Consider the following 72,089-nt stretch of genomic DNA (forward strand, 5'->3'; position numbering starts at 1 on the left):
TCTGCATTCACACAGTCATAGGTCAGCCCTTTGAAAGACCTTGCATGCAGCCAGCCCTCATCCTGATTAGTCACAGCAGTTAAGGCACAGAGGGAGACAAGCATCCTTTGTGAACTTCCACATTGTCGCTCTTCCTCTCAGAGCTTGGTACAACTGTATCAGCTTTGAAATGTATAAATCTAATTAAAGTGTGTCTGGCTTTCGAGAGAGTGGAGGGCGATCAGGCTTCTGAGCATGGTGTTCTCAGTGGATGCTCTTTACCCAAACGCATGTCTTCTTAATCACCTTAAGTCTAGAGCTCAAGTCCTGGGTCGTAGGGGTGGCTGACCTACACGGTGGCTTAAAACTCCAGATTGAGCTGGCAAACAAATTAATTGGGAAACAAAACCCAGACCTAGGCACAGTTACCTCCTCAGGGCTGATTTCTCCAAAGACAAGTTTTGGTAATGAAGTTCTTGATAGGACATGGAGGTGGCCATAGATGCCCCTGTCGACATTTTCTGCAATTAAATAATGAGAAATGCTCACATTCAAAATGTAAAGTTAATGGTAGCATCCCGTATAACTGATTGTCACTCACATTTTCACATTCTGGCTGGACCATGGACCTGGCTCTTGAGTTCTCACCAAAGTACATGCAGCACAATAACCTCAGCCGGGCGTGGTGGCGCTCGCCTTTAATCCCAGCACTCAGGAGGCAGAGGCAGGCGGATTTCTGAGTTCGAGGCCAGCCTGGTCCACAGAGTGAGTTCCAGGACAGCCAGGGCTACACAGAAAAACCCTGTCTTGAAAAACCAAAAACCAACCAACCAACCAAACAAACCAATAACCTCACAGGATTTTTTTTTCTAGAGACCTATGGAAACAACTTTCAAAAGCAAAAACCTGTGGGCCAATGAGATGGCACAGTGGCGCTTTCCACCAAGCCTGACGGCCTGAGTTCAATCCTCAGGAACCACATGATTAAAGGAGAGAACCAACTCCCTCAAGATGTCCTCTGATATCCACTCATGCTCTGTGGCATGCTTGTGAATGAGTGCACACACACACACACACACACACACACACACACACACACACATAAACACACGCACACAAAGAGATATTTTTCTGATTGCTGGGCATCCCGAGGGTGAGCAGCCTAACCCTAACTGCAGGTACATCTCTGTGCCTCTCTTTAGCAGCTTCAGAGTGATAGGGACAGAGGAATCCAGGCTGCTTGAACCTGAGGCTTTCTTGGCCTTTCTGGCTGGACACCAGATACATGAATGGGCAAAGCTCAGAGGTGAGTCACAGTGGTCCATGCCCAGTGAAGCAGAGCTGGCTTCTCTTCCCAGGCCAGGGGACGGATTTGTGAACATAATGAATTCTTTCATCAATTTATCCCTTTGGCTTTGGGGTGGTTTGTTCACAGCAATGGCATATAAACAGAAGAGGGGAATGTATGCTTCCCAGCTAGTAGCTTATGGAGCAGTGAGAGATTGTTGTGCAAATACCTTCAGATGAAAATCTCAAGGCATTGGACAAATCCAGTTAACAGAGACCTCAGAGATGCAGACTGTGTATGTATCATTATTTTCCCAACCCGGTGCCATATAGGCCCTTGCAGCTATGTCTACTTTCCTTGACCATGGTTTCTCACAAGCTCTTGGCATGGTTTCAAAAGTTGAGGACAGGCCATATTCATTTCATTTTAAAAATATGATATACTTTAATTTCTGTAATAAAAAAGGAATCTCTTCATTTTGAAATTGGGTGACTCATGCATAATGCAAGGATTTATAGGAACTAGATTGGTGGGGATGCCCTGATGACACAATCCAAGGATGGGATGCACGCTTAAGGACATGAGTAACTTCCAACTCCAGTAGCTCCTCTGTGACTCTAGTCATTCATCCTGAGATGACATCAAGGGTGCAAGGGCTGCTGCTGCACATTTGGATTCTTGGCTGGTGAGGCCATCTGACTGGGTGGAAGTCAACTTCCTTGGAACATCTCCCATTACCTTTGGGATTCTGTGTTTCTTCATCTTTCCTACCAAGAGGTCTTTTTCCTCTGCTATCTGTGTCGATGGAGTTAAGAAGCATTTTTTTCCTGATCTTTGTCCCTTCCCAGTCCTCTTCTTACCAGGTCTCCAGTGTTTTCTCTGGTCAGTGCCTTTTGGGGCTCTCTTACTGTAAACACCACCAGAACAACCAGGATTAGTACAGTAAATTGCAGTTGGCAGAGGACTTCCACAGATCTGTTCTTATCCAAGCTTCACGTGCAATATAACATTATTATTCTAATAGGGTCATCATTACCATTTCAGATTTACATAAGAGGAACCAGGCTCTTAGGGTGAAGTCACATGTCCGAGATCAATGAACTCGGAGTGGAGGAGCCTGGGAGCACAGGCAGGTATTCTGAGGCAGACCCTGTCCTCTTCCGGTTCTGTCAGGCCCTGTCCTTGTGGGTAGACAGAGTGGCTCCTCTCCTTCATGCACAAGTAATTATCATAATGATTGTTGTCATTGTTCACCAGCACGGGTTCACTCAATGGCCTTCATTTTCTTTTCCCTGACAATAATTTGCTATTCATAGAATAGGGTGATGTAATGGGAACCTGCTGAGAATAATTGTGTTATTTTAAGCCTCAGTTTACCTATTAGTCCTCGGCTTTATGTATAAAAATATAGCTGCTGTAATTATAATGATATAATAAATACTTGATTGTTTTAATAAACAACAATGAAGCTTCACAGAGTCTGGTATTTAGCAGCTTAATAAGTACTTCAATACAAACTACTTCATTTGAATCTCACAATTGCCCAATAACACTTAGCAGGTCATACGCCTATTTCGTGGATTATGGAGCTGACCTTCAAAGATGTCAGGTATCTAGTCCCAACTCCTCACAAAAGGAAAGGTACTCTGAGATTGGTCCTCAAGGTTTCAGAATTGTTCTGTTCATTTCCCAGTACCTCTGCATGGTGGGAGGTGGAGGGCTGCCCAGAAAGCCAGATGCACTGAGTCAAGGTGGTTGGGCTCAAGGCATTTACAGTTCTAATGAGCCCCTCGCTTGTGCATGCTCTTTCTAGCTTGTGAGTAACATTTTGAGTAGGTTTGGGGGATGGTGGGACATTCCCATGATGCTCTAGTCTCATCATCTCAGAAAGGGTTGGTGGCGCACCTACCTCACAGGCTAAGAGCAGTGAAGGTAATATGCAGAAGTCATTAAAATTCATCTCAGGCTACTGATGTTACTGCCCAGTGTTCATCATGCACAATGTAAAACATGCTTGTAAGCTGAGAGAGTCAAGTCAGGGAGTTTCTGGCCCAGCCTCAAGGGCAGCCATTCACATAACATCTCATGACTTTGGTTCTCATAGATTTGTGTGACATGGCAGATTAGGCTAAATGAGAACCCGCACCACTGCACTGTCTGTGATGAGCTACTAGGATAGGCGTCCATTCAGCCAAGTGTCTCACCTCCTCAACTATGAGGACTGCCATTCTTAAAGATGAGCTCTGTCTGTGAATGGGTGTGGCTGCTCCTCCCCACTGGCAAAGGTTACCAAAGGCTGAGGAGAGAGGGAAGAAAGGTGCCTCTTGTCCCGTCCTCACCCCACGGCCCTGTTGGGCTTGCCTGTCTCCACGTGCCTCGGATACAAAGCCAAACTGGAGTATGGGAGTTGCTACTCTTGCTTACTGTAATTCAGAGCTGGCTGGGAAACTTGACAGTGCCAGCAATTGGCAGTGAAGGGTGAAGGAGGTTCAATTGAGGGATTATGAAAACCACATGCTTGCTAGTTGGCCTCTGAGGGAGGAGAAATGTACCCCATAGGGATTCATTTATTCTTGAGCCCTGGGTCAGAGAGTGTTGGATTTAAGTCCAGGCAGGCTCCACCACCACCACCACCACCATCATCGTCATCATCAATCATCATCATCTACACTGTATGACTTTCCTTTCTTGAACCATGGGAGTTTTTTGTTTGTTTGTTTTTCTGTTAAAATATTATTGTTGTCCCAGTGCTAGGGGCTAGAGAGATGGATCCCAGGTGCAGCATAAAAAAACCTGAGATTAGATCCCTAACACACATGTAAAACAAAAACAAAACAAAAAACAATTAACCAACTAACCAGCAACCACCACAGCAAAACAAACAAACAAACAAACAAACCTAATGGCTGTAGCCAGCACTAAGGAGATGGATGTAGGTACATTCCTGGAGCTCACTGGTCAGCTGGCTCAACGAAACCAGCAAGTTCCAGGTTCGGCAAGAGACTGCTTTAAAAATCAAGGTGGAAAGTGATCGAAGAAGATACCCAAGATCGGCCTCTGGCCTTCACGTTCACAGACGCCACATGCACCTGCTCACAGAAGTGCACAACATTCAGACACATGCATACAGCACACACACATAAATAATGGCGGGCAGAGCTCAGAAACTGAGTAAACAGAGTCCTTTTAATGTTAAGATTGTGCTAGATACTGGGCATGGGGTACGACATGAAGCAATTGGAGAAGGCCACAGCCCAGTGTGGGGGAACTCCATTAAGCCCAGAGCAGGTTCCAGGTGCCATCTCAATGCATGGACAAGAGATGGTGTAACTGGGGGAAATTGGCAGGATGGGAAAAGTGTATTCTTACAGTCCACAGCCTCCTGATTCCCCTCCCTGTCCTTTCAGGACCCTTCTTAGTCCTCAGGAGCCAATTCAGAAGTCCCCAGATCAGGTCAATATTCCCTGAGCACCCTAGTCTGTTGATCGGCTGAGACTGGCTGAGACTGCTGGCTAATTTAAACAGCCAGTGGTGGTGGCTCCACTCTCCCATCAGCACCCTTCGTCCACCCGAGGCTTCACTCAAATTTGGAAAGTTACAGGCTGACAGGGTTCTGGAGTTTTGCTTCTCTCTCTCTCTCTCTCTCTCTCTCGCTCTCTCTCTCTCTCTCTAATGTTTCATTTCTTTCCTTTTAGGATCTGTGCCCTAGTTGTTCTGGGAAACTTGTGACCTCTCTGTGTTTTTAATTAGAAGATGTCATTTTTCCATGGCAACCTATCTTGATGTCCTAAATAGAGAAACTGTAAAATCAGTTTCCCTACGAAGGGCGAAGTGGTTGGAATAGCACTACCCGAGGAGTGTTGGTGCCCCAGTTGGATGTCGCCAGCTCTAGTGACGATTCTCCAAGTTCAGGAAGACGATGGGGTCTCCTGGAAAATCAGATCTGCACTGGGGACAGTGGGCTCATAGAATCCAGTCCTTCATGATTATGTAGAAGTATCTGCATTTCTGACTGGCATGGGAACCAAATTATGTCAGCTATGGACTCTGGTGTCTCCAGGGCCATTGGCCAATAGGTGATAACATACAGAAGCCACAAAAAACATTGATGGGAAACAGTTGAAACCAGCCCAGACTCCATGGTGACAGGATTTGTACTGACCCTTTCACCCTAAGGCCCTCCCTCCTGAAGGAATAAATGTCTTCAGGGAATGATGGCGGAAACAGAGAAAGATGCCCCACCCTTAGTTAAATGATTTGGCAGAAAGTGATTGACTTAAGAAAGAATGCCCTGAGTTTTGTAATTCTGGTTTTTCTTCCTTTTTTTTTTTCAGCATCATTTCCATTCAGTAAGGCAGGCGTGCTGATAAAGGAAAGTCATTCTGACCACAGGGACCATGTTGATACATTTTAAATTATATGGTAACATGACATGCTGGGTCCTTCCTCTGCTCCTGAACATGAGAAACTGTGGGGCTCCTGCAGGGGACACATTGTTGCAAACCCATGAGACCTTAGGTACCCTTTCGAAATGACAGTTAACAATTGTTCACTGCTTGTCATTTCAGATGCTTAGCGTGTTCTGGTTAAAAGCTCAATGTAGTACCAGCCAGAGCTTGCTCCCCCGCCTTCTGTGGGCCAAGGACCATGCTTCCATGCCTTCTTTTCTTATTCACTTGTGTCGCCCTGACTTGCAGATTCAGGGACTGGAGCTTAGAAAGGTGAGGTTAATTCCCAGGCAGAGTGTGGGCTTCAGAGTCCATCTGCTCGTGCAAGCTTCCTCCTCCCTCTCCGCCTTGGATTCAGGACACTGGATTTCCTACACTGTGTGTATTCCCTTCTTGGGTCCTTCAAGACTGTGTATTTCACCTAAAGAACACTTCCGTAGGACACTGCTTGCCTGTTTTTTCCTCACCATGCAGGTCTCTGGTTTTGGTGCTCCTGGGAACGCTCCCTCTGCCCTCTGCATTCCATCCCATGCCGCTCTTCCATTCCTTCAAATTGCTTTTCACTCCCAGAAGTTTCCCTGTTTCTTTACTCTTTGCCTGACTAGGATATCAACTCCATGCTATGCAGGACTTCATCTCCTTCACTCCATGCCCCTACTACAAAGAATAATGCCTGACTCAGAGTAAGCACTTAGCTAATCCTTGCTGAATGAGTTGAAGTATAAACGCACTGAGTTTTGTTGTGAGCATCCGTGGTACTGATAATGCTGCAACAGCCACCTTAGTACCACTGGTAACAGCTGGTGCTTCATTATAAGTCTACATTGACTTAATGCTTCTTAGCAGACAAACATTATTTCTTTTGCCCCGTGCTTTATAGAGAAGGTATGTGGTATTGGTGTCATCAAGAGGCTGAGAATCATATAAGAATGCATTTATATTATCTCAAAATGCCAAGTGTGACATTTTGTTATTGAAAGAAAAGGTAGACAGTTGATACTCCAAAGTCCCTAAGTCTCCTGATGCCTCTGTTCCCTTCTCACTTAAAAAGAATGTTGAAGCATCACAAGAAGTGCCAATGTAAGAGGACTAGACTCTTGAAATCAGTTTTACCTAGTATAGATGCTACTAGGGTCAGAGGCCAGTCCCTGCTTTACAAATCCCTGTGTTTGAATTCTAACTTTGTCCTCACCACTTTCATGAGTATGGCCAATCTCCTGGCCCACTAGAGCTCTGGCATCCATACCTATGAAGTGGGAGGCACCACTTTCGCTTGCCTTCTTTCTCTGCAGAAGGTGCTCTGGGAAGCAGTGAGGTGGGGCTTGGAAAAGCAGCTGACCTGCCTGGCTAACTTGTACTTAGTGCACAGCACAAGGAAGAGGTTTTTTCCTTCTCCATTGCTCAGCTGAAAACCATCCAGCACTTGTCTTCTCGAAGGATGTGTGATGCCTGAGTGTTTAAACTCCATGTCTTCAAACCGAGCCGAAAGTTTCACAGGTCACCCGTGGCCAGATGGCTCAGTCTTTGACCTCATTAGAGAAAGGATATCTGGAAGGCAGGGAAAGCAAAACAAAACACAAAGCAGACAGACCAGAAAAAAGGTCTCAAGGAAGAAAATAGAAAGTTCTTTGACAAGGGGAAAAAATAGTGTGTGGGAAGAGAGGATCTTGCCAGAAGCACAAGGCAGGAAGAGCCTTGGCGGAGGCTGTACTGGGTGCCAGTAAAGAAGCCACGGGGAGCACGGCGTTTCCTTCGAGTCTTCTGAAAGATGTTATGTCTGGGAGGCAAGTTCCTTCCCTACATCCCAGTAACACAAACCTACAGGGAACTTGTCCTCAGGTGGACACATAGGGTCAGTGGGGCAGCATCCAGTGTCACCTAATGGGTAAACCTTACTCTTCTGAAGCTCAAAGCTCCAAAATGCTGTCACAGTGTGATTGTCCAGCAATGGCTTCTGTTCTCAAAGTCATTGTTTGCACGTCTGCCCCTGATATGCCTTGCCCACTCAGCCCGGAGCACACATCACCTTAGTACCTGGTGGGTGACTCACGATTGTACATCAGGCAACTGCAGCTCCATGGATCAATCTTCTAAGGATGTTCACAATTACAAGAGACATGTATTGGCTAACAGGATGAAATCCACTAATCAAATTGTATGACAGTCCTCGGAGTAAAAGATTTGTTAAACAAACAAACAAACAAACAAACAAACTAACTAACTAAGAAACTAACCAACCAACTAACCAACCAAACAAAAGAGCCTGCCATATGTGAGGCACTAGGCCTGTGCATTCGTCAGGATTCTCTAGAGGAGCAGAAGCAATAGGGAAAATATGTATGCACACATGTGCACGATTATAAATGGGGGTTATTGATTAGTTTGCGTGATTAGAGGATGGATAGTTCAACAATGACCACCTGCCCCCTTCAAAGGCTAAGAACCAGGTAGTTGCTTAGTCCAAGACACTGATGCATCAGAGCAAGCAGAGATGCTTCCCGACCGAAAGGCATTCCCCTGAGAGCTGCTGGCGTGAGTCTGTGGAAGAGACTGGTGCCAGTTGGGTGATGAATGTGGCAGTGGACACACACTCTCAGGGAGAGGGCAGCTTATGTATCTGTCTGGCTCCCTCCTTCAGCTTCTCTTCCATGTGAGGCCATAGCCTACTGGTTAGGGCCACCCAAATTCATGGAGGTTCTTGCCCTGTTCGCTACTGTCCCACATCTCACTCTTCTCTGAAAACACTCCAATAGACATGCTCAGGGGTGGGCTTTACAGGGCTTGGGAGTCTCTGAATCCTGTGAAGTTGACTGTCAAGATGAACCATGACAACTTCCAAGGATGAGATGGTCTTGGTCTTCAGGCAGGATACAGGGGAGTAGGGGAAAGGCAAGAGACTGAACCAGCCTAAAACCTGCCCGCTAATGGAGACTAGCACACTTCAAGGAAGAAACAGAAATAAGGAAGGCTCTCAGTCAGGACTGGAGAACAGGTAAGAGAGCAAGGTTAGAAACATCAAAAGAATGGAAAACAGTCTGGGCAGAGGGAATAGAGAGGCACTCTCTCTGTGTCTGTCTCTCTGTCTCTCTCTCTCTCTGTGTGAGAGAGAGAGAGACAGAGACAGAGAGACAGAGGGGGGTGGTGGTGGCTGGATGGTGGAAAAAAGGCCTGAGTTACACCATGAAGGGTTTTAGATTTCCAGTGAGTTTCCTCTGTGACCAGTGTATGGATATTCTGAGTAGAAGCAATGGAGTACAGGCTGAGAGCCAGACTGGAGAGAACTGTGACAGGGAATATAGAGTAAGAGCGGGAAAATGAGCCAGAGTAAGGCATAGTTCGAAAATTAAAATCAATATTACTTGGTGATTACATGGTATGAAATAGAAAAAGGCCCAGGCTGAGCTGGTGTTGTGGGAAGCAATGAGCAGTCAGGGAAGCAATTGTGGCAGATGTTTATTCTTGTCTGTGTAACAGTTGTTGGGATCTGTATGCCTATGTCTCCCCACATGCATATGTAAGGTTCTAACCTCTAAAATGATGGTTTTAAGGGCCAGGACTCTTGGAAAGCAATTAGGTCAGTAGAGCAGAGACTTCAGTAAAGGGGCTAATTGCCTTGTAGAATTGATTCTAGAGAGCTAGCTTCCCCTGCCTGTTGTGTAAGGACAGAGAGTAGATGCCTGTTAATAAGGGAAGCAGACCTCCTCTCCAGACACATCATCTGTAGCTCTTGCATGTTGGCTTTCCCATCTCCAGAGTTTCAAGGATAAATTCTACTGTTTATAAGCCACCCAACTTGTATTATTCTGTTACAGGTAAAAGCCACTCCCCATGTGCCTTGTGCCTCCTACTGGGACCTCAGTCTACTCCAGCACAGATTAAGATCCCATATGAGGAGAATGAAGAGTCCCCTGAGTGGATTGTGATTTGTTTAACCTCCTTTGGATGGATTTTGATTGGCCATTTCTCTTATCCATCCTACATAGTCAAGTTGTAGGATGGTGAACTTAATGAGACAGAATGAAAGACTTCCCCTTGGTAAGTAAAGAGACACTCTAGCTTGAGAAACAGGTTTCTCATTTCCCTTTCTTCCTTCCTGGAAGGTGGGCATACCAGCACACCTAACATCTCCCATGGAAGTAGCCACCTCAGGACCATGGCATAAGGGCATGAGAACAAAGCCAACACAGTAAGGATGGCGGAGCAGAAACTGCTCACAATAGTATCACTAAGCATCTGAATCTATAATTGACCTTCATAAGGTAAGGGTCCTCTGTTCTTTTCTGTCACTTGCTCTGTGTTTGGTAGAATATGGGAGTGCAACAAAGTCTGAAAGTTATGAGCCACACCCAGCAAACACCCATCTCCTGTTCTTCAGATGCTGCAGGTGAGTGTTGGAAAGAGTAAGGGGCAGAACCTTCTGAGTCAGCCAGACAGGTCCCTGAACAATGAGAAGACTCTGCTCCTGCATCTCTTCTGACTCAGCTAAATGTTGCTTTTCTCTCTGGTGACTTAGTCCATATCAAATAAGTTAGTGGGATACAATAGAGGATGCACTCTTTCAATGCATAGTTCCCAGATCGCTCTGGGTCTGGAATCAAATCCAGAATGGTTAAAAAAAAAAAGGAAATATTCTTTGGGGAGGTTTTGTGGGCCATTAGCACTTCCACATCCAGCCCACTGGAGTGAACTGGTCAGCTCCAAGCTCAGGGCAATCTAGAAGATGCAGAGAAGAGGAGCCCCCACTCATCTTCTAAGGATGCCAGTCTCTGCCCCCTGTGGTAAGTAAACTGCTCTATTGCTTTTGTTAGTTGGAACTAAAAGGATTGTTCATTGATCCAATGGCCTAGAGGTCCAGGGACACAGTTTTATGGATTACAGTGAGATTTTCCTTTGACTATAACATGGGAACTTTCCAAATCTACCGCATTTGATAGAGAGTGAGTGGGTCAATGGAAAGGAAGGCCTGGTTTGGATGATGCAGAGTGAGGGGGGCTCAGGGGTGAAGTTTCATGTTGCTCACTGATCTGGCTAACTGAGAAAGCTTCTCCTTACTGTTTGTATAAAGAACAACTCAGACATCTAAATGGCCTGGAGGGACTTCTTCAAGCATGAGTGGGCTCATGACTCACAAAGCTCAAGTCTATAGATGGTAGTCACCCAAATGTTGGTTTTGAGGGAAGGGCCTCCCGGGTGTCAAATGCAAGGAGCAGTCTTTGCCTCTGGTTTCTTTCTATCCACCACTAGCTTTGACAAACAGCTGAAAAAAGTCTTGAGCAAAAATGTGTTCAACTCCCTTTCCTGGTGAAGATATTTTATGTGGACACCTAGCAACCCAGATCCCAAAATAACTTCATGTGGGAAACACTCCAAACACGGTCCTTTCTCTCCCTTCCTCCTTATCCCCACTCCCAAGCCTTCGGATTTGGAAGCTCTGACTTTGGGGATTTTAACTGTTATAAAGCCACTCCGGAAGACAACAATGAAAGGAATCGACTGGAAATTTCCTCACTAGTAATTTAGCTGGGACTTGAGTTCTCTTGAAAGGATATTTTCCTTAGGCTACCATACTTTCTGATCACTTCAGCTCTTCTGTGCACTCTATGGAGTATGTGCCAAAGATACCCCATAGAGTATGTGAGGTGACACAGATGTGGGTCTCATAGGTGGTATACACAGCCATGAGTACACTGTCAGGTTTCTGCCATCTGACTGGCTAACAGTGTCCTCCAGCATTCTCCCCTTAGAATCCTAATCATAAGGATTAAGCAAAAAGTGAGACCTCAAGGGTAGTTTGGTCAGGAAGCATGGAATACACGTACTGTTCATGTAGATAGAGACCTATATGTGGTTAAAATTTCATCTGTAAAGACAGGGGCGCTATTGCAGATGTTCCACTCCCTAATATAAAGCATAGCCAGATCCTGTCCTCTTAGCCAGGCTTCATGCTAAGCACATTGCTAGGAGTGTCTCATTGAAGTGTCTCATCCAAGCTTTATCGAGTAGGTAAACTAGGTATTACCCCTAGTTTACAGGCAATAAAAGCCAAAGTTAAGTAGTCACCTACATCATCGAGTTGAAAAAATGATCAAGATAGGATCAAAGGCCATAAATATGACCCTGAACTAATACTATAGCCACATATAGGTTCCCTTATTAATTAAATTAAATAGATTTTAGATGTATGTTCAGCACCAAAACCAAGCACTTGGCTAAGATCCATTAGTGGTCAGTAAATGGCTCGATGGCAGCATGTTATCATGCCACAATAACAAGCATTTTATCTTGTATCATGCGTGAGTATAAGAAAAATGGTTCACTTAGTAAGATGCAGGGATTTCATAACAGAATAATTCCCAACCTCTCGGTGAATGATAGATAATTTTAGGAGGTTGTAGCCAGGATAAATGAAAGATCCAGGACCAAGTCCTTCACATGCTAAGCTGTAGGGCTTCACTAGCAGTCCTTTTTGGAGTCCCTTGGATAGCAACATTAAATTAAATTAATTAATTACTATTATACATTTTTCTTTAATAAAGATTACTCTTCCAGTATATAAATAATACAAAAATTTGGAAACTGCAGTAAAGTAGTAAGAAAAGAAATCAAGACAATTTTACTGTTTGACAGGCAATTTATTAACTTTTTTTTGTAATAAAATTGAGATTTTTTTAAATTTGATTTCCTGATAGCATGAGTGACCTTCAAATTCCCATGTACCTGAGTCACCAGATTTCTAAATCTGGTCCCTTTGACCAGGGGCACAGAGAGGGCCTATGATTGGCTGATGCTTAACCCTGAGTCTCAGGGGTACAGTAAGATAGATACTGGCAGGGCAGTGGCCAGCCAGGCTTCTCTGGACAGGATGACAGAGGCCTTGCTATCTCAGGGAAAAAATGCTCAGCACTGAGCCAGTATTCTGCACAAGGGTCGACCCAGTCCAGAAGGAAGTTTTCCTGGGCCCCGTTCCCACTCTCGTGGTCACATCACGGTGACACAGCAGGAAGCTGCGCCTCCCCAGAGCCCAGGTCTCTCACAGGAAAGTGCTGTCAGGGGTTTCCACATGGCCATCAGTCCAGGCACGTGGGGTTAGCAGCAGCATTCCAGCCTGCACTGTTTATCCACAGGCTGGACTGGGGCCTCAGGACTGGGCTAGGGCACTTCCTCCATGCCATTCTGATGCACTGCTGAAGCCTACTGTGGGGACAAATACCAGATCTGTGCTGAGCCTTACCAGACAGATTTCTTTGTGTTGATGTGAAAACCCACCTTTCAAGATGTTGCTAAAAATGACAGACATGAAGAAGTGTGTAATTGGGCTTTTTACCATTTTGTGGATTCTTTTTCTTTCCCACCTGTCTCCACCCCTCTCCTTCCACACTTTCAATCCCTTAACATTAGGTAGGAGAGAAAAAAAGTCAGAGGGAAAAGGGGGTGATGACATGGTTAGATTACTCCTTGACTCCTTGATACCTAGGGGTGTTGAGTTCCTTGGGGCAAGTTTGATTTTTGCTGTCCGGGTATCTAATTTCTTCTTTTCGTCCCTTCATACATGACTTGACAAACCTCAACAAACTGCACCTAACAGCAACCACCTACCAACCGGCCAACCAGCAGCAGCCCCTTCTATGGGGAAGGGGGTGGCTCTAGCATTTGTATATCCTCTGAAAAGTCCCCTGAATTTCAAATGTCACACACTCACAGAAATCATCTGCAGCTGGCAAAACCACGCCCTTGCTAGAGCACAAGGCAAATCACAGTCACCTGCTGTGAAGCAGCCCATATCACCATACCTGGGATTAAAACAAAAACATACGTATATTCTGCGGGTGTTTGTTTGTTTGTTTGTTTTTTAAGAAACCAAAATTCTCGCTGCAGAAATGTATCTTCCAACTGAAAGAAATATGTCTTAAAGCCTTGGGCATCTTCCTTTTGCTGGATATTGCCCCATGGCCTGAGTGAAAAGGGCTCTCTTGTGCACTGGTCTTATCTCCAGAAAGAATTCTGCTGTCTGTGGATGCTGTAATGCCAGGCAAGAGTGTTGGAATCTAGTCTGTCATCCTGGGTTGACCTGCATGTTGCTCAAGAGTGGAAGCACAGAGATAGAGGGAAGTGTAGAGGAGGGATCGAGAAGTTCTCTCAGCTCCCACATCCAGTGCTGGGAATTGACTGTCATCTTACTTCTTTGAGTTCTTGGCTTCCTCCCAGGTTTCTTTCTTCCAATAGGCTACTTTTTTTTCTCATTGATGCTGTCAGTCCAAGGTCATTAAGTAAACATGATAATGAGCTTTCTGAACCATAGGATTCTAAGACCCCATTTGAGTCCTCTTTATTTCAGGTGACATTTTATTACCTCACCATCTTTGGAGCCTGTAGACCTGTATGCATTATGTTCAGGAACTCAGGTAATCAGAGTGGCAGCCTACTACAACCAGCTATGGGTGTTATCTGACTGTCTAGGAAGTTATTTGGGGAATAATACAATATAATACATTCTAAGGTGTGCCAGCAGAGCTGAAGGGATATACATGAGAGTTCAGTCTATCATCAATAGCCTGTGGAAGAAGACTGGCTATTGGCAATAGATAATGGCTTTAGGCCCCAGGCTTCTGTCTCCCATTGGGTTTTATCCATTTTCTCACCTGACAGAGTTACACAACTCTGTCCACTACCTCTCTCTTATGCTCTCACCTCCCAAATGCCCACTGGTACATGGTACTCTTTTACATCCAGTTCCCTTCATCCAATTGTGCTTAGTTCATTATTCATCTACCCAGAAAGCTGTGTTGTAGGACAATCATATCTTTAGCCACTGTGTAACCCAGAGTCAGTGTAAGAACGTGATTTGCAGAAGGGAGGAATGGTTCAATATTTTTACTATGAAAAGCTGAGGATTTGAGTTCAGATTCCTAGCACCCACATGTGTGGCCTTGTGCCTGTAACCCTGGCACTGGGTGAGAGGGATGTTGGGTGGAAAAGATTTCTAGGGCTTGTTGGCTTCTGCCCTAGGCAAGAATTGTTGAGTTCCAGGTTTTAGCGAGACTGTCTTGAGAGAATAAGGTGGACAGTGATATAGGAGAACACCCAATATCCTCATCTGCATGCCACACATGTGTGCATTCATGTATGCACCCCCAAACACACAAAGAGAGAGACATACAGAATGCGATTTTGAGGACTGGCTCATGTCTCAAAACCTGACCTTGGGAATAGCTTTGCATACAACATTTTATCCACATGCTGACAGAGGATTAAATGGGGATTTATTTCTTTTCCAGGCATTTTACCTGAGCACCTAAAAATAACAAAAATCTCCAGCCTCCATAAGGATGCTGCCAACCCATATGTGTAGACTTTGCCTAAGCAAAGCTCAACACCAGGTCTGCTGCTCCTGTCTTATTGCCTGGTTCCATACCAGAAGACACTGCAGTGTCTATGGTTTCCACCAGAGCAGGTTCCCAAACAAGCATGCAGCAAAGAGAACAGTGTGCATTCTGAATCAAGGCAGGCCAAGGGTATGACATCAGGTTCCAGAAGTTCCATCTTGGGAAGTAGGACTTCATCCCATTTCTTTAATTTTCCCTCCATGAGCCCAATTGTGGAGGAAAAAGACATAGCAGAGAGCCATAGAACAGGCAGAGTTCTGCAAAGAGGAAAGCAAGAGCCATTTCTGCCAGTTACTAGGCTGGCTCAGGCCTGTTGGTATAGTCATAAAAAGAAGTCTTGGAGAAGTTTGGTTAATTCTGGTCAGCAGTTTGAAACGTTCCTGATGAGGGAGATGAGTCACACAGGAGGCTTCATGATTCACTCAGAGCTCACATGCAGACAGCTCTGACAATGTCACCTGAAGAGAAGACACCCAGGAGAGTAAAGCTAGCATCCTGCCACCCTTTGGTGACCTTGGTGACCTGGCCAAAGTCTACTTCCCAGACTTCTGATTCTGGAAAGATGGGGTAGATGTGTTGTTATTCTCTCGTTTGGACACCACTGGGTGCAGACGTAAGACCCAACACAAACCTGCAGGCTCCAGCAAATGCACCATCAAAGCAGTAGCCACCTTCCAAGACCAAAGTACTCTACACGGAAACTGTTCTATTCCAGTCAAATATCAAATAAAAGTCTAAAGTCCATAAGGCCAACAACTCCAGCTAGGACCAAGGTTACAGTACGACAGTATGTCTACCCTCTCTAGGTTGTAACACGGCATCTAACCACACTTGCTTTTAGTGTGGTTCCCAAGGAACGCACTAAGGGGAGTTGAGACATCTGTACCTCTGTTATCTAAAAAGAGGGCAAGTCTCCAACACTCTGAGTTCCCACATCAAAAATCTATGAAGGCAAAAGAAAAAAATAACCTGAGGAAACTGAAGAAAGAAAACAGTATAGATAAGAACGTAAATCAGTGACACTGAAAACTTAAAAGCAATAGAGAAAATCGGGCTCTCAGAGAGGATCAACAAAGTGGGCAGACATCTAGCAGGACTGACAGAAGTGGGAAGACACCGACCAGCAACATCAAAGATGGAGCGGGTACCGGCTCTAGAGCCCAGACATGAAAAGGACAAGAGGAGTCACCACAGTCAACACCCCACATTCACCCAGAATGTCAGGCATTTCTACTATGTATCCGAGGCTAGCTCATTGTGTGAAAATCAATCAGCAAAATCCACATCAAAAATTAAAGAACAACTACATCGTCATTTTAATTTATTTGTGTGTGTGTACAGACACATACACATGAACATATGTACACATACATGCACATGGCCACAAAAGCCAGAAGGCAGCACCAGATTCTCTGGAACTGGAGTTTCAGGCTGTTGGGAGCCATCTGACGTGTGCGCCGGGATATCAGCAGGGATATAGCATGTTCTTAATTGGACAATTTGACTTAATAAAGATATGTTTCTAAGTCCCTAATGCCAGCTTAGAAAAACCCTGTCTATGGGCTTGCCACGGCTCCCTCCCTGTTCCTCCTCTTCAGGAATGCTCCCCTGGCTTTTTTGGGAGTCAGAGAACTCTCTTTTTCATTTCTGTATCGAATTGCCTGTGCCCCACCACATCAGGTGTGGAGATATCTGAGGTAACCATGTCAGCACATTGTCATCAGGTCAGAGGTCACCACGTCAGGGCTCACCAAGTTCCCGAGGGGGAGAGCACTATGGAAACCATTTCCAAGGACATAACAGGAAAGAGAGACGCTCTGTAAGAGGCAGAGGATTTTTTCCCCTTAGAAGTACTTTAAAAGGAAAATTTTGTGCTTTTACTTACATTTTATATTTTGCGCATATTGTTAGGATTTATGTGTTCCCTGACTCTCACAAAGCTTCGGGCATTTTTAAAAATGATGTTGGGCGATCAAACATGCCTCGGAACACCACCACCTCACTTTTTCATGAACTTTGCTGTACTATAGGGCAGGTAGCACCCCAAGATTGTTAAGAGGGACCAAGGAGGATACAAGATTGCTTTGTATCTCTCTCTCTTTTTTGTCTATGATGCTTGATGGATGTGTGAAATAATGTCCAGCATTAAACAAGACTTTTGATTTTACTAAGATGTTTAACAAAAATGCCAGAGTTTTACACACACACACACAATTTTCCACGTATGTGGTGTGTGTGTGTGTGCACGTGCGCACGTGTGTGTGTATGTGTATGTGTGTGTGTGTGTGTGTGTGTGTGTGTGTGTGTATGTGTGTGTGTGTATGTGTGTGTATGATTCTAATACTAACTTGGCAAACTTAGCTCCAGATTAGTTTCTCATTATTTGCATCTCTTTATTTCAGTTCTGGGCAAAGATGGATGAAAGCTGGGAACTTGTTGAACAAGCCAGCTTAACCTGGGCCTAGAATGGAAAGCCAGAAGATACAATAACACTGAATTGTGTGAACCAGTTTCTCCCTTCCCTTCTCTTCCCTTCCTCCCCTTCCTTCCCTCCTCCCCTCCCCTCTCCTCCTTTCCCCTCTCCTCCCTTCCCTTCCCTTTCCTTCCTTTCCCTTTTCTTTCTTTCCTTCTTATTTTTGGCTGCATGTTTTCTTTTGGGTTGCTGGCTCAGGTCCAGATTACTGAACCCTTTCAGATGAAGATATCAAGAGTCAGCTTGACACTGTGTATGCTCCATACAAAGATTCTATGGAAAGCTCAAGGTCTCCTGTCGCAGCAGTGGGCATACCCCTTACTGTTTAAAAGGCAGCTGGGTGGAAGCTCTGCAATGGAGGTTTACACACAAGATTGCTTTACCATTATAAAAATTAAAATAATTTCTACAAGGTTTATAATTCCGACAAAATTATTGAAATTGAAAGAACTGGGATCAAATTGTTTTTAAAGGGAACTCAATGTGAAGAATTCATCTACCCAATTTTGTGACTTACCTTATAGCTAGTGTAATCAAGACGTGGTGACACTGGGGGACACAGGCCAATAGGAGAGTAAAGACAACTCAGAATGGACTCCCACAGATGATTTCTGACAAAGTTCCAAGAGTAGCCGTGTAAGGATAGCCATCAAAAATGATTACACAGAACTACAGCCAACGTGGACCTAAAACTCAGAACTCAGAGAAAAGGACTTCATCTAAGAGGATGAAGGACTTAATGGATATAAAGCTCTGATACTTTCAGAAAGAAAATAGGGAAAATGTCTGGCATCTGGCCTGATGTGAAGTCCTCAGACTTGACATCCAACCAGCATACATATGAGGAAACCAGACTGAATCAAAATTTAGGCTTTTGATCCACAAACTAGTCTTTTAAAATACTTAGAGATTTGCTGCAGCCTGAGAGGAAGTATTTGCATACTGTATACCCAGCAAACGAGTAGTGTTTAGAACACAGGATGGTCTTTCAGTACACAGTGGTTTAAAAATCCAATTAGAAAAAAAAAGCAAGAGCTATGGACACACACATGCTTCACTGAAGAGAAAATGCTGTTAACAGGCAGGTGCATTCAGTACATTCAGCAGCATTAGTCATTGGGGCAGATTAACATCACAGAGATAGCATCGCATACCTAACACAATGACTAAATGCAGGAATGCTCACACTGCCAAGTGGTGGCGGCGAGAAAGTGGCTCTGAGACACTGCTCACAGTCCAGACTCACTGGGAAACAGTCTGGCAACTTCTGTAAAAACTGAACTTACAGCTAGCAAGTCACTCAGTCATTACATTCTGGGCATGTATGCCAGGGAAAAGAAAAACATTTCCATATACAAACCTGCACGAAAATCTTCTAAGCTTTATTCATGAGGGTAAAGGTAAAATGGAAGCAACCCTGATGTCTGTTAACAGCTGAACAAACTCCAGTGTGACCATACCATAGACCGTTACCGAGCAACAAGGAAGGAAGAGGTTACTGATACAGATAAACTGTCTGAATTCCCAGAGGGCTTTGCTGAGCACGAACATGCCCAAGTAAGGGACTCTACTCACAGAACATTCTTGAAGTGAGGGAGTGATGGAGAGTGGATGGGTGGGTTTGGGCGTTAAGGAAGAGTAAAGATGGGAGAGAGAGATGAACATAGCTGAAGGCACCCGAGGCAGATCTGTGGCGATGGGGTGTTCTGCTTCTTCATCAGATTGGTATCAGTATCTGGCTGTGATCATGGACCATCATCTCCCAGGGTGCCATAGTCAGGGAAAACTGGGAACAGACTGCAAAGACTTGCCCTGATGTTTCTTACAACTGTATACTAACCTTTAAATATCTCAGAATGAAAATTTCTTTTCTAAAAAATTAGACCTTAGTACTTAGGACGTAGAAACAAGACATGGGTATAAGGCTGAGCCACACAGTGAAGCATCAAACATCTTAAAAAAATAGTAAAATCTCAGAATCAAAAAAAAAAAAAAATGTGTATGTGTCTATGTGGGTATTTGCACATGAGTATAGTGCCTGTTGAGGCCAGAAGAGGGCATCAGATCCCCTGAATATGGAGTTACATAGCTAATTGCTGTGAATGGGGGTGAAGCTTGAGTTCTGACCCATCACTCCTGGCCCAGACTCCCAACACTTACCAATTTACACGAAAGAAATGGCACTATTGCTTAGATTAATCTTTCTATCCTAGGACACATAAGGCCCGTCTCTGGATATATCCACAATATTTTGTGCTCATTTGAATATCTACACTGATATTGCTGTACACCAAGATTCTGTCTGGGGTCACTCAATTCTCTTTACTTTGCTTCCTGTGATGGTTTGTATATCCTTGTACAAGTGAGTGGCACCATCAGAAGGTGTGGCCTTGTTGGAATAGGTGTGACCTGGTTGGAATGGGTATGTCACTGTGGGTGTGGGTATAAGATCCTCACCCTAGTTGCCTGGGTCAGTATTCCACTAGCAGCCTTTTGATGAAGACATAGAACTCTCAGCTCCTCCTGTGCCATGCCTGCCTGGATACTGCCATGCTCCTACCTTGATGAAAATGGACTGAACCTCTGAACCTGTAAGCCAGCCCCAATTAAATGTTGTGTTTTATAAGACTTGCCTTGGTCATGGTGTCTGTTCACAGCAGTAAAACCCTAACTAAGACACTTCTTTTTCTTCTTGGGGTCCCCATATAACCCCCAAGCTTCTGCATACGAATAAGCTTTCCAGTTTCTCTATGTCGGTTCAGAATTCTTCACTGTGCAGCATCATCTGAGCACTGCACTGCTCAGTCCTTCTCCTCCATATTGGTTACAACTCTCAGAGTGTGCTGACACTGACATATGCTTATAAGGGAAAGATTTTTCTGTTGTAGACACTATTAGGCAATTTCTTAGGTACTGCTGAACCATTCCACAATTTTCCATCTTTTTTGTGGCTTCTTTCTTATGTCATACGTGAAGATATAAATTTTGTCTGACAGATACAAGTTTCCATTACATTTTCCTCAGGAATACATTTTCTTCTAAATTTTAGCCAAGTTAATTTTTTTTTTTACTTCAAACATAGTAAGGGTTTAATAAACATGAACCATTATTAGTCAATCTTTGAAACAGTAGCATTTACAAATTTGTTTTGAACTATAACAACATACCATAAAATTTTAAGGTGTGCAATTTAGTGACTTCTTAAAAACCTTCACAAGGTTTTGTAACCATCAGTACTGTCTAGTTCCAGAACCTCAAAACAAATTCCATATGCATGAGCCAGGCATCCTTCTCTCCAGGGCTCCTGGCAACACATACTTCCTGTCTCTGTGAATTTGCCCATGAAATCTTACAATATTTAGCCCCTGGTTCCGGCTTTTTCCACATAATTTAATGTTATCAAGGCCCATCTACATCATATTATATATCAGCACTTCATTACTTTTAATGGATGAATAATATCCCATTATACAATCATAATACTTTGCATACCCACTGCATGAATATGCCCTGTTAATCTTTTTATCAAATGATACATGCTTGATTTATTTCTGCTCTCAACTATTGTGAAAAATGATGCTTCAAGCTCTGCGTCCAAGTTTTTGTGTTGACATGTCTTTGGTTTTCATGGACGTCTGCCTAGATGTTGACTTGCTGAAGTGGACGCCATGAGCAATTAATGAAAGTTCTACTTGCCACACACACACATGTTGGTACGAGCTATGGCTGTCTCTTTTGAGTGTAGCTATCCTAGCAGGTGAGAAGTGTTGTCACACCCCTTAGTGACTAATAATGCTTAGTTTATTTTCACAGATGCATTTTCTTTGGAGAAATTTCTGTTCAAATTTGACTTCTCAATTGGATTACTTAGTTTTGTTGTTGAGTAGAAAGAGTCTACATATTTCAGAATCAGCTCTCTTACCACATACATAATTATCAAGAAATTCTTTTTGTAGATTGCCTTTTACTTTTCTGGTTGGATTCTTTAGACCACAAAAAGGTTGAGTATTGAGTGGGATGCATTTGTTCTTGTGCATTGAGTATCAAGGACATCATACAATACAAGATCACAAAGATTTGTGCCTATTGTGGTGATTTGAGTGAGAGTGACACCCAGAGGCTCTTGTATTTGAATTATTGGTCTGTAGTGAGTGAAAATCTTTAGGAAGGATTAGGAAGTGTGGTCTTATTGGAGGAGGTACTACATTGGATTCGAAACCCTAGGTCAGGTCAAGTTTCTCCCTCACCCCAATCTGCTCCCTGTGGATCAAGATGTAAAGCTCTCTGCTACTGCTCTTGTGCCATGCCTGTCTGCTTCAAACCATGATGACCATGAACTAATCCTTTAAACCTATAAGCAAGCCCTGATTAAATGCTTCCTTTTATAAAGCTGCCATGATTGTAGTGTTTCTTCATAGCAATGGGACAGTAACTAAGACACCTCTATTTTCTTCTAACTGTTTTGTGGTTTTAATTCTTACAGTTATACTTTTGATCCATTTAAACTAACTTTGTATATTGTTTGAAATAGTTAATCCATGTGCATAAAAATGTATGTACATGTCTCAACAGAATTAGTTCATGATGAAAATATTTACATTGAACAGTCTTTGCCCTCTGTTGAGAATCGATTGACTCCAAATGCATGTGTTTATTTCTGAACCATTGAGTCATTGTCTGTCCTTAAAAAAAAATCATAGTCCTGACAGTGTGTGAGTGTGTGTGTGTGTGTGTGTGTGTGTGTGTGTGTGTGTGTGTGTGTGTGTAAGTCATAGAACAATTTGTGAGCATCCATTCTCTCCACCATGTGGGTTCTAGGGATCAAACTCAGGTTATTAAGCATGGTGTAGGTCTCTTTACTTGTGAGTCATCTTGCCAGGGCACCAAGTTATGTACTTTGGGATTAGAAAATGAATCTTACGACTTTGTTCTTCTTTAATATCGCTTCATCTGCTCTGAGTCCTTTAATTTTCCTGCAAATCTTGAGATATAAGTAGAAAGAGAAGGAAGATAAGGAGGAGGGTGAAGGAAGGAGGCAGGCCAGGGGTTTGCTACTGGGATTTTGATGGGGTCAGTTTGGAACTGGTCACTTTAACAACAGTCTTCTAATCCTCTGAAAGGAAGCGGCTTTCCACTAATCTTGGTAGTCTTTATTTTCTTCCAGTGGCATTTTGTAGTGTTCAGTGCACACGTCATATCCTTTGTTTGTTTGTTTGTTTGTTTCCTTATAAAAGGGACAAGATGATGTCAGAATTTAGTTTATAGTTAAGGCAAAATGAGAATGGCAGAGAGACTGGAAAAGGGGCCATTGTGGCACATTCATGCTCAATTCTTGAATGTCTGGCCGTGTCAGAGTAACATGAGAATACTTGGGGACCACAAAGGCAGAGTGCCAAATGTAGGCTAAGAAATATCATCTACAATGGAGGCAGGGGAAGGAGGGGAGTGGGGAGAGGGACGGAGGGAGGGTGGGGAGTATGCGGGAGATCTTTGGCATCCCAGGGAAAGACCTGGCCTTGCTGCCTGGGGAACATAATAGTTTAGGACCTGGTCTGTTCTGGAATCATCAGGATTCAGATGCTCATAACATGAGATGGACATGTTTCTCCCAATTCCTTGAGGCCTGTCAGGTTGCAAAAGACTACTGACGCCAATAGTTCCCATTTAAGCAACAAGACAGTTTTCCAGGACTGGTCTACTCATTCCCATTGAGCTGTGGCAAAGGGGAAGACAACAGATGTGGCTGGGAATGAAAACAGTCCCGAGGAATCTCTTGAGTCTGAAATCCAGTTGTGGAAAAAAAATCTAAGAAATTCCCTTGAAAGGAATGGGAAAGTCCACATAAAAGATTTTATTATTTATGACAAACTCTTGCTGCTCACATAAAGTCTTTATGGACTAGAATAACATTATAAATATGCAACATATATGTGCACATGCCTTAATGTATCGAAGAGGCTTCATTTGCAGCCTGCTATGCAAAACCAAGGGTTGACTTTTAGGCCCCCAAATTTTAAATGCAATAGGAAAAAGCAATGACAGGAGTAAAGCTTGCACAGAGCCCAGTATTCTGTCCCTCCTTGTTTCATTCAGAATAATATCCCTGCCATCACACGCTAGAGTCAACAGCCAGATGTGTAGCTTCTTGACTCTCAGAGTTGTTTTGCTCTGGTGAGTCTCAAGATGCTCAGGGTATCTCATATTCATCATTTGTCCTGGCGGCATTCCTGGAAACAGATTAAAAAAAATAGGTATGACCAGGGAGCAGGAAAGTAAGCAGATTTATCTACCCATTATATAGGTAGGAAAACTGAGGTGTGAAGGAGATGAAGACTTGTCCATTCATCAGTGTATTAGTTCCTCATTTAGTTGCTGAGACTGTGTGCATTGCTTCTGGCTCCAGATATTAAGGTTCCACCACTCTCTTGTCTTTCTTTGCACAGAGCTTCCGGTCTCACTTGGAAATCAGATTATTTTCAAAATGAAAATCTGAGGACATCGTATCAGGGCTGAAATTATCTCTGGAGTTATTCCACAGATCTCAGAATGGTCACTGAAATGCTTTTCTTATAAAAGTCTCAGAATCTGACCCCACTCCACCTTCCTCTCTTCTGCATCCCTAACTCTCTACATGGTCTTTGCAGATATCTCCTCTTTGATCTCCAACATGAAACATCTCTTCTGCCTTCTATCCATGCCATTATTCATTTAAAATTTAACTTGCTTTTTAAAAATTAGTGTATTCTTTCCACTTTAAATTTGTAACATATGTTCATAGAATGCCCCATTTGGGTTCTACTATATAAGGCCTTCTCAATGCTTTTTCACACTGTATCAAGCAAGCATGGGGGGAGGGGCATGCTCATGCATGTGTGTGTGTGTGTGTGTGTGTGTGTGTGTGTGTGTGTGTGTGTGTGTGTTAGGGGATGTTCTGTTTTTTTTGTTTTTTGAATGGAGATAGAGTCTTTTGGAAGAAGACTTTTGTATGCTATGGAAGAAAAATCATATCAAATTAAACATCTTTCACCCAGTATGCTGGGCGCATCCCTTGGGGAAAAGCAGAGATAACTAATCCTGTCAGTAACTTTATAACCATTCCTTGCAATAAAATCAGAAAAACAAGCTTTCTGGTGAGGGATGGACTTTTACAGTTAGCTACGCACTCTCTCCCCACTCCAGGTCAACTGAAAGTCAGCTGATGTTTGAAATATCATCATATCATGCTTCTTCGACATCACCAATTCTTTAGACCTCTTATACTTTCTCTACCATTTTGAATATTCCATCCCTAATAAGGGGTGAGAAAGTAATGACAGCTAATGGGAATATTGAGAGGAAAGACAAGTGAATTACTGAACTAGACCCAGCCTGTGGAAGCTTTTCACTAATCATTTAACAATAGCTATTCAATTTAAGGTGTTAAGAGCTTGGCAGATAACTACTGTTCTTGCCATCTTGCAGTTGAGGAAATGGGGTCTCACGGAGGTGAATGCTTCGACCACGTTCTGGAGTTGGTACTATGCAACTGGGCTTTAAGCCAAGGGCTACTCAGCTCCAAACTCAGTGACTTCTCCCCTTTCTCCTTCGCCCTAAGGATGATTCAGGGATGCTGACGAATCAATGCTAATGTGTATTTGCTTATAACACCACAAACCTGGGTGCTACGTGCATAGCATGCAGGCTCCAGGGCTCTTGTAAAGCTCTACAGAAGCACGGTCTGAGCCTACCCTCCTCTCTCTCCAATCTGAGCTCCGGGAGGGCCAGCTTCCCAGTTTATGATGCTGTAGTCAGCTTCAGGTTCGCACTGCCTGTTGGCTAGAGACACGGATTTCTTTCCATGCGGCACTCTCCACAGAGCAGCTTTGAGCATGGCAACTAGCTCCTCCTCACGTGACACATTAAGAGAGTGAGAGGACCCAAGACGGGAAACACACTGCCTTTATAACCCAGTCTTGAAGATCTTTGTATTCTATTCTCTAAAAGTGAGTCAGTTCATCCGGGCTACACCGGAAGGGAAAGGGTGTTACAGAGACCAGAACACCATGACACGCGGATCAGTCGGGCTTTTGGACGAAGTCATTACTCTGAGTTCATTTCTAAAAGCGTCATTGCTTCACAAAAGCTGTTTGTGTCTAAATAATTGTTAGGACATGAGAATCCTGTATGCATTCAGTTCTTCACATTAAAATAATTTCAATGCGGCATATTTGCAGTAGTTTAAAAAAAAATCACACGAAGCTCAGGACTAAATCATTTAAAGTAAATTTGAAAGATGAAACTGTGTGTATATTTTATGCCTGTCAAATGAACGCTATTATGTATAATACTGTATATTACATGTTATAGTGGGTATATGTACACACAGTATTTGAAAATTTCGGATACAGCAGTGCATAAGATAAAAATATATAAAATAGTAGAGATAAGCTGCCCCTGTCACAGTGTATAGTGATTTTTATTTTACAGAGATTTACTTTTATTTTATTATTTTTTATTTTTGACTATTACATGCATTTTTACAGTGTACTGTGATTGCATTTAGTGTTCCCTCTCTTCTCTCTCTCCCCCCCCTACAGGCTTCGTCTTCCCAACTGGCCCTCTCTCATTTTCAAGTCCTTTGTGCAGGTCTTGTGCAGCCAGCCACCCCTGCTGTGTTCACTAGGGCAGTGCCTGTGTGCTACCCAGAAGACAGCCCCCACAGTGCTCCTTCCTGTCTTCTGGCTCTTCCAATCTTTCTAGTCCCTCTACGATCTTCCCAAGGCCCCATGGTGGTTGGCATAGAATCCTGTTTAGGTTGAAAAGCAATAATCACTTACAACGAGTTCTTTAATGTTACTACTTGGATATGAATGGAAAGACTATCCTTCTGGCCATGCACACTGTATGTGCTCCTTGTTCCTTGTTGGTAACATTTTATTAATGCCCCAAGATAGCCAAAGATATTTACCAAACAGACACTTGAAGCAGAGTCCTTCAGCTTGCTAAACTTCTAATGAACAAGGCTCTCTGCAAACCTAAACATTTATAATCTTCACAGAGCTTAATGGGAAAGGTGGTGTGGATCAACAGTTGACACTTGAACACGAGCTCAGGGCCCCATGAGTCTTCCCTACTGGCTGAGGATATCTGACAATTAGCATTACCTCAACATAGATTGACCAAGCCCACCTTGTAATAACTCTGAGGATGACAGGAAAGCCAATCAGGTAAGGGAGATAGACCAGGGAGTCAGACTGCTGGCATTCATTTCCTGGCTCTGCCTCTTACTAAGTGGAGGCAATGATGTCACTCTCTTCATGTGTCCATTGAGAGGACTCTTTGAGTTAGTATGTGCAAAGCACTGAGAATAATATGTGTTGCTTGGTAAGTGCTAAATCCATAAGGATAAAATGAGGACATGTGTGCAAAACTAGCAGCCTAGTACTATTAGGAGTCTTGGCATAAATTAAGATGCTCAATCAGTCTTCCTCAAACTTTTAACCTTTGGTTTCTTCATATAGGAAACACTTGCCATACATAGTTCTAATGAAAGGCAAACAAAATTTTATGTACACTATAAAATTATATGTGTGCATGTGTGTGTGTGTGTGTGTGTGTGTGTGTGTATAAATATGTTTGCAATTCAAATAAGGACTCAGGATGTAATAAATGACAGTTATGATGGATATGTATATGATGGATATTTAGCAGCATTTATAGGGTTAGTAGTAAGGGAAAGTTGGGTACACCAAATACCAGAGTGTAGAACCTCTCCCATAAGGGGGTGAACACCTCTAAGAATATGGCTTTCCCTGAGTCCTTGACAAGGTGCTTTGTGCTCCCTAATTTTGAGAAGTGATTTTCAGAGTGTGTATCTGGGCTAGAGTTTCTCAACCTGTGGGCCCCAACCCCTTTGGGGATTGAACAATCTACATATCAGATATTTATATTGCAATTCATAACAGTAGCAAAATTACAGTCATGAGGTAGCAGCAAAAATAATTTTATGGCTGAGATCACCACTATTTGAGGAGCTCTACTTTAAGTGGCTTATTAAATGTATAGTCTTCTTCCCTCTTGTGTTTTTAATCAAGTCTCATTGTCGCTATAGGCCGAGTGTACAAACAACAAATTAGAACTGGCTAACAGTGTTAAATGCCTTCTGAGGGTGTGTGGTTTAGGATCCAATCAGAGAGAATTATAAACCCCAGAAGCTGCCTCCTAATAGGGGCTGTGCTCACAGTGTAACGAGACCTCAGGAGAGCCTAGAGGACAGACTGACATTGTTTTGGGCATCTTTCTCAAAGACACGCATAGCACCTCCTTTGCTTCCTGGGCTTCATTCAGGAATGTAATGTTCTGGGCCTCTCCTCAAGAAACAAGTCAGTAGCAACTGTGTAGGTAGAAAAGAATGCATTTCCCCAAACCATAATCCTGTCTTTGGCGTTGCTAATAGTAGCCATGAGCCAAGGTGGCAAGAAAAGCATGCTCAAAGCCTGTTCTCGGCAGTAGGCTGCCCCCTGACCACCTCTCAGGGCCAGAACTCCGGTTATCAGGCTGAAGGCAAGCGTCCCACAGACCAAGCCATGGGGAGACACTACTCCATGACTAAGCGCTTTCAGGAACACGGAATAAATGAAATACGTAAACAACTATTGCAGCTAGGGTTACTCACGGGGCTTTGTTGTTATTGGAAGTCCCAGTTCCAACAGTTATCGCTGTCCCACCCTGACGATGAGTTTGTTTATGGGTGCGCCCATCCACTCCTCCTGATGACCATCTTCAACAATAAACAGAATTTCTCTTGGTTTTGACCCCTCCTTTATTTTTCTACCTGTAATTTTGAAGAAGTCAGGTTACTTAGTAACAAATTAGAGCTTAAACCAAGAGTTCACTTTGCAATTATTAATATATGGTAAAGTCCAGAGAGGCCTTAACCTTCATGCTCTTACTCGCGGTAGTAGCTTGCCTTCACACTCCTTAGTTAGAGGCTTTCAGTAGCACAGAAGTTTCTAGGGTCTACTACCAGTTCCCAGGCTGGGGATTAGTCCTGTGTCCTCATATGAAGGATGAACATATGTAGACGACTCTCTAGAGCATCATTTGCTAACCTTTGACATCTGTCCTGTTATTTAGTTAATGACCAAGTTTCCAAGATGGAATAGTCTCGGTGTATCTTGGGGAATTGTTTGGTTTGAATTTGAAATGACCTCCTTGGGCTCTTCTTTTGAATGCCTGACCCTCTCTCTGCTGGTAACACTATTTTGGGAGGTTCTGGAAACCTAAGGAGAGAGATATACCTACCAGGACTAAGCACATTAATGTCTGCTGAATCCTTATCCTGCCGGGATGTGAACAGTCTACCACACACTCCTGCTGCCATGATTGTCTTCTCTGCCAAGCCCACCCTGACACGAAGAAATGAAACCTTCTAAACCCTGAAGCCAAAATAAAAATTCGTCCTCTAAGTTATTTGTCACAGTGTTATATATGTTCTAACACTACACTGGGCCATGGAGAAAGCAGCAATTCAGATACTGAGTTTTCTAGGTAGACCAAGGAAGGCTTACAACTGCCTGCTCAGCCCTGGCCAGCTCACTAAGGTTCCATGATAGCTCTTCAACTCAGCTTGTCTCACTGGCTCTCAGGAGCATCTTTTCCTAAGGACCATTTGCTGTCTGCAGTGTTGAAAGCAGAGACAGTTCTCCCTCCCACCGAAAAACTCCAGACAGGAACTGAAACAGAAGCAGGGAACTCTGATTAGTAGGAAAAACACGAGGGCTAAAGAGTTTGCTTAGCTGCACCCTTAAAGGAATACACAGTCATCCTAGCAATTTAACCATGAATGGTATTCTTTTGCATAAACAACGAGGTAGTATCCTGTGATACCACTGGGAAATGCATAAAAATGAGCTATTTGCGGAAAGAAAGTGTGCTTATCGGTGGCATTCGTTGATTTCCTCACAATAACACTCTCAGCCTGGTCCATTTTAAAGAAACGTTAGTGAAATCATTACATGGGAAGTTAGGAGGAAAACTAGCCAATCCTTTCATCAGCCAGTAAGTGCTACCCGGTACCAGCCAGTGAGCGCTACCTGGTACCAGCCCTGTGTTGGGGAAGTCCGGGAATGGCTGCCCCTTCTTAGGTTTGCATAAGGAAGAAAAATTGGTCTCTTTTAAGTTAACAACGCCTGGAGAAAGGAGGCAGGACAGAAAGATTTGTAGCAAAGGGTGTATTGCAGGGCTGCAAGTACCTTTGAGTGTGGTCCCTGTGGCACCGGACGCACTGAAGGAAAGACAGGCCAGCATGGACGAAACGGTTCAACGTAATAACCTAAGTGTTCTTTCAAGATGGCTAGTGACAAAACAGGAAGGTTTTCTCCAATTGAACTTTATTTATTTTATATTATTTTTTTAAAAAGTTGTTACAAATAATCTGTTGGTTACAACAGTCAGTGTAATAGCTGATGAGCTAGCCACTCTCCAAGGAGCCAAGATCAATAGACTACTATTACAGAAAATGGCCACGCCACAGAGCACAGCCAGGCGAGGGAACAGGGAATTTCAGACGGAGAATGTCAGAGGTCATGGGTGTGGAGGAAATGGAGACTGCTGAAAGGCTAAGAGTGATGCACTAGGTTACGTCAAGATAAGAGCTCTGTGTAAGAAGGACTATTTGTTAACTCATCTCCCCGAACTCTGCTTGTCCTCTGTGGCATCCAGAGGCCAACGTTCAACGTTCTGTCCCAACGCAGGAAGTTTGTTATTGCTAATGTGAACACAGGGAGATTCCAGCTCTCAATAAATATTGACTGAGAGACATCTTGGCCCAAGATGGGGGTAAATCCTTACTTCACCCACAGTACCTCACAGCTAAGTACCTCCATGGCACCTGCTCCTATTGGCTTTCTCCCAAAGCCAGAGTGATGTGTCTAGGTACTTCTAGCCAGCTCTGGTTCTGTTTTGTGACCTACAGGGAGGGAAGGCACTCAAACAGCATTTTTCTGTTTTTTTTTTCTTTCATGGGAGTTTTATTTTGGGGCTTCTATAATTCATTTAAGCATATTTGTATGATTTAACTATATTTAGACATATAATTTAACTGTAAGTAAACATAAAAATACTACAAACATCAGTATAACTAATTTAACTATTTTGTAACATGAACTTGCACAGAGGCCCCTGGGTAAACGAGTTCTTTAAAAATGAGCCAGAAAAAAAGTTGCAGTAAATCAGAAGCATAAGATGAGTATCTTCTCTAAGTTCTCATTTTTAAAAAGAGAGTTTGGGTTTTTTTTTTTAAACTATGGGAAAAATGCTAATTTTCTTGCATAGGAAACTTTAACAATCCTATTACTGCCAACAGTGAAAATAGTTCTGTAGTGCAACCACTTTAAGGATATTGAAATAAAAACCCACTGGTAGCATCAAGTATCTGCTAAAGTATACAGATAATTAGGACAGAAAAGTTCTCAGGATAGGCAGAAATAAGACCATGAAGACGGCTTGTTATGTAAGTCTTCACTTTTGCTGCCTGGTCTTAGTGACTAGCCTGGTTCTTTTTGAGTTCTTTAAACAGTGTTGGACCAGAGTAAAACTGCCCCTGCCAAAGGTCAGCTTCCCCAGTCTAAGCAGTTTCTCGGAAAATGTCCAACAGACAAGGCTAGCCAACAAAACAAAACAAAAAAACAAACACAAAACAAAGCAAATAAAACCACTGGCTTCCAAATATACAGATAAGTATATTTGGGGATTTATTTTAATTTTTAAAATGTGTGTGTCTGTGTGTGCGCACATCCATGTATCTGTCTCTGTCTGTCTCTATCTCTCTTTCTATCTTTGTATATCCATCTGTCTGTTTGTCTGTCTGTATCCATGTGTCTCTGCATCTGTCTCTCTCTGTGTCTCTGTCTGTTTGTGTGTGTGTATCTATGTAGCTGTATGTGTGTGTGTCTGCCTGCCTGTCTCTCTCTGTGAATCTGTGTATGTGTGTGTGCACACTAGTGTATGCGCACATGCGAGCATGCATATGTCTATATGAGTAAATGTCATGTAGAGTAGGAACCCTCAAGATGCCTGAAGAGGGCATGGATTCCTTGGGGATGGAGTGACAGACTCTTGTGAGAGGCCTCGTATGAAATCTGGAACCTGAATTCAGGTCCCCTGGAAAAGCAGCAAGTGCTGTTAACCTTCTAACCAACTATAGCATAGATATGCTGTTGTACAAAAGAAAATAGTAAGCAAAATTTAAACATTTCTAAGACGGATTGAAGGAGTTCTGAGTGAGCAGAAGGCAGCACCCTTCCCAGCCCTGATGTTAAGCTCTGTCTTTTCATGAATCCTTCTTATCCTCTTCCTACTAAACCGAGGCCTGGAGCTTCATGCTCTGGGCCTGAACCCATCCCCACGCTAACTTGTCCAGGGATCACTTGTTCATGCTCAGCTGCCCCGAAGAACTGAAAGAACAAAACTTTGAGGGATCAATCCTCTGGGACACAGCATTAGAGAGTGGGGACAGCTTGGTGTGTTGCATCACGTGACATCACCTCCTGTTATTTGAATGACTTAGGAATCTCTTTCTCAAATGGAGGGAGTCTAGTTTACCTTATAAAGAGGAGTAGAGTTTCTGTTGCAGAACAGAGCTCTGCCAATGGCTGTTCTCATCATATATCAAAGCTCCATCAAATCCTCTCCAGAATGAAATTTCTCTCTCCATTCCCAGTTCCCTGCTGCTTCCAATTACGAGGAGAAAATAATGACCCTTATTGCCTCTCTTAGAATAACTAAAGGCCATCCAACTTCAAACTATGTTTGAGGCTGATAGAGAATAATTTATACAAGGGCACTGGATATGGAACTCTTTAGATAACTCTAGAGGAGTCAGCTATGGTGAGATCAAAGGTTACATGGTGAGAGAGGAAACAGCTTCCAGGAGAAATGAAATCAGCTCCAGCAACAAAGAGTCAAGCCCTGTGTCTCAAGGGGTAGGTATCCCACCTTTTCCAATAAGAAGCTGAAACCTTTTTTCTACCACTTAGCTGATATGCAGAGTGCTGGAGCTGTCCCAAACTTTCCATGCTACACAATGTACATTGTAGTCCATCTGTCCGTCTGCCCACTCATGTTTGTTTCCGGTATCAGCTGACGGAATCTGAACTCAAGCTACATGTTGTGTTTGGCCAGTAGAAGTGTTTTAATATCCTCGCTTGACTGGGGCTATCTCAATGTTGGTGAGTTCTGTTATTTTGAATAGGATAAAGTGCTGCCCCAGGTTTCTGCATAGTCATAGCAGAACATTTCAACTTTAAACTCGTGTTATCTACTGTAGGAAATTCTTGCTAAAATAACCACATCTGGACCTTCCTCTGAAGATTCCTGGAACTCTGACCAACTCTTGGACAAACTACACATATCAAAACACTTTTGGTTATGTTTCTCATCTATTATGGGAAAATCTGAAATCAGAGCATCTTCATTTTACCCTTCTTCCTGCATCTGGAATCCAGTACATCACCTGGGCAAGGATAGTGAAGATGTGATAGTTATTTTTCTCCAGATTTCTGTGATTTATATTTAAACCACAAAGGGTATGTTGCCGGACCCAAACAATGCAGTGTGGAACGGGTTCACTCCTCTGCAATCATTGTATTGCACTGTTTTGTATCCCATATCTGCCTGGTAATGTGGAAGCCCTAGGATCCAAGGGTCTGCTACCCAATGCATGCTTAAAGGACTGATCATCTCGTAGAGCAGCAGTGTGAAGGATGCAAACGAGGGGAGTCAGTTAATTGGAAAGCCGAGTAAACCTCCAGTCGAACTTCCTTATCTCCATTGTCACAGAACTGACCATGTCCCTCATAAACTTGGGCTTACCCTCGAAGCCAACAAGAACAATTCACACTGTTCTGGCTTGAATTATCCATGTCAACTATTATATGACCCCACATTTCCTGGACAAGTGAACAGTCACTTGGCTTGCGATACATGTTTATCTCTTAGGTTAGGGGAACTCTGGTTGAAACTTGACAACTTCAGGAAGAAGGGTCTGAAACATTGCTCCTCATCTATAATCCTGCTCTTCTTGATAGTCAGAGTAAAATGCTTGACTCTTTGAAGTGTGGAAGAGAAAGTGAGGCTCCTGGTGTCAGTAGTGAGAAGGAATAAGGGAAGTTTTAGAGCAGTGACAATTCGTGGTGCTTGCATCCAAATATTTGCTTCTGTACCTTTACTTCCAGATGTTGACACCCAGATGTTCACTGGCATTTTACCACTTCTTTACCATAAAGTGTAATTGATTTAAAATACTGCTGACCCTACAGATTCGTATATACTTCAGAAGGAGTAAGTTTGCCAGACTCATTGTGAGATTTCTAGCACCAGGGATGATAAAGGTGGGGGGCCACAACAGTAAGAAAGGGAAGAGGAAGTGAGATTAAAGCTGAGGTAGCACATGGTCTTCACTTGTGATTTCCTATTGGCTAACTCTGGCCCATATAGAAAGCATGAGGTTTCAGATATGAGAAGTGATGCCCCAGACCTAAGATCTAAAAGCTCCTTAATACAGGCAAGTTTGATGTATTTAACAAGTAAGACACCTTACATTTGCCCCCTCTCTGTTTATTGGCACATGGGAGTTTCTGATCTACAGCCAGTCAGACTGCAATGGGCACTTAAACCTTGGGCTTATGATATGAAATGGCCACCCGTGGTTCTTAAGTGGTCATTAGTCACAGTCTCCTTCTGAGACACATCTTCCATGCTTTACGTGTGTCTTGTCTCTCCAGCACAGTTCCAGCAGCTGAGGGAAACAGTGAGGGGCAAATCATAGCAAGGATCTTCAGAGGTGTAGCTCACTTTCCTTTTAAACATTCATTCATTCACTAGGGTGTACGCCTATGTGCGCAGATTTGTGTACATGTGTGATAGGGTATGTACCATGTAACATGTCACATGGAAATCTGAGAACAACTTACAGAAATCAACCTGTCCTTCTACCATATGGTCAAAGGGATCGAACTCAGAACAAAACAGTTGGTAGCAAAAACTTTAATCCTCTGGACAGTTTCTCACTGGTTCATGGTTTGCTTTTGTTTTCCCCAAAGCATCTCAGTTTTCAAAGGCCACCTGCAGGCCAGTGAGGTTGTCTAGGAGGCAGAGAGTCCTGACTATCAAAATCTAACACAGTCATAGAGTGGCTTTCTCTTCTCTCCTGACCAGAGGACTGTTCATGTCTATAGGCAAGGGTGTGGCCCGTAGTCACCCCATGACAGCTCTCAGAACACTGTCAGGCCACAGCTGTGGTCTTGTTGTGCTTATAACTGTATGGCAGAGTTAAGCACAGGGGTGCTCAGCACTGGGAGGTGGTAGAAGGAAGACCAGGAGTTCCTTGACTACATAGCAAGTTAGAGGTTAGCCTGGGCTACATGAGATCCTGCCTGAAAAACAACAACAAAAATCTCTACTAGAGAAATATATCATGAATGATGGATAGATGATTTGGTCACAGAAGGAGGCAGTTAAAGACTAATTATCAGAAGACTATTAAGACGGATTAAGGAAAGAAATTTCCTCATAAACTGAGTGATCAGCTCTGTATAGAAACACGAAATGGTTATTCGTTGCTGTATGTCCAAAGGTAAGCGTGCATGAATACTCAGTAAGTTCAATGACTACATGAGCAGATCGGTGGATGGTAAGTGGATAAACAAATAACAGAGAGGTTCATGTCATGACATAGTCCATGAAAAAAAAGTTTTCAACATTACCAGGCTTTTGATAGGATGTCTTAGTCAATTCAGGCTACTCTAAAAAACTACCACAGACTAAGAAGCTTATAAACAAGAGAAATGTATTGCTAACAATTTGGGGAGTTGAGAAGTTAAAAATCAACACAGCAGCACATTTAGTCTCTGGAAGATTCAGTTCTTTGGTTCATATCAATACTTTATCAACGCCAACATTATCAACATCAATATTTTCTCATTGTGCAAGATGCTAGCCAGCTCCCTGAGACCTTCTTGATAAGGACAGTGAACCATCCCCATGACATAGTTACCTCCCCAAAACTCCAACTCTTCTGAGCATTGTTTAACATGAGTTAGGATGGGGCATTTAGACTATGGCAGACAAACGAATGGCAAAGCAATGAATGTCCTCTAGCTGGTCTTCCATGGGATACTCAGATGGACGGGAGGACACTAAAATAAACTAAGAACGCAGACACTAGAGGCCAGTGTTCCTGAGCAAGACCAAGAGAGTGGCAGCATGGAATCCAAAAACTGGCGAGAGACAGCAGACAGGAAGCTTCTTGTTTTAAATGCATATGTCCTGTGTGGATTTGCAGGTTTTGTGTGTGCTCATTCACTCTAAAGGAACACTTGGTTTCAGAGACCGAAACAGGTTCTAAGAACTTCACCTTCAAACTGTAGAAAAATGCTTCACAGTAGCCCTTGAGCCATTTAATATATTCTTCACTGATGACTCTGGTTTTGCCTAGAGAGCCAATGGACTGAATGTAGATTATGTGTTTCTTTGTACAGGGTGCCTTTCTGTAGCAGTCAGAGAAAAACTGCTCAATGTCTTGGGGAGCCTCGGGGTGGGAGGAGATCCAGTCTGACTGGGAGTGCACAGTAATGGGCTCAAACAGGTTATTGCACGGCTGGAAGGCTTCATTCATTAACCGTTGTTCCCCAGCATCTAACTTCTCATACTGTGACACAAGCACAGGGTTCTTTGAGAGGAGAGCTGTTTTCAGTGTGTGCTCGGAGTGCCGTAGTACCTGCATCTTGTTAGCCATAAGCCGTGGCCTCTTCTACCAGTATTCCACCTGTGCAGTATGTTACTGAAATTTGTGTAGAAATAAGGGAAGGGATGTTGTCCATCAATCTGCACAGCCTGAGCTGTGACCCTTGTGTGCCCTCTGCCCCTCACAGTGTTCCCTTGCTGCGAGTGGCTCCTTAGGGGTTCTTTGAAATACCCCTGGGTCACCTCACTGGCTACTCTCCTGCCTCAAGTGTTCTCTCTCTGGTCATGTGAGGAGTTACATCCAACACCAACTGACCGTTGCTGTGTTTACCATTGTATGCAGTCACTTTCATAAATTCAGCTATGTACCCTCACAGCTTGTGACTTTAGGATTTACTAATACACATTTTTAATACAACTTGGCCCTGAAATATATGCCATTTATTTCAGCTGGCACGAAGAAGAAGTGCTCATTTGTTCCAACAGTAAAAGGAGAACTGTTAGGTTTATTTAAGGATGGTAGACTCTGTTCTGTACTTTTCAAACAATTTAAGGGATCTCTTAAGAATAGTTTTCATCTAGAAAAGAGTTTCACCTTGCACTCTGGGTTGACTGTGCTTAAGGAATTCAAGTGAATAGTTCATGATGTATTTCCAAGACATGGATTCCATTCTAAACCTGATCACCAGGTCACTATCATGTGAATAAGCTCAATAACAATTCCTTAATATTAGCATTCATGTTCTATTTTTTTTTTGCCTAATTTTAAGGTTTGAATTTAGATCCATATAAGGTTAATACCTTGCAATGAGGTCCTGAATTTATTTTAATTTCTATAGGTTCCTTTTCTGCTGCTTATCTAAAGATTTATTCATTTTTATTTTGTGTATAATAGTGTTTGCTTGTATGTATGTATGTATGTATGTATGTATGTATATTGTGTGTTTATACTACTCAGCTATTAAAAGGAATGAATTTATGAAATTCCTAGGCAAATGGTTGGACCTGGAGGGCATCATCCTGAGTGAGGTAACACAATCACAAAAGAACTCAAATGATATGTACTCACTGATAAGTAGATATTAGCCCAGAAACTTAGAATACCCAAGACACAAAACACATGAAACTCAAGAAGAACGAAGACCAAAGTGTCTTTGCCCCTTCTTAGAATTGGGAACAAAACACCCATGGAAAGAGTTACAGAGACAAAGTTTGGAGCTGAGACAAAGGATGGACCATCTAGAGACTGCCATATCCAGGGATCCATCCCATAATTAGCCTACAGATGATGACACCATTGCATACACTAGCAAGTGTTTGCTGAAAGGACCCTGATATAGCTGTCTCTTGTGAGACTAGGCCGGGGACTAGCAAACACATAAGTGGATGCTCACAGTCAGCTATTGGATGGATCACAGGGCCCCCAATGGAGGAGCTAGAGAAAGTATCCAAGGAGCTAAAGAGATCTTCAACCCTGCAGGTGCAACAACATTATGAACTAACCAGTACCCTGGAGCTCTTGACTCTAGCTGCATATGTATCAAAAGATGGCCTAGTCGGCCATCACTGGAAAGAGAGGCCCATTGGACTTGCAAACTTTATATGCCCCAGTACAGGGGAATGCCAGGGCCAAAAAGTGGGAATGGGTGGGTAGGGGAGTAGGGGGGAGGGCATGGGGGACTTTTGGGCTAGCATTGGAAATGTAATTGAGGAAAATACGTAATAAAAAAAAGAGGAAAATGACAGCTATCACTATGTCCTCATGGATTCAAATGTATTTGACTCCATTGTGGTGTGTGCTGTGTTCTTACTGACACTCCAATTGGTCCCTCCTCACGGAAGGAGAGATTATTTAGCTTGCTCTTTCTCATCATTCCAGGACTTGTGTTTGCATCTGTTCTGGTTTAGACCATATAGTTTGGAGATGCCTACCAAAGTTGCATGTGCTGAGGGCAAAGTCACAAGTTGGTGGTTCTCTAGTGGAGAATCATGTGAGGAAGTTAGATCATTGGGAGGCATAATTGATGGGGACACTGGGAATCTGGTCCTTTCTTGTCTTTCTCTTTGCTTCCTAATTGCCATGGCATAAGCAACATTGCTCCACCACACTCTCTGCCTCAGGCCTCAAAATCAGTGGGTCCAAGTGGTCATGGACTGAAAGCTACAAGGCCACTGATCAAAACAAACTTTCATTCTTTAAAGCTGATTTTCTCAAATAGTTTGTCACAGCAATAAAAATTGGATTATATAGGGACATTTTGCAGTTTGGTGTATAGAAAAACTTCAGACTCATTCCATAGATCCCTACCCCAGACCTCCTCCTCCTCCTCCTCTTCCTCCTCCTTCTTCTTCCAAAAATGACATCCAGGATAATAATCTGGTCACCATCGTTATTCATTGTTTTCAAGTTGCCCACTGTTTTTAGGTCTTTGTGTACAGACAAGGTAAAAAGGTCACAAGTTTACAGAAATATCTCTCATTCAGACTCAAGACTGCCAGGATTTTACTTACCCATACCATGCTTACTTCAATATTTTCTACCCTATACCAAAAATCTTTTTATTAATAACACAACATTATTGTGAATTTGCTTGAACCCACATTGCACATACACTAGATTATTATTAATTTGTTAGATTACCAAGAATAATTTAAGGTGTACACTTGCCTTTATCAGTTTTTCATTTTTTCCTCCTTTCCTTGTTTCCTTTTCTTCTTGGTGTATAGAATGAGGACCTGCAGCCTGCTCACTGAGCTTTGGAGCCACTTGGAATAGCTCCTTACTGTGTGGTTGCCTCATCTTGTTTTCTGTTGCAGTGATAAATATTGTAACTAAGAAAATCTTAGGGGAAGAAAGGGTTTACTTAAGCTTACCACTTTCAGGTCATCAAGGGTAGTCAAGGCAGGAACAAGACGCAGGAACTGAAGTAGATCCATGGAGGAACACTTGCTCCCAGGCTCATGTTCAGCTACCTTTCTAATCCAGTCCAGGTCCACCTGACCAGGGTTGGCACAACTCACAGTAATCTGTGTTTTCCTATGCCGATTAGCAGTCAAGAAAATGACCTTACACATGTCCATAGGCCAATATAATGGGAGCAGTTCCATTCCTCGGGTGTGGGTCCCTCTTCCCAAGTGCATCATGCTGGCAATGAAAGCTAATTGTGATGGTGGTGATGTCACCAAGCAGATACACCACTGCAACAATTTGGTTCATTTTAATTTTGTTTTAGAGATTGCTTCTTTAAAATTGTTTGGATTATTGAAATAGGATATCCATACATAGCCCTGGCTGACTCAGAGTTTCCATTAATATATGCAAGTCTCCACACCATGGTGATTCCCCTGTCTCTGCTTCTGAAGTGCTGGAATTTGGGTTAAAACTTTTCACATTGAGAGAACCGGACAGCTTCTGGGACGGGCAGAAGCACAGATCCGCTGAGGCAGCACCCTTGGCGGGCCGCAGACAGCCGGCCACCGTCCGGACCAGAGGACAGGTGTCTGCCTGGCTTGGGAGGCGGCCTCAGCCTCAGGAGCAGCGGTCGCCATCTTGGTTCTGGGACTCAGCAGAACTTAGGAAATTAGTCTGAACAGGTTAGAGGGTGCGCCAGAGAACCGGACAGCTTCTGGGACGGGCAGAAGCACAGAGCCACTGAGGCAGCACCCTTGGCGGGCCGCAGACAGCCGGCCACCGTCCGGACCAGAGGACAGGTGTCCGCCTGGCTTGGGAGGCGGCCTCAGCCTCAGGAGCAGCGGTCGCCATCTTGGTTCCAGGACTCCCTGGAACTTAGGAATTTAGTCTGCACAGGTGGGAGTCTGCACCACAGAAGCTGACAGCTTCTGGGAACTGCCAAAGCAACACAGCTTCTGAGAGAGGCCCTGTTTTGGGCCTTCTTCTTCGACCAGGAGGAGGTCCAAAAACAAGATATCTGCGCACCTTCCCTGTAAGAGAGCTTGCCAGCAGAGAGTGCTCTGAGCACTGAAACTCAGAGGAGAGAATCTGTCTCCCAGGTCTGCTGAGAGACTGTAACAGAATCACTAGAAGAACAATCTCTAAACAGAGTCAACTATAACTACTAACTCCAGAGATTACCAGATGTCGAAAGGTAAACGTAGGAATCCTACTAACAGGAACCAAGACCACTCACCATCATCAGAACCCAGGACTCCCACTTCGCCCAGTCCAGGGCACCCCAACACACCCGAAAACCTAGACCTAGATTTAAAAGCATATCTCATGATGATGGTAGAGGACATCAAGAAGGACTTTAATAAATCACTTAAAGAAATACAGGAGAATACTGCTAAAGAGTTACAAGTCCTTAAAGAAAAACAGGAAAACACAAACAGGTAGAAGTCCTTACAGAAAAAGAGGAAAAAACATACAAACAGGTGATGGAAATGAACAAAACCATACTAGACCTAAAAAGGGAAGTAGAAACAATAAAGAAAACTCAAAGTGAGGCAACACTGGAGATAGAAACCCTAGGAAAGAAATCTGGAACCATAGATTTGAGCATCAGCAACAGAATACAAGAGATGGAAGAGAGAATCTCAGGTGCAGAAGATTCCATAGAGAACATCGGCACAACAATCAAAGAAAATGGAAAATGCAAAAAGATCCTAACTCAAAATATCCAGGAAATCCAGGACACAATGAGAAGACCAAACCTACGGATAATAGGAGTGGATGAGAATGAAGATTTTCAACTCAAAGGACCAGCAAACATCTTCAACAAAATTATTGAAGAAAACTTCCCAAATATAAAGAAAGAGATACCTATGAACATACAAGAAGCCTACAGAACTCCAAATAGACTGGACCAGAAAAGAAATTCCTCCCGACACATAATAATCAGAACAACAAACGCACTAAATAAAGATAGAATACTAAAAGCGGTAAGGGAAAAAGGTCAAGTAACATACAAAGGCAAGCCTATCAGAATTACACCAGATTTTTCACCAGAGACTATGAAAGCCAGAAGAGCCTGGACAGATGTTATACAGACACTAAGAGAACACAAATTCCAGCCCAGGCTACTATACCCAGCCAAACTCTCAATTACCATAAATGGAGAAACCAAAGTATTCCACGACAAAACCAAATTCACACATTATCTCTCCACGAATCCAGCCCTTCAAAGGTTAATAACAGAAAAAAACCAATACAAGAACGGGAACAATGCCCTAGAAAAAACAAGAAGGTAATCCCTCAACAAACCTAAGACAGCCACAAGAACAGAATGCCAACTTTAACAACAAAAATAACAGGAAGCAACAATTACTTTTCCTTAATATCTCTTAACATCAATGGTCTCAACTCCCCAATAAAAAGACATAGACTAACAAACTGGCTACACAAACAAGACCCAACATTTTGCTGTTTACAGGAGACACATCTCAGAGAAAAAGATAGAAACTACCTCAGAGTGAAAGGCTGGAAAACAATTTTCCAAGCAAATGGTATGAAGAAACAAGATGGAGTAGCCATCCTAATATCTGATAAGATTGACTTCCAACCCAAAGTCATCAAAAAAGACAAGGAGGGGCACTTCGTTCTCATCAAAGGTAAAATCCTCCAAGAGGAACTCTCAATTTTGAATATCTATGCTCCAAATACAAGGGCAGCCACATTCATTAAAGAAACTTTAGTAAAGCTCAAAGCACACATTGCACCTCACACAATAATAGTGGGAGACTTCAACACACCACTTTCACCAATGGACAGATCATGGAAACAGAAACTAAACAGGGACACACTGAAACTAACAGAAGTGATGAAACAAATGGATCTGACAGATATCTACAGAACATTTTATCCTAAAACAAAAGGATATACCTTCTTCTCAGCACCTCATGGTACCTTCTCCAAAATTGACCACATAATAGGTCACAAAACAGGCCTCAACAGATTCAAAAATATTGAAATTGTCCCATGTATCCTATCAGATCACCATGCACTAAGGCTGATCTTCAATAACAAAAAAAATAACAGAAAGCCAACACTCACGTGGAAACTGAACAACACTCTTCTCAATGATACCTTGGTCAAGGAAGGAATAAAGAAAGAAATTAAAGACTTTTTAGAGTTTAATGAAAATGAAGCCACAACGTACCCAAACCTTTGGGACACAATGAAAGCATTTCTAAGAGGGAAACTCATAGCTCTGGGTGCCTCCATGAAGAAACGGGAGACAGCACATACTAGCAGCTTGACAACACATCTAAAAGCTCTAGAAAAAAAGGAAGCAAATTCACCCAAGAGGAGTAGACGGCAGGAAATAAGCAAACTCAGGGGTGAAATCAACCAAGTGGAAACAAGAACTATTCAAAGAATTAACCAAATGAGGAGTTGGTTCTTTGAGAAAATCAACAAGATAGATAAACCCTTAGCTAGACTCACTAGAGGGCACAGAGACAAAATCCTAATTAACAAAATCAGAACTGAAAAGGGAGACATAACAACAGATCCTGAAGAAATCCAAAACACCATCAGATCCTTCTACAAAAGGCTATACTCAACAAAACTGGAAAACCTGGACGAAATGGACAAATTTCTGGACAGATACCAGGTACCAAAGTTGAATCAGGATCAAGTTGACCTTCTAAACAGTCCCATATCCCCTAAAGAAATAGAAGCAGTTATAAATAGTCTCCCAGCCAAAAAAAGCCCAGGACCAGACGGGTTTAGTGCAGAGTTCTATCAGACCTTCAAAGAAGATCTAATTCCAGTTCTGCACAAACTTTTTCACAAGATAGAAGTAGAAAGTACTCTGCCCAACTCATTTTATGAAGCCACTATTACTCTGATACGTAAACCACAGAAAGATCCAACAAAGATAGAGAACTTCAGACCAATTTCTCTTATGAATATCGATGCAAAAATCCTCAATAAAATTCTCGCTAACCGAATCCAAGAACACATTAAAGCAATCATCCATCCTGACCAAGTAGGTTTTATTCCAGGGATGCAGGGATGGTTTAATATACGAAAATCCATCAATGTAATCCACTATATAAACAAACTCAAAGACAAACACCACATGATCATCTCGTTAGATGCAGAAAAAGCATTTGACAAGATCCAACATCCATTCATGATAAAAGCTCTGGAAAGATCAGGAATTCAAGGCCCATACCTAAACATGACAAAAGCAATCTACAGCAAACCAGGAGCCAAAATCAAAGTAAATGGAGAGAAGCTGGAAGCAATCCCACTAAAATCAGGGACTAGACAAGGCTGCCCACTTTCTCCCTACCTTTTCAACATAGTACTTGAAGTATTAGCCAGAGCAATTCGACAACAAAAGGAGATCAAGGGGATACAAATTGGAAAGGAGGAAGTCAAAATATCACTCTTTGCAGATGATATGATAGTATATATAAGTGACCCTAAAAATTCCACCAGAGAACTCCTAAACCTGATAAACAGCTTCGGTGAAGTAGCTGGATATAAAATAAACTCAAACAAGTCAATGGCCTTTCTCTACACAAAGAATAAACAGGCTGAGAAAGAAATTAGGGAAACAACACCCTTCTCAATAGTCACAAATAATATAAAATATCTCGGCGTGACTCTAACTAAGGAAGTGAAAGATCTGTATGATAAAAACTTCAAGTCTCTGAAGAAAGAAATTAAAGAAGATCTCAGAAGATGGAAAGATCTCCCATGCTCATGGATTGGCAGGATCAACATTGTAAAAATGGCTATCTTGCCAAAAGCAATCTACAGATTCAATGCAATCCCCATCAAAATTCCAACTCAATTCTTCAACGAATTAGAAGGAGCAATTTGCAAATTCATCTAGAATAACAAAAAACCTAGGATAGCAAAAACTCTTCTCAAGGATAAAAGAACCTCTGGTGGAATCACCATGCCTGACCTAAAGCTTTACTACAGAGCAATTGTGGTAAAAACTGCATGGTACTGGTATAGAGACAGACAAGTAGACCAATGGAATAGAATTGAAGACCCAGAAATGAACCCACACACCTATGGTCACTTGATCTTCGACAAGGGAGCTAAAACCATCCAGTGGAAGAAAGACAGCATTTTCAACAATTGGTGCTGGCACAACTGGTTGTTATCATTTAGAAGAATGCGAATCGATCCATACTTATCTCCTTGTACTAAGGTCAAATCTAAATGGATCAAAGAACTTCACATAAAACCAGAGACACTGAAACTTATAGAGGAGAAAGTGGGGAAAAGCCTTGAAGATATGGGCACAGGGGAAAAATTCCTGAACAGAACAGCAATGGCTTGTGCTGTAAGATCGAGAATTGACAAATGGGACCTAATGAAACTCCAAAGTTTCTGCAAGGCAAAAGACACCGTCAATAAGACAAAGAGACCACCAACAGATTGGGAAAGAATCTTTACCTATCCTAAATCAGATAGGGGACTAATATCCAACATATATAAAGAACTCAAGAAGGTGGACTTCAGAAAATCAAATAACCCCATTAAAAAATGGGGCTCAGAACTGAACAAAGAATTCTCACCTGAGGAATACCGAATGGCAGAGAAGCACCTGAAAAAATGTTCAACATCCTTAATCATCAGGGAAATGCAAATCAAAACAACCCTGAGATTCTACCTCACACCAGTCAGAATGTCTAAGATCAAAAATTCAGGTGACAGCAGATGCTGGCGAGGATGTGGAGAAAGAGGAACACTCCTCCATTGTTGGTGGGATTGCAGGCTTGTACAATCACTCTGGAAATCAGTCTGGCGGTTCCTCAGAAAATTGGACATAGTACTACCGGAGGATCCAGCAATACCTCTCCTGGGCATATATCCAGAAGATGCCCCAACTGGTAAGAAGGACACATGCTCCACTATGTTCATAGCAGCCTTATTTATAATAGCCAGAAGCTGGAAAGAACCCAGATGCCCCTCAACAGAGGAATGGATACAGAAAATGTGGTACATCTACACAATGGAGTACTACTCAGCTATTAAAAAGAATGAATTTATGAAATTCCTAGCCAAATGGATGGACCTGGAGGGCATCATCCTGAGTGAGGTAACACATTCACAAAGGAACTCACACAATATGTACTCACTGATAAGTGGATATTAGCCCAAAACCTAGGATACCCATGATATAAGATACAATTTCCTAAACACATGAAACTCAAGAAAAATGAAGACTGAAGTGTGGACACTATACCCCTCCTTAGAAGTGGGAACAAAACACCCTTGGAAGGAGTTACAGAGACAAAGTTTGGAGCTGAGATGAAAGGATGGACCATGTAGAGACTGCCTTATCCAGGGATCCACCCCATAATCAGCATCCAAACGCTGACACCATTGCATACACTAGCAAGATTTTATCGAAAGGACCCAGATGTAGCTGTCTCTTATGAGACTATGCCGGGGCCTAGCAAACACAGAAGTGGATGCCCACAGTCAGCTAATGGATGGATCACAGGGCTCCCAATGGAGGAGCTAGAGAAAGTACCCAAGGAGCTAAAGGGATCTGCAACCCTATAGGTGGATCAACATTATGAACTAACCAGTACCCCGGAGCTCTTGACTCTAGCTGCATATGTATCAAAGGATGGCCTAGTCGGCCATCACTGGAAAGAGAGGCCCATTGGACACACAAACTTTATATGCCCCAGAACAGGGGAACGCCAGGGCCAAAAAGGGGGAGTGGGCGGGTAGGGGAGTGGGGGTGGGTGGGTATGGGGGACTTTTGGTATAGCATTGGAAATGTAAAAGAGCTAAATACCTAATAAAAATGGAAAGAAAAAAAAGAGAGAATAAGAGAGAGAGAAAAAAAAACTTTTCACATTTAAGTTTTTGGTGGTTTTTAGGAATGAACTGTCCTTGAAGTTCATAATGTGTAAAACATTGGCAAGATTTTAAATGCAAACTCATTGAAAATAAACTTTAGAAAGTCTAACTTTGCTACCCGTTTCCTACCCACCCCTTTAATAATAAAAATGTAAAATCTGTATATGTTTGTGTGTGTGTCACTTCTAGATGAAAGATAAAATTGATGTGTGTACTTATCTACACCTTCCATGATTTACCAGTACCATCTGGAGGTCACTTGTCTGTGCAGATAGCTGAATAGTGGTCCATTTATGAACACACCCATCCGTCTTTTAGAAATGGCTTCTCTGGGTTGTTTTCAGTTTTCTGCTAATACTAAGAGTGCTATAATGAATTGTTCTGTGCATATATCTTTTTATAGTTCTTTTAGGACTAGCTTTGGGAAAGATTCCTAGAAGTAAATTGCCAGGGCAAAGGGGAAGTGCATAAATAATTTTTACTCCATCTTGCCAAATTACCCCCCATTGTGTCCAGCCCTTTGCAGCTTCACCAGAAATGAACTAAAAGCACTCATTTCTCCATGGGCTTGCCAACACTGCTTGTTGTCAGACATGAAATGTTGCCAATCTGATGATGAGGCTTAAATTTCTTTTCACTTAACATTCCTAGGGTTGAGCATCTTTTCGTACACTTAAGAGTTATTTGCATTTTTTTTCAGGTCAAGAGTTTGTATCAGTTTTCTATAAGAGCTATTAATTTTTTTATGTTACTACACATCCTCACTATGTTAAAATTTTGCACCAAATATTTCCCTAGTTTGTCCCATTCTTTAGTTAACCTATTACTATAATTTGGATTCATATTGTCCCTCAAAGTCACATGTATCCAGGAATTCAGCCTGTGATATCAATATGGTGGTGACAGGATCTTTAGAAGACGGAACCTAGTGGAATGAGCTTGGTTTCTTAGGGTTGTTTACCCTAAAGGGGATACAGAAACCCTAGTCTCCCCCTCCCCACTTCTATTCATAAACACCAAGAGTGAACAGCATCATCTGCCACACGTTCCTACCATGATGTACTTCCCTGTAACAAACACTAATCAACAAGAACAACCTAAAAACTGAAACCACAGTCCAAACCATTCCATAAGTTATTCATCTCAGTTCTTTTATCATGGCAATGGAATGCAAATTACTTCACATTATGTATTTCTATATGTAGAATTTAAATTATTGTATGTATTAGTGAGGGTTCTCTAGAGATACCAAGCCAATAGAATGGATATTTGTTTCAAAGAGGATTTATTAGAATGGCTGGGTAGGGCATCAATGGCCATCTGGATGCTGGGGAGGCTGAGGACCAATTAGCTGCTTGGTCACTGAGGCTGGATGACCCAGCAGTCCTGCTCCTGTAGTGATGGTCTGAAGTAATCCTGGAGAGATTCGGTCTGTGATTTCTCTAGGTCTTTGTGTGTTTGATGAATTGAAATTTATTCTGCTATGAATTGTGAAGCATACACTCAAGTTCATTGCATTCATGTGACAATGGAATGATCTTAACACCACTTTTAACATGTTATTTCCTCACTGACTTGAGATGCTGCCTTTATTATGTAGCAAATACCCACCTTTTATTCAATATTTTTTGGGAATTTTTCTCTGGTTCTATTGATCTATGTTTTAGTTTTGCTTCCTGTTTCTGTGATAAAAATTCCCTGATAAAAGCAACTGAACGGTAGAGAGTGTTTATTTGGCTCACAATTCCAGGTTCTAATCGACCATTGTAGAGGAGTCAGGGTGGTAGGAACTGGAAGTAGTTTGACTTGTTTTCTCCATTCCTACACAGTTCAGAATGCTCTGATTAGGGGATGGTGTCACCCACAGTGGCTGAGTCTTCCTTTCTTAACACAGTCAAGATAATCCCCCCATAGAGAGACTCAGAGGCCAACCTAACCTAGATAGCATCTCATTGAGAATCCCTTTAGGGTTATTTAGATTGTGTCCAGTTGATAACTAAAACTGACCATTACATTCTATTTATCCATATACTAATATTAAAATATCAACAGATTTTCTAAAAGCTTCTCAAACATATAATCATGTCTTCTGAAAAAAGAAAACAAGTGATTCTAATCTACATGCTTCTAATTACCTTCTGTTGTGTTAATTAATTAATTGATTAATTTGATTAATTCTTCCAATTCAATATGAAATATAACTTAGCAATTCATCATGAAACATAACATAAGAACACTTCCACTTTATGTATGTATGTATGTATGTATGTATGTATGTATGTATGTATGTATTTAGGGAAGTAATGATTTGATGTACAATTCTAAGTTAAAATCAATTGTTTCAGGGAAACAAAGTCAGGAACTCAGTTGGGGCACATCCATGGTCAAAAGCAAAGGGAGAATAAATCCAGCCTTACTCACAAATCTGTAAAAAAGAAACTTCTGGCAGCAAGTACCCTCAAGAGCACCTTGTGGTTTCAGAGAGATAAGCCAGAGGAGAGTTCTCAAACCAAAGCAGAAAGATGGCCAGCTGCCCCAGCCACAGGCCAACACACACCAAAGCCATTTGTGGGTTTCCATTCAGTAGCTATCAGCAACTTGGGAAACAACAGCAACAACAACAACAAAAAATCAAGGAAGTAAAATAAACACTTTTAGTTACACCAATTTATATAGGGTCAAGTCTTTTAAATAAATCATGTCTCACACAGAACACGGGTGATATTACTTTTCTGACCAAACATTAAGTGACATCTTGATTCTGGAACTGGAAAACATTGGTCTAAAGGTACCAAAAAAAAATCTAAAGGTACCAAAGTTCTTCCCAACAGACAACTAGGAGAATAAATAGGCCTCTAGGACACTATATGATTATCCACTTGTGCAGTTTTAGAAGCCAAGGGGCCCACAATATGGTGTTTGCAAGCTGAATAAACAGGATAGCTGGTATAATCTGGTCTGAGTCCCAGTGTCTGATAATTAGGGAAGATATTGGTATAGACCAAGAACTGAAGTTCTTGGTGCATATCAATGTGGGTGATGAGTGTGAGCCCAGAACCCAGGACAGCCATATTGGAAAATGGGAAAATATAGGCTGATAATAGACCATTTGACTTGTGTTTGACTTCCTCACCTTTTGCTTTCTCCAGAGCCTCAGTAGATTGGCCAAGGCCTGCCCACATCAATGGGATGTGATCTTTTCTCATTCTATAAATTGAAATGTTTGTTTCTTCTGGAAACATCTTCACAGAAACACCCAGAAATAATGCTTTACTGCTATCTGGGCATCTTGTAATAAAGTCAGCCATCAGAAGTCAGCCTGGCTTCCATTGTACCTTCTGTATCTACTTGGCCTGGTCTTATGCACAAAATGAGACAAGAAATTATAATTTCACCTTACAAGATACACTGCCCTTCATACAACTGAGATAGGCTAACCCCTTTTCTACTATAAGAAGTCTTTAAGTATTCTTTCCTTTTTTCCTGATTTCTTGCCACCTGAATCCTATACTATATAATTAAAAACACTTAAATGTTGATATAAAGTTAGTGTGTCCTATATCACATGGCAGAGAAATAAACGACAGAAAATAAAGGCACTTGCTTGATTTATGTATGTGTACACACAAGCCTGCCATAGCAAACTCGAGAGAAAATGCCGCACTTATTTCTGTAAGTGGCCCCGTGGTTGTTCTCTTATGTGTACGTAGCACATTCTGCTTCTCACCCCCATTTCCCTTGCCTTCAGCAAGTACCTCAACTAGATCTTCTTCAGCAGTCAGGGTGATCCCAAACTTCGGTTCTGAAGAATCTAAGGCATTAGTAGTCATACCTGGTAAATGCTTTCTTTCTTTTTTTTTTTTTTTTTTTTCTTACTTGTGTATTTTTATTTTTATTTTTTTATTTTTTTATTTTTTTTTTTAAATTTTTTTAAATGCTTTCTTTCTAAGAGTCACCGTGTCTCTTTCCAGCAATAACACACTAAGACAGTTACCAAGTATAAAAATGTGCCAGATTGGATGAAAGGAGCAAAATGAAATTGACAAGCTTGGTATTTTTATGGGCTTCTCTCTCAGGAGAGCATAGATGAGGGCCACTGGGAGGGCTCTGCAGATAAAAGCCTTTGCTGCTGAGCTTGGCGACCTGGCCTCAATCTCCAGACCCACATGGTGGAAGGAGAGAATAGAGTCCTGCCAGTTGTCTTCTGACTTTATAAGCACACAGTGGTGTGCAGCATGCACACACACACCACACATACACACACACACCAAAATAGAAAAATAAATTTTAAAATTAGATGATTCAGATAAATAATACCAATTTTCAAATAGGAGACCTCAATCATCAAGTTTGAGTCCCAACAAGGCAGCATATTCCCAGCGAAATTTAAAATGGTTCCATCTGAATAATCATGTCTATTGCAGCTATCCTACACCTATCAACCTGTTGGTTGTGGATATGGTATGGGTGCTAATGATATTTGATCTTAGGCCTTAGTGTCATGATGTAATGAACAACAACAACATCAACAAAACCATCGGAGAGTGACTATTTCACTAGCAAGAAATATGTCAGATGGGGGACACATGTTTTCCAAAGATGGACACGATGCTCTCTGACACCACACATGCTCTTCTTCCATGTGGCTCTGGCAGTATCTCAAGAAGCAGAGACTGTAGTCCTTTTCTTTAAATATGGATGAAACCGGAAGAGCAGTGTAAAACATAAAAGAGATTCTTTTTCCAAAGTTCTGATTGCATCATTCTGGAATTCTTCTTCTTCTTCTTCTTTTTTTTTAAACTATCGAAATTTAAACATAAAGACAAAACAAACAAACAACAACTAAAGTCAAGACTTCTGGCTTCATCCATGTAGAAATATGATCCAGAATTACAAACACTTCCCCCATGACAAACAAATTAAAGGCCAGCTGAAATAGGGGAAGCAGACATTTTCAGATACAGTAAGGAGACAGTCATGGAGAAAAGGAGTCTGCTTGGGTAAGTGAGCTCCTTTTCTGCCTGGAGATAATTTCAAGCTTGCAGCACTAGGGTGGACACTGCACCAGGACACACTGACTCTGCTCTGTTGCAAAGAGTTCAGGGAAAGCCAAGTCGTCCAGAACTAAAAAGCAAAACTTGACATCAATAACAGGTCCTGGATATTTGTATAAAGACTGAATAAGGGTCTGTGGCAAGGAGGGAGTATCTGACAGGGCCAAGCAAGAATGACATCAGAGAGATGGCCACTGTGAGCTGTGAGAGGACTCCAGCAGTTCTTGCAAAGTCAGGAACTGGTCAGGTCTCCTCTGCACAAAATGGAGAAAGCTTTACATACCATACATGGGACATAAAATGCATGTTCTACAAAGGTCAAACCTGAAATCAGGGCTTATAATATACAATAAAGATAACCTCTAGGCTATGATAGAATGTCAGTAAAATTTGAGACTTTTTAAAGTGATAAAGCCATTTGACGATAAAAATCAACACCCATTATAATATAAACAAACAGTAATTTATAACTGGGATGAAAGCCAGACAACAGTAATATAACTAGGGGAAAAAACAGCATTGATTAAGCAGGAGAGAAATTGAAATGGCTATTATGTCTTTTGCAGTGGACCAAAGAATTAAAAGATTCCTCATTTCAAAGATAGGAGATGATTTAAAACAAAATTAATAATTTATTGCTTAGACAGCATTAAGGTGAAAGTACAACAGTAATATAAAAGAAAGAGGTGGAAAGAATAATATAATGGTAAGAGTTTTATAAGTGCTTTGAGAGCCCTAAAGCAACCACTAAAAATTTGAAAGACAAAGACATGAGTATTACTTTTCTGCCACTGATATCACAGTGTGAATACCCTGACAAAAAGTAACTTTTAAAAATAGTTGTTTAATTTGGCTCTCAGTTCTAGAAGACACAGTCCATCATGGTGGGGAAGACCGACCAGCAGGAGCACGAGACTGCTAGATATCATTCCATCCACCTACAGGAAGCAAAGAGAGGTGGGGAACAGGAAGTGGGGCAAGGCTATTTCCTCCCAAAGCCCGCCCCCAGTGACGCACTTCCTCCAGTAAGTCTCCACCTACTAAAGGGTCTGGAAGCTCCCAAATAGCGCCATTAATTGATGACCAAGTGTTCAGACACACGAACCGATGGGGAACATTTCTCATTCAAACCACCACAGCTCAGATAATAAACCAAAAATGAAAAAAAAAAACCAAAACCTTGAACTATAAAAAGTATATGAGGAATGAAAACATAAAATGGAGAGATAAAAGGAAATGCGAGGGCAGAAGAAAAAGAAAGATGGAAGATTTAAAGCCGACTGTGTTAGTATCTTATTAAACGTAGTTGTAATAATGCTGAGATGATAAGATTTTATCTTTAGAAAAGCAGAGTCCAACTGTAAGTTACTATGAAATACTCTCTGCTATAAAGACGCTGATCCACTACCTAAAAGGATGTGGGAGCAGACACTATGCAAAGGGGGAGAGTGGAGGAGGCACAATAGCATCAGGAATTTGACTCAGAAAAAGTAATAGTACCAGATATAGAGGAGTCATTTTGTAATCATCAGGGAGTCCACTTGTAAATGTACTTAATAAACTTAATGATAAAAGATAACTTAAAAACAGAAACTGGTCGAACTGAAAGTAGAAACAGATACCCACAACCACAGTGGTAGGTTTCAGTATTCCTCTCTCAGTAACGGATAGAGCAAGAGGAACAAGGATTCAATAAGGACATCTAAAAAAAAACAAACAAACAAAACTATCAGTCAATCAACTTCATTGGTGTTTCCAGAACAAGGCATCCAACTGGTACTGAATAAACGTTTTCAAGTACACATAGCCATCCACTCAGGGCAGGTCCTGAGAGCTGAAACAGGCTTCAGTAAACACAAGGGGACTGGAGTCACACAGCGTATTCTTCCACTGCAACTCAATCAGACAGGAAATAAAGATGGAGGGATGGCTGGGAAATCCCCAAATATTGGGAAACTAAACTATATAAGTAGAAAACAACCACGGGTCAAGAGAGAAATCACAAGGGAAGTTAGAAAATATTTTGAACGGAATACAAATGGATACACAGCATACCAAAACTTGTGGGAATCTGCAGAAACAATGCTTATTTATTTTGGTGGCTCTGGGGATTGAACCTAGGGCCTCACACAGATGGGCCAAGCACCAACTCTGTCACTGAGCTGTGCCTCAGTCCCAAGAATTGTGCTTAGAGAGATATCTACAGCATTGCATAATGATACAAAGAGAGAAAGGATTTTTTAAATCAGTTAGCTAAACTTTAGTATTTAAAAAAATAAGAAAAATACATGCAAACTAAACTTAAAGTAGGCTTGAGGAACATAATTATAAAAAAATACATGTGGAAACCAGTAGAATTTAAAATGGACATGAAACAGAGAAGAACCCAAAAGGTAGTTATTTAGACACATCAATAAAATTGATAAGCCTCCTTTTGGGTTAACCCATTTATTCTGGTTGTTTGAACTTCCCCAGTGTTAGTATTAAATGTTCTGCACATCAAGACCCCCACCCCACCCCCAGCAAAGCTGACCCTGAGGTCACGAGAGTAGGAAAGCTGGCCCTGCCCCTCCCTTGCTGCAGCACTTGAGAGAGTAGGCCCTGTACCTCACCTGGGCAGCACAGCAGAGCTGGCTCTGAATATAGGGGTTGTGGGTGAGCCTGCCGGAGGGCATGAACACAGGAGAGCCAACCAAGCCTCTTGTCTGCTGGGCAGTGGCACGAATGAGGGAGATACACCCTTTTCTTCCTTGTCCCTCGCCATCTCTGGCAGGCGGAAAAGCTGGCCCTGGCGTCATGAGAGTAGGAGAACTGGCCATGCCCCTCACTGGCTGTAACACTGGGGAGAGAGGACCCTGTACCTCGCCTGGGTAGCAGGGTATAGCTGGCCCTGTTTGTGGAGTTGCTGACGAGTTAGTCTCACGGGCCTGAGAATGGAAAAGTAGGTGAGCTGACCAGCTCAGAGACTCCTCAGGCCCAGAACCATGGCTCTGAGTTGACCCATCCCAACATCTACACCATCTATGAGCTGCTGGAGTTCATGAAGGGGCCAGTCCTAAAGATTCAAAACTATAGGATCTCCATAACACATGGCATCAACAGGATATCAAAGAAGAGTCCCAGTGAGGTTCCACTATTGGGTAGAGTTGCAGAAGCCAGAGGCCTTGTACCAGACCAATAAATCATTGCAATGAACATTTGCAAGTAAAGAAGTATGGACAAAAGGGTGGACTGTGGGACACACTGTGACACACGAGAGCTTCCACGGTGAGTTTTTTTGTGGGAGGAGTCTGCAAGGGAGGAGGGCAGGTATGAGGGGAGGAAGGGGTGAGTGAAATTGGGATGCATGATGTGAAATTCACACACACACACACACACACCCACACACGCACACGTACACGTACACACACACACACACATACACACAAACTAAAAAGTTAAAAAAAAAAAGAGCCCTCCCAGCACAGAGTTACTGAGAAAGTCAGTCATACTTTAAAATGTTATTTTTTATTTATGTTTATATACATCTGGCACAGGCACACACCTTTGTGTAGGTGCTGTGGAGAGGGACTGGGAGTGCAGGTGCCTGCTGCAGAGGTCAGAAGAGGGCGTCAGGTCCCCCTGGAGCAGGAGTTACAGGTGCATATGAGCTGCCTAACATGGGTGCTGGGCACTGAGCTGATGCTCTGGAAGAACAGGAAGTGCTCTTAGCTGCTGAGCCATCTCTGCAGCCTTTCTCCATTCCAGGAACTCACACCATAGCAAACTTGACAGAGTGTAGGAAGAGAAGGCAAAGATTACTAATATCTAGAATGAAAGAAATAATAGCTACTAACGGAAAGGAATAGAACACCATTACATACAACTTCACATAAGTTTGTCAAGTTACATGAGGCATTCAAATTTACTCAAAGAGCTCCCTACCCCAAACATTTAGAAGACTTCAGTGGGAAAATCTGCCAAATATTTAATTCTATAAATGTGATTCTGGAAAAGAGAAAAAGGAAATATTTCTTCATGTGCCTCATAAGGTCAGCACTGTCTTGATACCAAGAACAAATAATGATATTAGAAAAGAATAAAACTTTAAAGTTCTTTGAATATAGTGAAGTTTTTCTTCCATTATTATTATTTATTATTATTATCATTATTAATTTTTTTTTAGCAAAACCAATCTACACGATGGATAAGAAACCGTAGCCCAGGAAGTTTTGTCCCGGGAGAGCCAGTCTGGTTTACTGTTCAGGACTCCTTAGCATCCTGCACACCATGCAGAGCCGAGAAGCCTCGCGTAGACACCTACCAAAGGCCCATCTGTAAAGCTCATCAACATTTCTTTATTTCTGGAGAATTTCTACCAGAGTAAGGATAAAGCGAGCCTTCCTCTGCTTCATGAATGGCCCATGGGGAACACACGGAATCAACAGCAGACAGCAGTTGAAGACAGTGCCCTACCTTCCATGCTTTCTAATGACACCAGTAAAACATATGGAGGCGGCTGTTTTCACCCCAGCCCCCAGCACTTCTGTTTGACAGTGACCCCAAGGCCCTTGCCTCTGCACTGAGGAAGGGGAAAGTCATACACAGAAGAATGGAGGCCAATAAACCGTGTATTTAAAGGTAACACGATCATTTGTGGACAATGTTCTGAGCAAGCTACAGAAAAGACAGCAGACCACCCCCTCTCCCCCCCCCCCAAAAAAAAACCTCAGGAACAGTATAAGATAAAATGTATAAAAATATCAGTATAAAAATCAGTGCAATGTTTCTATTAGTATTTACAGTTAGAAAGCCCAGGTAAACAATAGCAGGAGACCCACAAAAGGCTTCGAGAGACAGCTGAGAGTGGAGTGGGACTGGCACAGTAAACATCATAAAGCGTCAGGAAGGGTTAAATGAACCCTTCACATGAACAGCACAAAAGAATTTATATCTAAGAGGATTTCATAATATTAAAAAATCTAATTCTTCTTGTACTGTCGCTTGGACTGCTATAACAAAATACCATAGATGGGTTGGCATACGTAATAGAAGTTATTCTCTCACAGTTATGGAAGCTAAAAGCCCAAGCATTGAGGTATCAGTGGGTTTACTGGTTACTCTTTTTGCTACATCAAAGTGATAGGAGAACCTTTAGGGGACATTGTCTTCACTGGTGGCTCCTAAGGGAAGGCAGACTGGCTACGCAGAGCAGAGTGTGTGCCTCTGGCCCAGGAAACAGAGGCTAGACTCTGACCTTCATGTGTTTGCTTCAATAAACAGTGTCATAACAGCCAGCTAACCTTATGAGAAATGAACCTCTTACTCCACTAAAAAATTCAGCTTTAAATGGCTCACTTAGCTCAACGCAAAAGCTAAATGTTTATTTTATTTTATTTTATTTTATTTTATTTTATTTTATTTTATTTTATCTAGGAGGAAACTGCAGGGGGAAAAGTCTTTTGACCTTAGGTTTAAAGAGAAGTTTCCTTAGGTAAAATTGGGACTCTGGAGACTACAGAAAAACAGCCACATTGGGAATCATCAGAGTGGGAGCTTTGCTCTTCAAAGGCATTGTTCAGATAACTGAAAGTAAGAATTCTTGTAAAAACGTGTATCTAACAAACAACATATCTAAAATATATAAAGAATTTTTACAATACAATAAAAGTCAGATCGCATAGTATACAAACATACGAATGTCAAATAAAACCCATTAACGAAAGTTTTCAACTTCCTTACTCATGGGGAGAAATTCAAATCAAAACCAAAGCAAAGTCATTGTTGCTTGCTCATTAAAAAACCTGAAAGTTTGTTTCCTTAAAAATAAAAGTAAAATCCCCAAGTACTAAATTTTAGCAAGAGTATAGGGCAGGTAGACCTTTCAAAATTACTGGTTGACACACAATGGTGGAGCCCTTTGGATAACACCAAGAAGTTTCTTGGAAATTTAAATATGATTAGCCACAGAACCCAGCACTCCCATGTCTAGGTTTTCTGTTTTTGTTTTTTTAAGAAGTAGAAATGTTTTCATACAAATATTTAGAAGTAATTGTTTAGTACTAGCTTTATCCATTCCCACTAAATAATTAGCCAATCTAAATGCTGACTAACTGGCAAATGAATAAACAATTTGTAGAAGGGAATCATACTACTTACAATATTAAGAAACAGCTATTGACACACATGATGGCACAGATGAGTCGCAAAAGCCTTGTCTTATGGAACCTAATGAGGATTGAGTACATTTTAGTCTCTTGACTAAATCTAGTAGATTCCTGCTAGACACCTAAGTCAGGTCAGTGGCTGACGAGAGTTATGGGTGAGTAAAGACAGGTTTGTGACAGGGAGTGAGGGAACCTTCAGGGAGATAGCACTGCTCTTTAAATCTGACTATGCACAACTAGAGGGTTCCAAAAGTGACGGAAGTGATGGAGGTTCTATAGACTAGAGGAGGAAGTGACGGATGTTCTATAGACTAGAGGAGGAAGTGATGAAGGTTCTATAGACTAGAGGAGGAAGTGATGGAGGGTCTATAGACTAAAGGAGGAAGTGATGGAGGTTCTATAGACTAGAGGAGGAAGTGATGGAGGGTCTATAGACTAGAGGAGGAAGTGATGGAGGTTCTATAGACTAGAGGAGGAAGTGATGGAGGTTCTATAGACTAGAGGAGGAAGTGATGGAGGTTCTATAGACTAGAGGAGGAAGTGATGGAGGTTCTATAGACTAGAGGAGGAAGTGATGAAGGGTCTATAGACTAGAGGAGGAAGTGATGGAGGTTCTATAGACTAGAGGAGGAAGTGATGGAGGGTCTATAGACTAAAGGAGGAAGTGATGGAGGTTCTATAGACTAGAGGAGGAAGTGATGGAGGGTCTATAGACTAGAGGAGGAAGTGATGGAGGTTCTATAGACTAGAGGAAGAAGTGACGGAGGTTCTATAGACTAGAGGAGGAAGTGATGGAGTTTCTATAGACTAGAGGAGGAAGTGATGGAGGTTCTATAGACTAGAGGAGGAAGTGACAGAGGTTCTATAGACTAGAGGAGGAAGTGATGGAAGCTCTATAGACTAGAGAAGTGAAGTGTACGGTGATGGGAATGTAGCAGCAGCAACACTGGTGTAGTCGTGGTCATCGTCATCATCGTCATTGTCATCTTCATCATCGTCATTATCAGCCACAGCCACAGCTGCAGCATCAACAGTCTTGGGTCAGACTCTTACTAAATATTGTGATACATGTAGCCTTCTGGGTCATTTTCTTTTTCCTTCGCTAGTTCGATCATTCGTTCGTTCCTTCCTTCCTCAAACAAAGATTTCTCTAGTCCTAACCTCAAGCCTTGTCTCATGTTTGTTTCAGGACTACAGATTTGGTATCTCTTAATATATTTTTAATTTATGTTTTAGAATTGTATGTATATGTTCAATGTATTTTGATCATATTCACTGTTACTCCTTCTCTAATTCCTTACAGACCCTCTTATCTTGACTCCTTCCCAATTTCTTGTTCCTTTTTAACCCAGAGTCCAATTAATGTGGCCAGTATGTACACTGCTGTGGCATGTAAACTTTCCAGGGGCCGCCCTGAAGAAAACAGACTTCCTTCCCCAGTAGTCATCAATTGCTGATAGTTTTGTGACACCCCACCCCCAATGCCACCCATGCTGGACCTTTGACTGGCATCAATACTGGACTTTGATTGGCATCCATGCTGGACCTTTGACTGCCTTTAAATTTTTCCTGCTCTATTCTTAAGTCATCACTTCCACCTAAGGCTTCTCAAAACAGGTCCTTCCTTCATGAAGGAAGATGGTTTTAGGTCAATCAGCAACAGCAAAGTGGTGATCAGATGACAAGTTGCTGTGAGCCATCCAGTAGAAGAGCCCTGACCTATAGAATAGACACAGACTGCCCAGACCTCAAACACATCCTCTTCTCCTGACCCGGGCCTTGGGCACATCCTCCCAACCCAATTTATAGTGAGAGGAAGTCACAGGACTTTCTGCTCCTTTGAGTCCTGGTTTCCCCTTGCAACTTTCCACTCCCCTGAAACAGTGACTTTTAACAAGACTAGAAGCAAATATTTAATTTCAACATAATCCCCTAGGAATCAAGAAGAAATCTAACAGGTCTTCTTAATTCAATAATCAATTATCAGAAAATGTGCCTCTGACTAACACAGCTGATTTGCATATGGCATGTTAAGAAGGAGTTAGCAAATATTTTCTGGATTTGTAAAATGGTTCTTAAGACACCCTGCTGAGTTGGTGTTTAATCCCTTCTCCCATAAATAGGATAAAAGGTCTTTGCAGTGTTTTCTCTTAAGTAAATAGGTTTTAGAACTGTGCCTCCAGTGTCCCCAGGGTTCTTTTCATCTGTCTGTGAATGACCCCAGCAGCTGGAATGAAGGCTAGCCCATCACACCTCAATGTCATACTTCCTGCCTTTTGTTTTCTCCAATCATGGACTTGATATTGTTTAAATAGTGCTCTGTATGTTTAATTTCCTTCTTTTCTCCACAAAGACCCAACAGGTTTTTGTTTTGTTTTGTTTTTTTAATCACTTTATCTGTCACAGTGGGCGCATAAAAGTGCCCTGGAGCTGAAATTGAACTCATGTCTTTATTTATACGGGTAAATATATAGTTAGACATTTTAATGCATGGCAATTTATTTCAATAGTTGACTACTTGGGCAGAAACGTATTTGTGTACATTTCATCCACACCATGGCTTTGCCCTGCTGATAGGGGTTGCTCATTGTGTGCAGAGTATGCACAGATGGCTCAGTAGAGAGCATGCACCTTTCAAGGTACGTGGAGTGAGTCTGTTCCTTTCATTTTGCAAGCTGCTCTGTTGGTGATGCTTTCTCTTCATCCCAGATCCCTGTCCAGGAGTCAAAGTCAGAGTCAGAGGGGCATTTAGACACTACTTGACTTGACTATCCAGAGTTAGGAAGCTCCCAGTGTTCTCCAGCCTCAGATGGCAACTTCCAATGATAAGATATTGACCTCTTAAAAGGGCAGAAAGGGCATTTCATTGTCATTCATTTCTACTAGAAAATTCCCTTATATTGAATCAAGGATGTCTGTTATGTAACTTCTACCCACTCGCCCTGCCCTTTGGGCCCACATGAGAGACACATCTGCTAATCTAGGGAAGGCAATTCTGGTGTCTTCTGCAAAATTTCCAATTTCCTCCAGCCTTTCCTCACTGTCCTAATATCAGTATCTAATTTGGATCGACCTTTCACTTAGCTTTTGACACCTCCTGTGTGGCCTGGCTAGGGTACTAACATGGGGGAGAACTTCCCATCCTTTTCTATCTTTCTGTCTCTAGTGTGGGGTTACTAGGGACTTGCCAGTTTTGGCAAACAGGCTGCATTCTTAAAAGGACTAACTGTAACACACACATACACACACACACACACACACACACACACACACACACACAGAGAGAGAGAGAGAGAGAGAGAGAGAGAGAGAGAGAGAGAGAGAGAGAAAGAGAGAGAGAGAGTCTAGCCCATTTAAATATTGAGTTAAAATGTAGAACTTTGCATTTAAATTCTGCCCCGCTTCTTTCTTCATATTCATTGGCCCAAAATTGGCTTTTTAGGGGTGATGAACAAGTGTCTTAGCATTCTCTTTGAGCTTGATTTTTAACTGCAAAGCTGAAAACTGAAGTTTTCACGTCACCATTTAAGCCACAAATAAAAACATTGCATAGAATGAGGCTCCCTGGGGAACTTCTTGATACACCATTGGTAGCTCCTCCCCAGAATGATGTCACTTGATTAATGGACCACACCCAGTTTCTATGTTAAATGTGCTCCCCAACCCCATTCCAAGTCTCTATGTTAAGAACAACTTCCAAATTCATTCACTGATAGTATTTGGAGGTGGGGTCTATAAGAGGGCATTAGTCACTGATAGTATTTGGAGGTGGGGTCTATAAGAGGGCATTAGTGTTGAATGTGGCCAGGAAGGTGAAGGTGGGTCCCCATGAGATTAACACTTCTACATGTACAGAAAAGACTGGAGGTTGTGTGCTCTGCTCGCTGACCCTTTCCTGTGATCCTGCCTGATGTTGTTATGGGAGCCTTTCTGGAATAAGTGCTCTGACACAGTGAGAGGGGAAGAGAGGAGATGTTACTGTGACTGATGCCAGAACAGCTCCTGAAAGACTTCAATTCCAGGTCTAGCTTCCATTCCCATTTTATACTCTAAAACCACAAGGTAGGGAGGGTAAGCAAGAGAGATTTTACAGAAGTTTATGTGACAGTTAGCAGGTTGTTAGGGGCAACAACCCATTGTTTCAGCTATTTCTCTGGGTCATTCTGTTCCAGGTAGCAAGTGAAGTCATGCTTGGTAAATGGCAGTACAAACAGTGCTTTAAGTAGATCACTAATAAATCAGTATCTAATTGTCAGTCTTTTCTAATTATTCTACTTCAGTGTCAGCACCATGTTCCTGGTCTCCCCAGTCTCCAGACCCATAAGATGAATAAAATTCTATCATTTATCATTCACTCAACTTCACATATTCTGTTGCAGAAACGAGAAATGCACCAACATATGAGTTAATAGCCCTTTTTTTCTGCTTATCTCTGACTGGACTTCTGCTTTATTCCAAAAGATACAATGTAAAAACTTATTGCATGCCATATTCAAATTATGTTACATCAAAACAGAACTTTCAGGGCCTGAAATTGAGTAACTCAATCAAAAGTGAATTGGATGTCCCACCTGAGTGTTCCAATAACAAAGTACACTCATGCATGTTACAGCAATTAGTATGTTGCAGTATTATGATTTACATCTTTGACCCAATTAGGCCATGAGGACGGGAGCCAATTCACTTACTCACTACTGTATGCTATAATGCATATGGTGAGATCTGACATTTAATAGGTACTCAGTAGATATGGATTTAATTAATAAAATCAGAGTGTGCTGATAGAAGACAGCAGAACAAGGGTTTTGGCAGAACACTGAGCCAGAGAAGTGGTCAGGGGGAGGCATGAGTGGGGTTGACTTTTCTAGCTTTGCCTGCAACTCTCCTCTTCAAGCAAGAGGTCATCACTGATTATGCCAGAGAATATATAGTCACCCTCTACTCTTTGCCTATCAACAGGGCTTCATACCCTATTTCCTTCCTTTCCTCTCCCCTTAGAAAATTGTGTCAACACCTGCAAACCACTGCTGTACAGATATCAGCACCAGACTCCCCACCTCTATGGGGCTGAATTTTAAGAGAAAGAGTTTGCATGACAACCTGAATTTTAGAACATTCAGAGTAATGAAGAAAATTTAAAGCAAGTAATGAATGAGGGTTTTTTTTTTTTTGTGAGACTGTGTTGAATAAGAAAAAGGAAGCAATATGGCATATGAAATAAAAATATAGACTGCTGCAGTCAAAAGGACTGAAGATAGCAATTCCTGTCACTTTCTTAGGCAAGTAAGAACTACATGGGCTTTACTCAGAAAGACACTTCTATCAAGATGATAATGTAAGCGCCACTCCACCAGATGAAAGCCATAGCTGGCATCAGTGTCAGGGCAAGCACCTATGCTCTAGACAGGTCATGGGCAAGTAGACATTTTTGTGCACTGTGTAAAAATTATCTTTCTGTTGCTCAAATGCTGATTTCTCTGCCTTCATATCTTGTCTCAATCCCAGTGTGGACACAACATTGTAATCCTTATGTCAAGAATCTCGTTTCAAGTTTGTGTGGACAAATTATCCCCTGCCTTGTCAATAAATGCTTATCAGCCAATGGCTGGATAGAAAAGAGAATATGACCAGGACTTCCACCATCTAGAAAAGATAGAGAGAGAGAGAGAAGAATAGATAGGATTTTGCCACAAGAAAGGGGTTCCAGAGAGATATCATGGGAAAATACATCTGAAGCTCAGAGAGTCAGACCAATACTAAAATGCAAGTATCTCAGGGATTTTAGCTGGGAGGTAGCCAGGTTAATTTAGAGGATTAAAATAGATCAATGACTGCCCGGGTATTTTGGTAAAGCCTGATTAAATAAATCTTGGTCTCTCTGTGTCCTAATTGGGAAACTAGCTAGGATAAAGAAAAACAACCACTGTATTAGTTTATTGCATACATTTATATTAAAAATATTGTTACACAGGCCCTGGGGGAGGACCTACTACTATTACTCTGTGAAATGAGTATAGTATTAAACCAACTCCTAACAACATCATTATCATCATAGATCAATTCATTTTTCAACCCTTATGAGAGAAACTTCTATTTTCAGTAGATGGTGATTAACATAGAGACTCAAGACTGGCCAAGGTTCAGAGAATAAGACCGCTCAGTCTTAAATGGGACCTCTATTCCACATTCCCTCCTCCCAACACTCAAGGATCATTGCAGAAGAAGTGGCAGAAAGATATATGAGCAAAAAATGATAGGTGCCCACATGTCCTTCAGATACCATAAGGCAGCTGCATTTATATGAACTCAGAGCAATTGTGATAGCATGCTTAAGCCTTGTGCAAGCTCAAGACAAACCAACTCTCAGCATGGAGTGGACAGGTAAATCTGCAGTCTTTGCCCTAGCTGAGGAGCGATTGCAATTGATAGATGTTGGAAAGAGACAGTCAGTTTTCTTTTAATAATGCTTCCTCTAGTAAGCTGACTAGCCACACATCCAAGAATAGATAGGTAACACAAGTTAGACTTGATACGTAGAAAAGGAGAAAAAGGACACAAAGTTGGTGAGGCACTGAAGTGGAATGGATCTGGGAGGAGTTGGGGAAAGTAAATATGACCAACAAACATTGTATGGGGTTCTCAAAGAACTAATAAAACAAAAATGCAGAGCATATACCAAGGAGTGAGGTCATCCTAGGAGACGCTCTATAATCAAGACTCTCGGACAGCAGGAGATGAATCAACTAAGTCTGCTATCCTTTAGAAACTGAGCCACTGACCACACAGGGAACTGAAGCTGACTCGGGCTCATACATATGTATGCTAATATATGTAAATGAAAGCTACAGGCTATGGACTATACAGGCAGACCAGTAGGAAGAAAGGTCTGATGGAGTACCAGCCTGAATTCTATGGGGCTCATAAACATAAGAGAATATTCCCCAATAAGAAGACCTATGTAAAACAAACAATCTGGTAAGAACAAAAGCCCAGACACAGAACAATGTGTACACACACACCAACAAAGACAGACAGACTGACAAACCCCTACCAAGAAAAACCAAGGCAGTTCAACCCTGCCAAGAAGCTCATAATTCTTAAATCCATATGAAATTTAATGAAATGGTTAAAATGGGAACCATTCAAAGCTGATTTTAAAAAAAATTATCAATGACTTCAAGGAGGATTCAAACAAATGGATGGAGTGAGAAAATTCAGAATCTGTATGAGAAATTCAATAATATATAAAAAATAGCAATAAAAGTTGAAATTCTGGAAATAAAACCAGGTAGAAATGTTGGAAATGACTTAATAAATCAGATATGACATACAGCAAGAGCATCACCAATAAATTAGACCAAGTCAAAGAAACAATATCAGTAATCAAGTACAATGTCAAGAAAATAATACATTCAGACACTAAAAAAGAAAATGCTAACCAAGCACACTGGGTCATGATCAAGAGAACAAGCCTCACAATCCATCAAGTAGGAGCTGAGACACAATCTGAAGTCATAGAAATATCCAGTGAGATTGTAGCAGAAAGAGCCACAGGTCTAGGGAAAGATGGAAGCACAAAACTGGAGGAGGCATTTAATTCCAAGTAGAGATATTTTCACAGAACTTCTCCAAGACTTTTGTAGCTGAAATGCCAAGGCCAAAGGACAAAGAAATGATATTAAATGTTACAAAAAAGGTTCCTACTTGCATACAAAGATAAATACCTCAAAATAACACTAGAACTCTAAACAGAAACCCAAATATCTCAGAAAGAAAGAAAATACATAGTTCAAGCCCTAAACTTAATTATCTCTTGGTAAAGATTATTAAGTCTAACAATAGTTCTTTTCAAGTAGCTGGACACAAGAAGACATTTTGAGATAAGTACAACCAGAAGCAATCATGACCACTGAGTCAGCAGTGTAGAAGAGGGGGATCCTGCATGCGGGAGAAGCAGACATTGCACAAACACAGGGTCCTGGAGAATGAATATCATGAGAGGAGCAGATGAGTAAGTGAACACTAACAAAGAATCATCTCAGTAAACTCGTAAAACCCCAAGAAGGATGGGGAAGAAAGACATCAAATGGCAGTGAATCAACAAGAAAAACAGACAAAATTAGAAAAGTAAGCAAGTATCTATTTTCCTTGTTTTGCTTGTTTGCTATTGTGTGTGTGTGTGTGTGTGTGTGTGCATGTGTGTGTATCATTTGAAACAGCGTCTTACTGTATAGCTCTAGTTGGTCTAGATTTTTCTATGTCAACCATTATGCCCTTGAACTCACAGAGATCTACCTGTCTCTGCCTCCTAAGTGCTGGGATTAAGGTATGTGCCACCATGCTCAATAAAAATAAACAAATATTTCTTAATAACAGCCTAAATGATAGCTGGTTTAACTCTCTAATATAAAGAATATTCTCAGAGACAACTTTAGAGCTATGACACACACACTCAAACAAGTGACATAGCAATCAACTTTTCTCAAGGGTTTAGCCACACAAAAGCATACCCATTCAAACACGAAGAAGAAAGGGAGTGATATTATCAAATTACTTCTATGCAGCCAGTATTGCCATGGTATTGAAACTTGGTAAGTGTGCAACAAAAACAGAAAATATGGCCAATGGCCCTGATAGACACAGACATATAACTCTGAAGGGAAATGCTTGCAAAACAAAATCTAACGACACAGCAAATTTTAAAAGTTACTATGAAAAAGTTAGCTTTATCCTCATGATGCAAGGGTGATGTTCAGCACACGTAAAATAAAATGATAAACATAATATTGCAAAAACAAAATAAAGCCAAGAACAATGCCACCATCACAAAAGATGCAGAAAACACCATTAACAAGGCCGGTCAGATGGTTCAGCAGATACAAGTGCTTGCTTGCTGGCCTCATAACCTGAGTTCAACCCCCCAAATCCTGTAAGATGTCAGGAGAGAGAACTGACTCCACATGTGCACTGGGAAGTTGGTACCCCAACACAATACATACATACATACATACATACATACATACGTACATACTTACATATAAACATGTATACATAAATACATATCAAACATGTTTTCAACAAAGTTCAGTATCCTTTTTTTAATATATATATAAGTCTTGAGAAACTAGGAATAGAAGGAAAAAAGAAAGAGGACACAAAGTTGGTTAGCCAGGGAAGTGTGATGGATCTCGGAGAATGGGGAAGGTAAATGTGACCAACATTGTATGGAGTTCTCAAAGTACTAATAAACAAAAATGTGGAGGGGCACCAAGGAGTAAGGTCATCCTAGGAGACCCTCTGCAACATAAGTAGAGAATATATGCTAAAGGAGGAAAACTGAAAGCATTTCTTCTAAACTTAGGAATAAGATAAAGATACTCATACTCCCCTCCTTTAATATAGTACTTGAAGTTTTAGCCAAAGTAATGAGGCAGGGGAATAAAAAGGACAAAAATAGGACAGAAAGAGTCCTACCAAGTTATCCCTATTTGAAATAATGCTTCCCTATACTTGAAAGACTACATAAAGACTCCACCAGAAAACTCTTAGCTCTGAGAACCTCACATGCAAATCCTCAGAATATAAACTAATAGAAAATGCATAACATCCATACTCACCAGTATGTTTGTGCTAAGAATTCAAGAAAACAGCCCCATTAAAAATCATCTTTAAAAATGCCTAGGAACAAATCTAACTGAGAAGTGAAAGACGTCTACAAAGAAAACCCCAGAAGCCAAGAGAGAAGCCAGGGAAGACACTATAAAGTGGACCTCCTGTGTTTGAGAACTGGCAGCACAATGTGGAAATCACTACATTTCTAAAGGTGATCTACAAATTCTATTCAACTCTTATCAAAATTCTAATAGCATTGCCAGAAATAGAAAAAGACATCACAAAATCCACATGGAAGAACAAATACATGGAATGATCACAGCAATGTTGAGCAAGAAGAGAAATGTTTGGTATCACATTGTTTCAAATTATACTACAGAGACAAGTAATTAAAAACTGCACTGTTGTGGTTCCAAACCAGACACAAATATCAATGCAGTAGTATAGAGGATCCAGAAATAAACCCAGTCATTGCCTGATTTTTGACAAAGGTGCCCAAAACATTATACAGTGGACAGCTTTTTCAACAAATGGCACTGGGGAAACTGGATCTCCATAGGAAAACCACCACCACTACCACCACCACCATCAACAACAACAACAACAACAACAACAAAAACATAACAAACTTTTTCTCACCCTATAAAAACAATTTAAAATGGATCATAGGCCTCAGTGCATGGCCTGAAACCTGGAAAAGTAGAGATACAAAAATAGACAAGTGCTTTCTGAAGAGGAACCTCAATAGCTTAGAAGAGAGAGGCAAGAAGTGAAAAAATGGAATTGTATGGGACAGGTGGGGATCCAGGGAATGTCAGAGGTGACTGTGGTCAAATTCCATGATGCATTTGTATAAAAATCTCAAGTGATATCTATTTTTTACAATTAGTATAGTCTAGTAAAAAGAAAAGAACCTATTTTAGAAAAATAGAAGAGGAGATGTGGAGACAGCACACATGGATGGCCCTCTCAGTGGCTGACTATGGAGAAAATGGGGCAAAGCCTAGATGGTAAGAAATTGATTGGCTTGTTTTTTTGTTTGTTTGTTTTCTTGTTTTGTTTTGTTTCTTTTTTCTTAGGCAAGGCTCCATGTGCATATATTCTGGGCTGGGGAGATGGAACCCATTTGAGAAGAAACTATTTCAGCATCACAGAAAGCAAAGACAATGATGATTAGGTAAGAACAAAATCCAAGAATACACAAGGGATGGGGCCTCAAAGGAAACAAAGCGAGGAGCTCTCCTGTCAGAGGTCTGTCCACTTTCTTGTTGAAAAAGCCACTAACCTATGTGCCATGGTACTAACCCATGTGTTAATCTTCACACAGGCTGAGAAATGATGCGTTAGCCCTTTGTTAGACTGAGAGTGTAGTATGATCAGATATCTGTAGTAAGGATAGCAAGGTGATAAATTCTTTCTGTGGTAATGACGTGCCGACGTCTCATGAGAAAGAAGACTCTGAGGTAGAGCAAGGAACTCGAAGGGAGCAATTGATAATCCTGAAAGGATTGGCCCAGTGTAAGGATAACTGTGGGAATGAGTCGGAGTTGATTGTGCAAAACACAGCCTGCTCTCCTGAGCCTCTCCTATATGTCAAACAGCGTCAGATGCCCTCCTTCCTTTTCAGTGGACTAAACAACTACAAGTCCTTGCAGCAAATCAGTATTAAGAAGGATGCAAGTTAGTGTTGTACACAGGACAAAAGGTTGGGTAAAAGGCTGTCATTTGCATAGACAGTAGTCAAAAAGCTTTAATGAAAAAGTTAACCTTTCAATTCAGTCCTGGAGCTGGGAGAAAGGCATGTGCTAACTCTGTAGGGCCTATAAGGATTGTTTGCAATACACACTGAGAGAATATTCCATATAGCAGGAGGACAGATGAACAGGCACTACAGCAGGAAATGTGGTGCCTGAAAACAGGAAGAAGGCTGTGAGGCAGAGAGTTGGGAGAGCCAGAGAGGCTGACGAGGTATCCATGTAAAGACTTGGATCTCATTTTACAAGAAACAGGGCAAGATCTGGTTCTCATTGTGAGATGACTCTCATTGTTGTGAGGAGAATGAGCTGGAATAGGGCAAGAATAGAAACAGGCAGGCAGTGAAGAGTTATGAAAGTTGTCCAAGTAAGAATTACAATGACAGCAATGAAAATGAAAAGAGGTGGATAAATTTGGGAACTTATTTTGGAAGCAGAAAATAGGAGTTACTTACTGGTGGACAGGATATGCTGGTGTAGGAAGGGGACACTAAAGAATGATCCCAAGGTTTTATATAGACCAACCAGGAAGGTTTATGATGTCATTTGCTGAGATGCTGAGGACTGAAGAAAAAAATAGAATTGGGTTTTAAAAATTAATTTGAGATATATATTAGGCATTCAGCTAAAAATGTCAAGTAAGCATTTGGACATATGAATTAGGGACTGAGGAGAAAATATAAATTTGCATATCATTTGCATAAACGATGACAGTTGGATGGTAGAGCCAGTTGTAATTACTTAGAGAGTATTGATTGAGAAGAACTTGAGCATTCACTAGTGAGCAGAAAAAGAAGAAATCAGGATAGGAAGTAGTCAGAGGGATCGCGGGAAAGAAGCACCCAGGTCATGGTACTGCCGCAGAAGACTGGAGAAGTTTGTCTGGAAGGAGGAAGTAGATGGTGTAGAGATGGTGCTCACAGGCCAAGCTCCAGGCTAGCAAAGAAGTTCCACAGATGAAGAAATACAGGGAAATCTTAAGGAGAAACTTTTGAGACTCCAGTGATGCAGAATGACTCAGGGTTTTTGGTGGATTAAATAGGAATGGCCCTCATGGCCTCATGTATTTTAATGCTTAGTCATCAAGGAATGAAACTCTTTGATAGGATTAGAAGGGTTAGGAGGCGTGACCTTGTTTGGAGGAAGTGTGTCACTGGGTGTCTTCCTTAGGGTTTTATTGCTGTGAAGGGATACCATGACCAAGGTATCTTATAAGGGTAAACATTTAATTGGGGCTGGCTTACAGTTTCAGAGGTTCAGTCAATTCTCATCATGGTGGAAAGCATGGTACAGTATAGGCAGACATGGTGCTGGAGGAGCCAAGAGTTCTACATCTTGATCCACAAGCAGCAGATGCTATCTTCTGCAGGGGGGAATCTCTTCCACACTTCCTGAAAGCCTGAGCATAGGATCTCAAAGCCCATCCCCACAGTGACACACTTCCTCCAACAAATCTGCTCCTCTTAATAGTACCACTTCCTGTGAGCCAAGCATATTCAAACCACCACACTGGGGGTAGGCTTTAAGTTTGAAGGGCCTGTGCTAGGCCCAGTCTACATGCTAGGCCTCTCTGCTACAGATCAGGATGTAGCTCTCATCTACTGCTCCAATATCATGAGTGCCATCATGCTCCTGCCATTTTCCTACTATGCCCCCACCATTCCCCACCATGATGATAATGATCTAATCTTCAGAAACTGTAAACAAGCCCTCAATTAAATGCTTTCTTTTTCATAGGAGTTTCCTGGGTCATGGTGTCTCTTCACAGCAATAGAATAGTGACTAAGAGAGAGTGACACTACCACTCAGACATGGCACAGAGAGACTCAGCTTCTTCCCAGAGTTGAGTCTCCTCAGGAGAAGCTGGTGTGGCACGAGAAAAGAATGCAGGAGTCTGTTGCACTTCTTTGTCCACACACTCAATATCTTTGCAATTCTAACCACCAAGTAATTGCCCCCAGACCCTCTTCCCATCCTCAGTAAATGAGATCCTCACAGGTTCTGCTTATTTATTTGCTCATTCAGCAAATAAGCATCAAATTGATGTGCTCATCTAGGTCCTGAGCCAGAAAACGACCACCACCCTGCCTCTGACTTACTGAACCTTTTATGTGTACTTGTGAGGATGCTCTTGGTTACATGTGTCACGTGTTTATGACATCATGTCATAAACAGGATTTGGATCCAGAGGTGAAGTACCCACAGTGCATGGTCAACAGCTTATGTAAAAAAAGTCAAGAGAAGATTCTGTGAGAAACAGAGACTGTTTGGTGGGATGGAGTAGTGGGACTCTTAATATTGTCTCCTCCACAGTGCAGTGCTGGGAACAAGGTACATTTTATATTGGAGCCAATGACACAAAGGTGTGTCGTTAAAATCTGTATTGATTATTTTCTGGTTTATGCACAAATTCTAATTCTGCTATTCAGTACTTAGAAGTTAATTAGCTTTTCAGTGCCTTGTTTTCCTTAGCTGTAAAGTGGATATAAAGACATCGTCTACATCATAATGCACTTGGAAAAATAAGATGGTGCCTGGTATGAACAGGCTGCATTCTTAATCATGCATTATGATGGTAAAATATTCAGAAAAATATTAGGATTTATGAGGGAGTAATTACATGCACTTATGACTACATAGCTAGAGGTAATGACTGCCAACATTTGGATAAATACTCTCTTTCCACATCTTGCAAAAAATCACATTGTGAACTCAAGGTGCTCTAGTAGCTGTTGTAAAGGATGGGCCTTTTATTGGAACTAATGAGTGGAGCTCCTTATATCATGCCCTTTCCTTTCCTTTCATGCAATGTGTTATAGAGTTGGATTACTACATGCTAATAATATAGCTATAATATTGCGGGTAATAAAAACCATGTTTGTTGGGTGTTTTGTTATTCATTCTAGGAATTCCATTCTGTAGACACTGTCACACTGAATCCTGGTGGTAGATGTTCTTTCCATCTTTTTCTTAGGAAAAATGAGGATCAGAAAAGTGGTATTATCACTGTATAGTAGCAGACCCCGCCTCTCCCTCCCCCCCCCCTCTTTTTATCTGTCTCGCTCTGTCTTTGTCTCTCTTGTTCTATAGAGATATTTATTCTCTGCCATATTGATATTAGCCAATCATACAAATTAAGGGCAAGGAAACACGAGTGGAAGAAACACAAGCCACTTCAGAAATTGGCACCATTGGTCCTGTTGCTTAACTCTTAACTAATGACCCTGGAAAGCAAGGCGGATATCATTGTCCTGACAGATTCCACCCCCCTTACCCCCATGAGCAGAACTTCTGAGCTGACAAGTCTCCAGACTGGTATCAGACAATGCTTGAATGGGTTGAAGTCACTGAAATGCTAGGATTACCTGTTGCTACAGCATTACCTGGCCTATACAGACTGAAGCAACACACTTGAAAAGATCCC

The 72,089-nt window shown here is 41.8% G+C and overlaps 2 long non-coding RNA genes across 3 annotated transcripts; both read right to left on the reverse strand.

The window, feature by feature from the left end:
* Window positions 1–17,834: 17,834 nt before the first annotated feature.
* Window positions 17,835–19,070, reverse strand: Gm40110. Its single transcript, XR_867532.2, has 3 exons — window positions 18,932–19,070; window positions 18,089–18,182; window positions 17,835–17,920 (listed from the first exon to the last, which is right to left on the reverse strand). It is a non-coding gene; the product is annotated as a predicted gene, 40110 (long non-coding RNA).
* A 4,386-nt stretch (window positions 19,071–23,456) lies between these two features.
* Gm33679 lies at window positions 23,457–29,860 on the reverse strand. 2 transcript variants are annotated; one of them, XR_375925.2, is made up of 3 exons: window positions 29,805–29,860; window positions 28,226–28,384; window positions 23,457–23,798 (listed from the first exon to the last, which is right to left on the reverse strand). It is a non-coding gene; the product is annotated as a predicted gene, 33679 (long non-coding RNA). The 2 variants fall into 2 exon arrangements; XR_867531.2 differs by lacking the exon at window positions 29,805–29,860 and adding an exon at window positions 28,855–28,997.
* Between the last annotated feature and the right edge of the window lie 42,229 nt (window positions 29,861–72,089).

The sequence above is a fragment of the Mus musculus genome, chromosome 3 (genome assembly GCF_000001635.26).
Source record: "Mus musculus strain C57BL/6J chromosome 3, GRCm38.p6 C57BL/6J".
Lineage (NCBI taxonomy): Eukaryota > Metazoa > Chordata > Mammalia > Rodentia > Muridae > Mus > Mus musculus.